We start from the raw sequence: 60,948 nt of genomic DNA on the forward strand, positions 1-60,948 counted from the left end.
CTGCCTTGTCCACGTGTTTTCCCAGCAGCAGCAGCATTGAGCCCTCTTCTGACAGGAATGATGCAGCCTCCTTCCCTGCAGGGCGGGGAAGGCGGGGGCTGAGTGACTGGATGCCTGTCTTGACCTGACTCCCTCCCCGCATTCCTGGCATTGTTCCTGTGCCTGAGTGCCAGCTGAGGTGGCAGGGGTCCCTCTAACCCCAAGCCGGCCCGGGAGCTTTCTCTCAGCCCCTGGGTTTTGCAGCCGGGACGAGGGGTCTCAACTCCTTCCCTGAAGAATTTTTTGGATTTGTAGTTTAGCGTTCCGTATTTTGGACTGCAACTCCCAGCTTGCTTAGGGATGGGAGGTTACAGGCATGCAGCAATGCAGGGCTGGCATGTGGTGCGCCCATGATGGCTTTGGGAGGGTCTATCCAAGGCTGAATTTCCTCCCAAATGCCATTTTAATCTCTCCCCCTCCTCTGCCCCATCCCCCCTTCCACTCCTCCTCCTGGTTAAATCCTTCCCTTCTCCCCACCATGGTGGGAGAAGGTGGGAGATGAGGTGGATAGACAGGTGGTCATGTTAGAGCCCGTCTGATGCAGGAGTCGCTGTGTGAGACACACACACACACGCACACACACACACATGCAACAGGACAGCTCTCAGCCCTGGGATTTGTTCGGGCATGAGGCCTATCTCACTGATCTTTGCCTGGAGAGACTGGTTTTCCCTTTCCTTAGACACGTGGCCTTAGCTGACAAGGGTTCAGTAGCCAAAAGGAAACATAAATCCATCAGCCTTAATGAGGAAAGTGCAATTCAGTCTAGACCAGCTCCCCTTTCATTTGGAACTGAGGTGGACGTCAGTGTTTGCAGCCCATTGCGCCCTAAACACACTATGTTGATTTTCCTGACACTCTGATCACACAGCATTGATGATCAGTATCCCCTCCACTGGAATGGCCTTCTCTTCTCTCACATTGTACAGGAGCACTGAGGAGCACACAGCACCGATGATCATCTTATCCACAATGATCCCTTCTCCTCACATTACACAGCAGCACTGAGGAGCACACAGCACCGATGATCATCTTATCCACAATGATCCCTTCTCCTCACATTACACAGCAGCACTGAGGAGCACACAGCACCGATGATCATCTTATCCACAATGATCCCTTCTCCTCACATTACACAGCAGCACTGAGGAGCACACAGCACCGATGATCATCTTATCCACAATGATCCCTTCTCCTCATATTACACAGCAGCACTGAGGAGCACACAGCACCAATGATCCTAATTTTATGCACAGCAATCTTTTCTCTCATTGTACAGCAATGCTAAGGAGCACACAGCATTGATGAGCCTCATTCACAAGAATCCCTTCTCATATTACACAGCAGCACTGAGGAGCACACAGCACCGATGATCCTAATTTTATGCACAGCAATCTTTTCTCTCATTGTACAGCAATGCTAAGGAGCACACAGCATTGATGAGCCTCATTCACAAGAATCCCTTCTCACATTACACAGCAGCACTGAGCACACAGCATCAATGATCCTCATCCCATACACAATATTCCCCCCTCACATTACACAGCAGCACTGAGGAACATATAGCACTGATGATCCTATTTAGTTATTTATTTGATTTACATTGTGCCTTTTGGCACTTCCTAACAGAGTTATTTCCCTATCTCCAGAGGTGCAATGGTTTTATTCCCCCCCCCCCAAAAAAAAGTGTAAAATATTTATATAGTACACAGGCTTACTGCATATTCTGCAGTTACCAATACAATAATTGTGCAGCACGAAGCACAAATGAATGTTCACAGCTATAACATACAATCACATAAAACAAATACATATACATTTGATTAAAATAAAATGCAATAAATGTAAAATCATAAACATAATTAACCTCATGCCACTGGAAAAGAAATGCTCATATAGAACAATTATTTTAGGGCAAGAAACATAAGAGGATGTTGGGCCGGTAAGGGCTGCTTATCTGCCCCCCCCCCCCCCCCACCCCAGTCTGCCCATTCATCTCTGCTTACTGTGCTGTCACAGGTCTGTGGCTTTCTCCCTCCCTCCGCTCTGCCACTGCCCTGGCTCCTATAACTTTTGCTGGATTTCCCCACATCCCTCTAGAGCAGTGGTCCCCAACCCTGTCCTGGGGGCCCACCAGCCAGTCGGGTTTTCAGGATACACACAATGAATATGCATGAGAGAAAATGTGCATGTTATGGAGGCAGTGCATGCACATTTTCTCTCATGCATATTCATTGTGTGTATCCTGAAAACCCGACTGGCTGGTGGGCCCCCAGGACAGGGTTGGGGACCCCTGCTCTAGAGCTTCCCCCCCTTTCAGCTTCCTATGATGACCCCCTTAGCTCTTGAGTTTTTCATTCATGTGGCAAATGCTTCCTTCTGGTATTTACTGAAGTCCTTCTGACAATCTACGCCTAAGGCATGTTGACTTTGGGCTGGACCTTGAACAGTTTTGTACTTCTGAACTTAAAAGATGGGCCAGGACTGTCTCCGACTGGCTTTGGGGACTTATTGAGCGGTTCCTGCCCATTTTGTGTCTGAGGGTGCTTAAGATAAATGTTGCGTCACCGACTGTGGCTTGAACTTTGCGCGTCCCCAGCGGGGGCGACACCGCTGCCTCTGCAGCAGCAGCAGCAGCAGCTGGGTCTCTGGAGGGGCCCTGGTCTACCTCGCAGGATGGAAGTGGGTTCTGGGGGAGTTCCTGCCTCAGCCGCGTCCCCACCCCAGCTGTGTCTGTCTCACGGCTGCACCTCTGCAGACAGGAAGCACCCAGAGGAAGCAGACAAGAACGGAAATCAAAACGTCCTGCGCCAAACTTTCCCCCTGATTCCACTTGCTCAATGGCGGTAAAGGCCGACGCAGTATCCGCGTGAGAAAAAACAGACGCTCGTAAACTGAGCACCCAGGTTCCTAACGCGCGCCCATCCACCTCTCCCGGATGGGCTAATGAGCCGCTGCGTTAGAAAGGAGGCGCTAGGGGTAATTGTGCGTCCCTAGTGCCTCCTTGGCATCGGGCGCCCAGGAGAAGTGGTCGTGCACGGTTTATGAGCGTCCTAAGGAAAACGGACGCTGACCACCGGCAAGTCTTTTTTTTTTTTTTCCCACGTTGCTGCTTTCTGTGGAGGAACCACACAAAAGCAGTATTTTCTGCTTTTCTGTTAAACCTTCGGGGCTGGCGATTAATTTTTGAGAGTAAAAACGTGCGCGTCGGGCGCACATTTATTTTTTTTTTTTTTACATGGGGGTTCCTAGCTAACAGCCTCAGCAACGTGGCATTTACATGTGACGAGGGCTGTTATCTGCTCGCTGGTTTGGCCGCGCCGATCCCCTCAGTGCTTCGGGGGTTTATGGACGCGCGTCCAACCGCAGGGTAACCTGGGCGCTAGCCTGGGCGCACGGAATTGCCTCGGGCTGAGTGAGAAAAGAGGCTGCACCCGCCCCCACCCCTGCTCCACTCCCTTCAGGGCAAGAAACATCTGTATCACCTGCCCTCCCCCCCCCCCCACCACCATCACAACCTCCTCCTTAGGGCAGAGGTCATCTGTATCACAACCCCTCCCCACCCTCACTTCTCAGGGCAGGAGGTGACTGTATCTCTCTCCTTCCTTTACAGAAGGACGTTGCACCCCCACCCTTCCCCTCACCTCAGGATGGAGGGAGCAGACTGTCTCTATCCCCCCCCCCCAGGAGAAGTGTCTCAGCTGGAGGGAGTTGAAGAGCTGTGTGTCCTCAGCAGTGGGGCAGGGGGAAAGGGGTGGGAGCTGAAGGGCTGCATCTCCTCGCAACCAGGTTAGGGGCAGAAGGGTTGTATCTCTCCCCAGGGTGGGGGACAGAAGGGCTGTAGTCCTTTTGGGTCGATATCTTCCCTCACTTACAGGCGTTTTGGACGCACTAGCTTACTTTACCCCTTATTCAGTAAGGGGTAATAGCGCGTCCAACTCCCGCGTGATACAGAAAGTAAAATGTGCAGCCAAGCCGCACATTTTACTTTCAGAAATTAGCGCCGACCCAAAGGTAGGCGCTAATTTCTCCGGGCACCGGGAAAGTGCACAGAAAAGCAGTAAAAACTGTTTTCTGTGCACCCTCCGACTTAATATCATGGCGATATTAAGTTGGAGGTCCTGAAAGTTAAAAAAAGTAAAAAAAATAGAAAAAAAAATTTAAATAGGCCCTCGGCTCATGGGTCGAAAACCGGACGCTCAATTTTGCCGGTTTCCGAACCTGTGGCTGTCAGCGGGCTCGAGAACCGACGCCGGCAAAATTGAGCGTCGGCTGTCAAACCCGCTGACAGCCAACGCTCCTGTAAAAAAAGAGGCGCTAGGTCCCTAGCGCCTCTTTTTACCGCCGGGCCTAATTTAAATAAATTAAAATACTGTATCGCGCGCACAGGAGAGCGGGGGCTCGCCCGCTCTCCCGCGCTTTTACTGTATCGGCCCGTTAGTGTTACTATGCCTTTGAGTCTGCATCCCCAGTCTGCCGCACAGGAGCTGGGAGCAGACTAACTCTTCTCCTTGTCAAGGAATAACTAACCCTGAGTGCCATTCATGACATCAGTGAATTTAGAAAGCACTTGAAAGCACATCTCTTTATGCAGGCCTGTGAATTGCAGGGATAAACATTGCTCTTTGCTGTTTATGCTGGAATTTTGACTGGATATTATTATTGAAATTATGATTTATATTTTTAAATTTATTGTATGTATTGTGCATGATGATTATGATTTTGTTCTTGTGATCCACTTAGCACAATGTATTGCTATAGGCGGAGAAGAAACATTTTACAATGAATAAATAAATAGATAGCTACTACATTATTACAAAGCTTAGTGGAAAAATGTGTGTGTGGTGGGGGAAGCTGGGACTCTAAATCCTTCTACCCAAGATGAGAGAACCATGTGAGGAAGATGAGAAAATTGGCTTGGATAAGGCATGACTTCTTGCAGGCAGTGCCAGTGCAAGAGTATTTTGCGCCCTAGGCAAACCTTTGGCTATGGAACCACCGCCAATTTACCTGTTGGCGGCACCTCCAGCACAGAGCTGCTTCCTACTGGTGGCAGTGGCTACAGTGCACTGTTCTCTCTTTGCCGATATTCGCTCCGGCACAGTACCCCTGTTGAGCCCCTTGCTGGCAGGATTTCGCAATCCCCCAAACTTTTGTCGCTGTAGGTGACTGCCTAGTTTGCCTAATGGAAGCGCCCGCCCTGCTTGCAGGTGATCAAGTTCACAGGCTGCCAGTTGGGAAATGTCCTTTGTGGTCTTTTACCATGGTGCAAGAGAACTGACCAATCAGATCACAGGGCTGGCCGCAATGCCTCTTATCTTGACCATAAGGATGCATGAATAATTATATCAAATATTTGTAGGATGCTGCTGCCAAGCTGCTGGGGAAACGTGTGCCCGGCTGAGAGCGGAGAGGGTGAAGAGGGTTTTCCTCAAGTCACCGAGAGAATGTCAGGAATGGTCCTGGTTTCACAGGTACGCCCCCCCACGTCTCCAGATCTCACCTTCTGCATTTTCCCACCCCGGATCCACACCTGAGAGTCCATCTAAGATCTCCGCAGCCCCCATCATCTGATTGCCTGCAAAGCCTGATGGCAGAACTCCGCAGGCTGTGCTCCGGGCTTTGGGTTCTAATTGACGCCCAAGCCAGCCCAGTGGCAGATGAGCCTTCTTCTACCAGAAAAAGGCAGCTCAGGCCACACTTACTCATGCACCCTTTAGAGCAGACTGGATTCACTGAGCCGCAATAGCCGGGCTTGTGGCTTATTTCCATAGCAGGCATTGACAAAGTCTCGGATCTGCAGAATAGGAGCTGTCGTCTGGCGCTTAATTCGGAATAATGCCCCAAAGCCTCCCCAGGCATGCCAAGGAGCACAGGGCTGGGGGTTACACAGCTGGCATGGGCACAGCTGGAAGCTGCATGGTTGGGGGGAGTGAGGGTTTTGCTAGTGTCATGGGCCTATAGGTTGGGGGAGAGAGCTCTGAGGGCTGTTAGTGTGGGAGGAGGGAAGATTAATTTGTAAAGGGAGTGTTCATTTCTTTGCAGACAGCTTGAGGAGGCATCAACATGAAGCAAAGAGAAAGTTAAGGGAGAGGGATTAGCTTTTTCTGAGCATGAAACCACTAAGCAGATCTCAGACGTGCCAGGGATTGGTGCTGAGTGAATCACTTAGAAGCACATGGTAGATGGGAAATTTAAAAATTAGTAGATTAGTTCAAGGATACAGAGCCTGTCACCTAGAGGACTGGAGGGCTCGGGGAAGGGCACAGGGATACAGAGTCTGTCACCTCTAGGACTGGAGAGCTCAGGGGAGGGGCACAGGGATACAGAGCCTGTCACTTCTAGGACTGGAGGGCTCAGGGGAGGGGCACAGGGATACAGAGCCTGTCACCTCTAGGACTCGGGGGCTCAGGGGAGGGGCACAGGGATACAGAGCCTGTCACCTCTAGGACTGGAGGGCTCAGGGGAGAGGCACAGGGATACAGAGCCTGTCACCTCTAGGACTGGAGGGCTCAGGGGAGAGGCACAGGGACACAGAGCCTGTCACCTCTAGGACTGGAGGGCTCAGGGGAGGGGCACAGGGATACAGAGCCTGTCACCTCTAGGACTGGAGAGCTCAGGGGAGGGGCACAGGGATAAGAGCCTGTCACTTCTAGGACTGGGGGGCTCAGGGGAGGGGCACAGGGATACAGAGCCTGTCACTTCTAGGACTGGAGGGCTCAGGGGAGAGGCACAGGGACACAGAGCCTGTCACCTCTAGGACTGGAGGGCTCAGGGGAGGGGCACAGGGATACAGAGCCTGTCACCTCTAGGACTGGAGGGCTCAGGGGAGGGGCACAGGGATACAGAGCCTGTCACCTCTAGGACTGGAGGGCTCAGGGGAGGGGCACAGGGATACAGAGCCTGTCACCTCTAGGACTGGAGAGCTCAGGGAATGGGCACAGGGATACAGACCCTCTCATCTATAGGACTGGAGGGCTCAGGGGATGGGCACAGGGATACAGAGCCTGTCACCTCTAGGACTGGAGAGCTCAGGGGAGGGGCACAGGGATACAGAGCCTGTCACCTCTAGGACTGGGGGGCTCAGGGGAGGGGCACAGGGATACAGAGCCTGTCACTTCTAGGACTGGAGAGCTCAGGGGAGGGGCACAGGGATACAGAGCCTGTCACCTCTAGGACTGGGGGGCTCAGGGGAGGGGCACAGGGATACAGAGCCTGTCACCTCTAGGACTGGAGAGCTCAGGGGAGGGGCACAGGGATACAGAGCCTGTCACCTCTAGGACTGGGGGGCTCAGGGGAGGGGCACAGGGATACAGAGCCTGTCACCTCTAGGACTGGAGGGCTCAGGGGAGGGGCACAGGGATACAGAGCCTGTCACATCTAGGACAGAGGGCTCAGGGGAGGGGCACAGGGATACAGAGCCTGTCACCTCTAGGACTGGAGAGCTCAGGGAATGGGCACAGGGATACAGACCCTCTCATCTATAGGACTGGAGGGCTCAGGGGATGGGCACAGGGATACAGAGCCTGTCACCTCTAGGACTGGAGAGCTCAGGGGAGGGGCACAGGGATACAGAGCCTGTCACCTCTAGGACTGGGGGGCTCAGGGGAGGGGCACAGGGATACAGAGCCTGTCACCTCTAGGACTGGAGAGCTCAGGGGAGGGGCACAGGGATACAGAGCCTGTCACCTCTAGGACTGGGGGGCTCAGGGGAGGGGCACAGGGATACAGAGCCTGTCACCTCTAGGACTGGAGGGCTCAGGGGAGGGGCACAGGGATACAGAGCCTGTCACCTCTAGGACTGGAGAGCTCAGGGAATGGGCACAGGGATACAGAGCCTGTCACCTCTAGGACTGGAGGGCTCAGGGGAGGGGCACAGGGATACAGAGCCTGTCACCTCTAGGACTGGAGGGCTCAGGGGAGGGGCACAGGGATACAGAGCCTGTCACCTCTAGGACTGGAGGGCTCAGGGGAGGGGCACAGGGATACAGAGCCCGTCACCTCTAGGACTGGAGGGCTCAGGGGAGGGGCACAGGGATACAGAGCCTGTCACCTCTAGGACTGGAGAGCTCAGGGAATGGGCACAGGGATACAGAGCCTGTCACCTCTAGGACTGGAGGGCTCAGGGGAGGGGCACAGGGATACAGAGCCTGTCACCTCTAGGACTCGGGGGCTCAGGGGAGGGGCACAGGGATACAGAGCCTGTCACCTCTAGGACTGGAGGGCTCAGGGGAGGGGCACAGGGATACAGAGCCTGTCACCTCTAGGACTGGAGGGCTCAGGGAATGGGCACAGGGATACAGAGCCTGTCACCTCTAGGACTGGAGGGCTCAGGGGAGGGGCACAGGGATACAGAGCCTGTCACCTCTAGGACTGGAGGGCTCAGGGGAGGGGCACAGGGATACAGAGCCTGTCACATCTAGGACAGAGGGCTCAGGGGAGGGGCACAGGGATACAGAGCCTGTCACCTCTAGGACTGGAGGGCTCAGGGGAGGGGCACAGGGATACAGAGCCTTTCACCTCTAGGACTGGAGAGCTCAGGGAATGGGCACAGGGATACAGACCCTCTCATCTATAGGACTGGAGGGCTCAGGGGAGGGGCACAGGGATACAGAGCCTGTCATCTCCAGGACTGGAGGGCTCAGGGGATGGGGGCAGGGATACAGAGGGATTAGAGACCTCAGTGGATATATACAGGGAACAAAGGAAGCATGTAGAAAAGCTTGTACTATTTCTGCCCATATTGTAAATAGTCTGTGGTGAGGCAGAATCAGGGCTGGTGCAAGCCTGTTTGGCATCCTAGGTGAACGTTCAATTATTCACCCTCCAAACGTATTTACTGGCAGCAGCTCTAGCATAGCGCTCCTTCCTACCCACAGCAGTGGCTCCAGAACCACAAGCCCTTCTTCGGTAGTACTGGTCCTGGTACCTCTGGACCTCATGCTGGTGGGATTCTGCCACCCCCAAAATCTTGCTGCTCTAGGTGTCCCCCCTAGTTTGCCGAATGGAAGCACCGGCCCTGGACAGAAGGCAGGGAAGCTCCCCTCATCGGGGGTGCATACTGCCAGCCTAACTGGAGAATGCTTTGTCCTCAGGGAACTCCTCTGACTTCCTGCATCCCTTCAGCTCCCAGAGATCTTTTGTGTTCAGGAAGTTTGGGTTCCTGGGCCCTGTAATTACCTCCCTTTCAGAGAGCGTGTAAATAGCTCACCGTGGTGGGAGGATTGATGCTCTCCTGCTAATAATCAGCATGGTAACCAGGAAGGGTTCTGGCAGTGCCCAGGCGCTTGTGATTATTAAAGAGATCAAGAAGGAATCAAAGAACCATAGAAATCAGAGACACTCGAGCCTCCCCCAGGGCCTAAGAAATCCATTCCCTTGTCACGGAGATAGAATGATTGATAATAATTTAAATGTATATATTACCTTTTATCCACCTAGGATCCCACTGGGCTGTAGTTTGAGAAACAGATAGGCAGCCACCTCCGGTGTGGATGTTTTGGAAGCAGTGTAATTTTTGGCATCTCGACCATACTACATTGTTCGAGGGGGAGATGAACCAGTGTTATTTATCAGCAGGATAAAGTCAGGCACAGAGAGAGATGAGGTAACATTGGTCCAAGGTTTGCAAGGGGAATCAATGGCAGAGCTGGGATTTGGATTCGCCTCCCAAAGGGGGTTCATCCTTCCCAAAGTGATGATCCCAAAGGCAGAGTCAGTTCGTTCTCACACACACACACGCCCCCCTCCCTCCTAGGTGGTCCCAAGAACAAGGTGCGTGGAGCGTCCATCTGAGACAGGCAGAATAAAAATTGTCTTTCCCTAAGGCAGGGCACTGAGAACATAAGAAGTGCCAGGCTGGGTCCATCGAGCCCAGCTTCCTGCCTCCAGGGGAGATCAGTCTGGGTCACAAGTCGGCCAGATCCCAATAGTTGATCTCTTTCTTGCATCTCACTCCCAGGGATAAGCGCTGGCTTTCCCACGTCCGCCTGTCTAATACCGTAACTGATTATGGACTTTTCCTTCAGGAACTTAACCAAGCTTCTTTTGAACTCCGCTATGTTAGATGTCTTGACCACATCCTCCAGCAGCATAGCTTGATTGTGCGCTAAGTGAGGAAACTATTTCCTATGATTTGTTTTAAATCTGCCGGTTGCTAGTTTCATGGAGTGTCCCCAGTCCTAGAGTTATTTGAAAGGGTAAATAATAACCGTTCCCTATTTACCCTTTCCACCCAACTCATGATATTATGAATCTCAATCATATCCCCCTCGCACATTTATAACATCTTCCCTACTTTCTGGGCAGAGAGATTACTGTGCTACTTATTAACCAGGCTCTGAATAAGAACAGGGAACGGCAGAGATGGCCTTCCAGCTGTTGGGTAAACAACATACCAGGGGCTGGGCAGTGGGCTCAGACACTGGAAGCCAGGGGTCGAAGGTCGGCAGGCTGGAAAGGAGATTTGGCTCAGGAGTTCACTACCTGGATTCAGAATCCAGTCAACAATGTCTGGCCTCTCTTGTTAGAGCAGGCATTTAATTCCAGTTATTACCCCGCTGCTTTGGAAGTGTTAGGGTAGGGTACGGGCCTCTTCTGCTCCCACAGGACACAGTGGGGGCAGCTGTGCAGCTTGTCCCCTCCATAGCCTAATGCTGAGATAAACTAGATATCACTGCACAGGGGGGAAGGCCACAGACACCTCCGTTTCTATGGTACACCTCTCAAAATTTGGGGTAAGGAATCCAACCTCTCCAGCCGAACATAGAGCTCGGAGCAGAGTAAAACCTGAACCCTGCCCCTTGGGTTCTAATCCCAGCTCTGCTCCTCTCATAGTCATTGCGCTCCACTGTAGCTTTGGACCACTAGCAACTTTAGAACTCGCATCCTGCCCAGGAGTCACCACAGGGCAAGCAAGGGCCAGAGCCGGCTACTTCTGGCCTGTCTCAATGGGGTGGCCAGAGATGTTTTCCTTATTTCTTATCTCATCTGCTGTGTTCCATGGGGGGGGGGGGGGGGGGAGACTATCCAGATTTTCACCAAATAATTTAACAAGTGGCCCTGTTTCCCACCAGAACCCCCCCCCTCCCCCGCACACCAGCACATGTAGGACCTTTCCCAACCTATTCCAGCCTTGCCGCTCTCACTTTCCCACCCTACCACCCTCCTTGGTTCATTCTGAGGAGGCTGGAAAGGGGTTTCGGAAGTGCAGCTCTCTCCCCTCCCTTCCCCCTGGCATGGACCTGGCACAGCTTGTGTATTACTCACCCTAGGTGGGGGGGGGGGGAAGGGGTGGAAGTGGCAGAGATAATAATCAGGGAAATGACTCAGGCTCAGGGTATAAAGCTGTCATTCTCTCTCCCAGATCAAGTCCATTCTCTGCTTGGAAAGTGGCCAGGGAGAGTTTACAGAAGTACCAGCCCTACCCATAACGTTATTTAAGCTAATTACACCATCAGTCTGAAGCAAACGAAATTATTAAAGATTCACTTTTATTCCCCTCTAATCTTTGTCTCTTTGCTGAGGAGAAATAAGCCTTGAAAGCTATCCACGGCCGCCCTTGCCAAGATTTCCTGGTGGTGCAGGTCTAAGTAAACCAGGGGTGCCGCTGTGCTGTTTGTCATTTGGAACCTAGGTCGCATGCAGAGCAGAATAAGCAAAACCCAGATTTCTGGGTTGAGTTGTCTCTTTCTAAGACCCTAAGAGGATTCTATATTTTGAAATTTAATCCTTGTTAAAATAAATAATGGTTATTAACTTTGGTCTGATGAATAGCAGAGACTATGTCCTGTTGCTCTAAATGCACTCAGGGGAGAGGATAATACTGGAGGATGAAAGTGATACCAGTAAGGAGAGGGAGTGAGAGCCATACTCCTCAGCTGAGACATGCACTCCCCCTCCCTTTTCCCCCGTCTCTCAGCCAGAGCTGCATCAGATTATACAAACAAGCTTTTAACACAGAGGGTGCAAATGCAGCCTACAGTCAGGAGAGTCAACGTGCCAGCCTCAGTGGCCTGCTTTTCAAAGACCTGGAAAGAGACCCTAAAGTACCTCCTGTTCCAGCGAGATTCCTCACACAGGCCCATGCAATATCGGCGCGCGTTAAACGGGTGCTCCTGATTGAGCGCCCGCTCTCTTAACGCGCGCCGATCCATCTCTCCCTGGCGCCCAATTTAATATTTAAGTGGGCCGCCGTGGTAAAAAGGAAGCGCTAGGGAAAATTTTGTATCCCTAGCGCCTCCTCGGCATCGAGCGCCCAGGAGAGGTGGCTGTCGCCACAATATTAAGTTGGAGGAATTATGGAAAAGCAGAATTTTCTGCCTTTCTGTAAACTTTTGGGCCACCTCAAGAATTAACTTCTGCTCCGGGCAGGAGTTAATTTTTGAAAGTAAAAATATGCGTGTCAAGCGCACATTTTATTTTTTTTTTTGCATGGGGGGAGGGGATAATAGTTAACAGCCTCATCAACATGAATTTACATGTGATGAATGCTATTAGCTATGCGCTTGATTGGACACACGTTTTGGACGCACTAACCCCCCATTTTGCATCAGGATTATGGACGCACGTCCAAAATGCGCATCCACTCGCATGTTGAGCCATGTGCTGGCCGCAGTGCAAGGTATTGCATCGGCCTGTTAAAGTGTCCTTGTGGGGCTAAAATCTGGGATCTGGGAGGTTGCCTGCCTGCCACTCCTCTCAGAAATGTCTAAGCTGCTGGTTTAAATACACATGTCCTTATGAGCAGAACACATCAGATGCCTGGTGCTACTGAAAGATTCCAGCCCTGAAAATACTCTTGCCACAGATGTGAAACTGCAGTCTGAAAGACTGGATCATGGTTACCACTCCTGAAAGAGAAAGTTTTATTCTGAAAGGGGTAGAGGAGGCAGGAGAGAAAGGGTCAGGGTGAGGGTTATAGGTGAGTGAGTAGTGGAGGAGAGGGAGGGTGGGTGATGGGTGAGGGAGTGGGAGCATGAGGTGATGGAGTGAGGATGGGGGGGTAGACATATGGGTGAGTATAGGATGAGAGGTGTGAAGGGGAATAGGTGGGGGAAAAGGAGGGTAGGGACATAGATGAGAAGGAAGGTGAGGCTGAAGAAGAAGGAAGGTATTAAGGGAGAGTAGGCATAAGGATGAGGGGACAGTGGGGTACAGAATGAATAGTGGGGAGCGGGGTAGGAGTCAGGAGGAGGGTAGGGGTATGAGTGACAATAAGGGTCACTAGGATGGGGGAGGGGGGAAAGGTGTAGCACTAGCAGGCATAACCCACTCAGGGATTCCTTGCTGTAGCTCCTTTCTGCCTTTTCCTGCTGTTCCTGTGTCCCGGTCTCAGATACTGCAAACGTCCCAGCCAGAGCAATCCTGAGTGTAAATCGGGCGAGAGGCCCCCGCCCACTGTCACACGGGAGAAGGAGGGAGAGACCTGCAGCCGAAAATCCGGGGCAACTTGCAAAGGATCGGATCGGATCTACTCCAGTCCGGACTGGGGGGAGAGAGAGAGAGAAAAGAAGCGAGGCGGTGCCGAAAGCCCAGCCCCGAGCTCCGGCTGCGAATGGGAAGCGGCAGAGGCGGCCAGTCCGGGTTTTGGGTTCGGTTGCCGGGGCGTTTGCAGCCCCGCAGTGTGGGCGGAGCTCCCTGGGGAGGGGAGGCTGCAGCCCGGCGCGGCCCCCGGGGAGCTGCAGGTGCCGCGGCTCCGGAAGACGAGCGCCCTCAGTTTCCTGCGTGAGCGGCAGCGGGATGGGGCCGGGGACTGGCACCGGAACCGGACTCCGACTCGGGCTGGCGCTGCCTTTGCTCCTGGGAAGCTCGTGCTGGGGCTTTAACGTGGACACGCGCTTCCCGGTGCAGAAGGAGGGCAGCACGCCCGGCAGCTTCTTCGGCTACTCGGTGGCGCTTCACCGGCAGACGGAGGGGGAGCAGAGATACTTGTGAGTACCGGGGGATCGCAGGTACCTGGCAGGACCGGGGCACAGGGGGAGCAGGAGCCTCTGCGCGAGACGGGAAGGAGCTGATCTGAGCTCCCGGATGCACCGCACTGCCCAGCCCGGCCCGGATCCTGCTGCAAGTTTTGGGGTGGGGGCATTGCTATCCCTCGTCCTCGTCTTCCCGCTTTAGTCCCTCTGACACCTGGGGGGGGGATAGGTTGAATGGCCATAGCGTCACAGCTGCATTCTGGGACTTGTAGTCTTGAGGTTGGAATAGGCAGAGACGCTCACCTGTTGCCACCAGTGTCCCCGGATTATAAGGAGCCGTGGTTAGGTGACGGGCTGCTCCGGCCCTGGCTTTCCTGGTTAGAAGGAAGCAGGAGTTCTCTGGTGCTGAGATCAGCCCTGGGGGAAGACTCTGGAAGCCCCCACCTCCCTCCCGGATCTGCAGCTGGAGAGAAAGCAGCAGGTTTCTCTCTCTCTCTCTCTCACACTGACCTGTTGAACGCATTCCTGCAATTCTTCAAATGAATAGCGAGGCCAAGCCCGGCCTCCCTCACAATAGCCAGCCCTAATCTTTCCTTTGCTCTTGCTCCAAGCCCCCTCCAGAGTGGGTGAGGGGAGGTGGTGTGCCAGAAGCCAGAGGATCCCCATTAGGGCTCCGTGCAGGCAGCTGTTGCAGACTTTAAGGGCATTCTCCGCCTCACATTCCAGGGATGCATGCGAAATCCTCGCAAATGGAGGGGTTTAGTCATGAACCCCCCTATCTGCTCCCCCTCCCCTCTTGGCTCATGTGTGGTTTGGGCATGAAAGCTGTTCGGTGCAGAGGGGAAGGTGCTTCCTCCTGGAGTTTTTTTGTATGATTTTGGTGTGTAATACTGTTTTATATATGTATTATGGGTTTGTTTTTGTTTTGTAATCCTGCCATGGGCCTATGAGGTAGGGCTCAATGCAATCTGTGGACATCACCTTGGCTCACTTTCCCCCAGCTTGGACCTGAGAGTGAAATTGCCTAATTCTTGCTGTCCATCCTCCAATTAACCCTGAAATTAAACACCTGCCGGAGCCTTTCCAGTCCAAGCCCATCACTGGATCGGATTCCCCCAGGAAGGTCTGTGCTGACCATTTTAACTCTTCCCCTCATCCAGAGTATCTTTCCAAATCCAGTCTGAAAAGGATTTGCTTGGGCCAGTGAAAAAGGGGATCACCGGGGTTCACTGGCCTTGTATTGCTCTGTGTCTGAGGGGGAAAGGATGCTGCTCTTTATGCTTGGCAGAATATCAGTGTCTGCCGCGTTATTAAAATAAACCCCACATTTTGCTTGAAAGATATCCTAATGGGAATAAACTGTATCTTTGATCTGAGGTGATGCTCGCCTGCCATCCTGCTGCACGTTTGGATGCACATTCAATAAAAACTAGTAATGTGCTAGTTGGCAGAAAAGGACTATGTGGCCCACCCAATTTGCCAGTTGCTCTCATGCCTAAAGTGTCAGCGTAGACCTTACTCGGTCTCTGGTTAAGTCCCTGCTTTGACCTTACTCCCATTCTGTGCGTCTGGCCCAGGCCTGCTTGAATTGTCGCTGCTTTGGTCCCTCCCATCTTCTGGTGGCGACTTGGGGATGTCTGCAACCCTCTCAGGTGGCCTAGTATTTCCTCACGTTCCCTCTTCCCAACTTCATATTGTGACCTCCCCCATTCTGGAGCTTTTTGTTCTATGGACAATGGTACCTTCTGGTGCTTTATTGAAGCTTGCTAGATATTTGAATAGTTCTGTAATACCCTCTCTCTTTCCTCTGCAAATAAATTGGAATGCCTTAAGTCTGCCCATTGAGGGCTTGTTTGCAGACCCTGTACCATTTTGGCAGATCTCCTCTGAGCTGCTTCATGGATGCTGGTGATGAAAGTCTTTCTTTATGGAACAGTTTCTGGGGCCTATTTTCTGACGGTAACACTGGCACCCATCAGCCTAGTAACACCAAGTGCTGGTCACTTAATAGCCCTAAAGCTCACTTGGAGGGGTCCCAGTCACTGATTTCTGCTGCCTTTACAATGGTATTTGAACAGATAATTAACAGTAGTTGCTTATCATACGGTGGTTCCTGATTATTATGGCTGTATATCTGCTGCAGAAATACTCCACACTCCGAAGAGAAACAGGAATTACAAACTGCTGTGTGCAATGGTGTGAAACCAAGCCTGGGTCAGCCTGTACTGCACCAGTAGAGCCAGTTGAGTGATCAGGATGTGCTAAACCAGAGCTAATGGGGAAATCCCTGGGTGATGGGCATGGAAAGTCATAATGTGGTAGCCCATCTCAAATGTTGGATTGGTTCCCCCCCCCCCAATTCACCTTCTGATATTCCACCAAGGCAGCTGCTGACCTTCAGAAAGTCTTGGCTGAGGAACCAATTGGCCAGAGTGGGAACTGGGAGGCCGAGAAGGGCTGGTGTGGCCTGCGGGTCTTGCATTTGGCCTTTCCTCCCAGCCAGCTATAGAAACCGGGATTTCCTGTTGCCTGGGTCTTGTTTGCAGTGTCTCTTAAATCTGTATCCAGTTTGTCCTCCAGGGAAATCTGCAGATAGTTTCTATATTTTGAGATTAGGACTGAAACATCTTTCTCCAGCTCAGTTGCTGCCTCCTAGAGCCAGCTGGCTTCATACGGAGCAGCCACCGAGCCTGGAGTCTGGGAAAAGGCCACCCCGGGATGTTTCACGTGAACTCTCCTGGCGTCCGGGCTTGCTTGCTTTCTTTTTTCTCATGGCTTTTGCAGTTTTCCACAAATTCCAGGGGGACCGGGGGTAGATGTTTCCCTGGAAGTCCGTGCGGTTAGAGGGATAGGCAGCTCCCTCCGATGCGCTGAACCCTTCAGACTTGCTTCCCTTTGGGTAATTGCCCTCCTCCAGAGAAAAAAGCAAATCATAGGTACAGCTCCTTGTGCTGGCCGGGGTTGTGTTCTTTTCAGGACCCCCCTCCCCCTCGGAGACAAAGGGTGGGGCTGGGGGCCTCTATTCAGAGCAGCGATCGGGGGCCTTCCCGGCTCCACGTGGCAGCCCTCGTGTCCGGACTGGTCGGGCGCCGTTGCCTTTTAGACGTTTTGCGTGTTCGCATTTGTCCCGGAGATTTCCCTGCCCCGGAGGCAACCCCCGCCCTCCCGCCTGAGCTGCCGATTGCAGAGCGGGATTAAGCTTAAAGTCCTGGCCGCCTCGGGGTGTGTTTAGGCGGGAGGCTTCGCTCCCAGCTCCCTGCTGTGCGTTTTGGGTATAAGCCACCGGGGTCCAGGAAATGGGACTTTGGAAGAAAAGCAAAAAAAAAAAAATCAGGTAGTTGTGCACTGCTGTCGCCTCCTGGAAATATACAAGGTGAACAATCTGGATGGGGAATTATTTATTCAGTAGGGGACGTGGTCCTTGGATGGCTTTTTGGGAGGGGGCAGGGTGATCAGGCTTAGTAAGTAGCTGTCAGGAACAAGCTGCAGGATTCTCCCTGGTTTTATACCAACCAGGTACGGGGTTGTCCCTCCTTAGTGGAGAAGCAGCTGCAGCTCACTCCGGAGCCTCCCGTGCTTTGGCTGGCTGCTTCTCCAGCGGTGCTTGGTGCCGCTGGGATTCATGGAGCGAGTCCAGCAGTGGATGCTGTGTTCACCCTCCGGACCCTGATCCAATCCCTGCATCCTCCATGGAGGGGCCCAACATTTGGTCACCAGTGGTGCATGCATTGCCAGGGTCTGCTACCTTCCATTCTCGGAACGTGAACAGCGGGTCTTGGCGGATATCAGTAATAGGCTTCCCTTCTCCCATTCCTTCCCTGCTTCTTTCTCACACATCCTTTTCCACTCCCTTCCTGCTCCCCCCCCCCCCCCCTTCAGTCCTTAAGGCTGGAAAAGGCCAGAGGCCAGATATTAGCATCTCTGTGGTGAGGTCATCTAATCGCCAACCTCTCCATGCTAGGTTTTCGTAAAAAGGCTCTGGAGCATTTGCTGCCAGGCCCAGGCTTCAGATTGGCTGAAATGTTCCACTTCTGTTTATAATTATGATGGATTATTGATCGAGCCCGTTTGGCACAGCACTTTATAAACTTAATATGCGGGTCATGAAGATGCCACGGTGAAAACCAGTGCAGGGAGGGAGGCGGAGGAAGGACGGGAGGGAGTGGGCTGGTGTAGGATTTTGAAAATAGGGGGTTAGGGGCGTTGTGCCATCGGGAGCTGGCTGGTTGCCACATAGGGCTACAAACTCCCTTGCTTTTCTTTAAACTATAAGTGGATGAGTGCCACTGGGACCAGAACCAGGGCCCAGCTCAACCTGTTCCTCTCCCCCCCCCCCCCCGCCCCCCGATGGCCCAAAGCCATTTGGTTGCCCTGCGGACTCTGACCCAAACTGGCTATCGACAGCCCAGAAAAACCAGGGCATCCAACCAGCAGCAATAGCAAGGATAGGGCCCCTAACCAGGTGAAAATACAAAACTATCCAAATGAAATGTTTGAAGGGGTTTTAGCTGTGAGTTCCGGCGAGCTTCTAATGCTGGTCGATGCCCTCTAGGTTTTGAAGCTTTGTCGGTGGCTGTAGGGTGTGTCTGTGTGTGTGTGAGTGAAGTTGGCACTGGGCTCCTGCTCTGCCTTGCAAAGCTGCTTCCATGGCAGCCTCCACCCCCAGCTTCCTGGGCACGGCTCTTGCTCTACAAGCTCCTCGTTTTTAATTCACTTTGATTTGCTGCCTCGACCAAGAAGCGAGTGCTGTTAATGTTCTGTAAATATCCCCGGGATGTGGGCAGTAATAATATCAGAGCTGCAGGGGTAGCCACTCGCCAGCCGTGCAGATCAGAGCAGGATTCGGATTTGGGGAACCTTTCATGACATGTATGTGTCCTGCCAAAGTGCTAGCAATTTCAGCTGATGATTAATATGTTAAGCTGACTCGATCACTCTGGGTGATAACTGCCCGCTCTCCCCAGCGTGGGTAAATAATATACCTGCTTAGCTTCATGAAGCAAAAAAAAAAAAAGTACCAAGCTGGGGAACGAAGAAGGTAGATCTGATTTTCCAGTCCATGCGTGTGTTGCTACTGCTCTGCCACTCCCAGGATTTATACAGAAGCTTTTCCTGCTCATTCTTCTGGGGGGGGGGTTGGGGTTTTTTTTCCCCTCTGGCAGTTTTTGGATTTTCCCTCTGGCAGTTTTTGGAAATGTGTATCTCTGATAACATTTTTTTGTATTTTGCACAGTCTAGGAGGAAAGGCATTTTTCTGTTTCTGAGTTGTTGCACTGCCTTCCAGCTTCATTGGGGTTTCCGATTCAGTTTTTGTCTGCGTCTTTGTTTCTAATTTGTGGTCACTTTATTCTGTATTTGGTGAGGGTTTGTGTTCTGCTATGGGTGACATATTCTGTTAGCATGTGCTTTCTCTGTAGAGTCTTATAGCAGCCTGGCTTGTTCTGTTTTCCTAATCGGAGGTGTATTGGTATTTTAGGGCCTGGTGTAATATTTGCAATGTTGCCTTTTCATAGGTAGGGCTGTTGCTGTTTTGAGCACTGACAATTAGTGCTGTTTTGGTATGGCAGGATTGTTACCTAAGTGCTATTTATTTTATTTTAATTTTTGCAGGGTTTTGAGTTATTTCACAAAGTGCCTGGTAATGGAGAGAGTTTGCCCCTGTTCCTGAAGTGACACCAGAATCTGATTTTTTTTTTTTTTTTCTGTAGTAAGGAGGAAAGGTCTTAGTTCTGCTCTCCACCCATTATTGGGGCAGCTTCTGTGAATGCACTTACAGGCCGATACAGTACAGTGCGCTCCGGCGGAGTGCACTGTTAACCCGCGATTGGACGTGCGTTTTCGACGCGCTAGCGTTACCCCTTATTCAGTAAGGGGTCGAAAACGCACGTCCAACCCCCCCCAAACCTAATAGTGCCCGCAACATGCAAATGCATGTTGATGGCCCTATTAGGTATTCCCGCGTGATTCAGAAAGGAAAATGTGCAGCCAAGCCGCACATTTTACTTTCAGAAATTAGCGCCTACCCAAAGGTAGGCGCTAATTTCTCCGGACATCGGGAAAGTGCACAGAAAAGCAGTAAAAACTGCTTTTCTGTGCACCCTCCAACTTAATATCATGGCAGTATTAAGTTGGAGGTCCCGAAAGTTACAAAAAGTTAAAAAAAAAAAAATTAGAAGTCGGCTCGCGGGTTGAAAACCGTACGCTCAATTTTGCCGGCGTCTGGTTTCCGAGCCCGTGAATGTCAGCGGGCTCGAGAACCGATGCTGGCAAAATTGAGCATCGACTGACAAACCCGCTGACAGCCGCCGCTCCTGTCCAAAAAGAGGTGCTAGGGATGCCCTCTCCCACGCACTTTACTGTATCGGCCCGAATGTCTGTTACAGAACTGGTCATGAAGGGTTTCTATCGGGGGTGGGTTCTCCCATTCTGTGAACTTCTTAAGTTTATAAGCTAGGCAAGACCTTTTAAAGCCTGCATTCAGAATATGTTTATTTGCCACTGAATCTCCTCCTGTTCAAATTAATAAAACAATACTAAAAGTTATTGGTAGTGAGACTTTGCAGAAGGCCATTTCTGAATCATCTTGCTTTGAAACACGGGCAGCCACCTCTGGGCTGGATGGCCTTGCGAGTAGATGACGGAAAAGCACATTAACGTTTTTTTTTTTTAAATGATTGTTGTTCAGTTACTGTTGGGCAACAAGAAGCATAAGGAGGTGGTGATGTGCCCTGGGCCACACTAAGAGGCTGGGGTCAGAGCCAGGATTTGAACTTGTGTTCAGGATTAATTATATACCACGCAACTGAAGTGCAAGATCCCCACTACCTGCTCTGCTCTCATTCCCGAAACAGACATTGCAGTTTATCTTCGTCCATAAAGGATGGTTTTTTCTCTCAGAGATTTTGGCATGCCAGCGATGGGCAGAGTGGGCACTGATCGATGGACTTCAAACGGCCCTGTCTTTGGTACACAGAATCGCTGTTTCTAATTCTGTCCCTGCGGCAGACGTGTTAATCAATTTCGCAAGCTTTGTAATTACTGTGAAGCAGACTTAATGCTTGCCAAGTTACCAGAAGATGAGAGCCTGCCAGCTACAGAGAGAGAAATGGACAAGCTACTGAGCTGCCAGGGCCCTGATACCAGGTGATGAAAGCCAGTGCCCTATCTGGTTAGCAAGGCAGCTCCATAATTAGCCCAATCCATCCCCCTCCCCCAGTCCAAAAAAATTGAGTTCTCAAAAAGCTTTCCTTTTGGTGCCTCAGTTTGCCTGCTGTTAAAGGGAGAGCCAGGTTCTGCCTGTGTGCCAGCGCGCGCCTCTTCCATCGTCCCCATGGTGTGAATGGGGGGAGGTTACCCCCGGGTAATCGGGAGCCTCAGGTGCCAGGCTTCCCTCCTGAGCTGCTGGTCACTTTCACTTTCACTCCGACCTCACTGCTTGCTCTGGCCTTCAAAGCTCCTTCCCCTCCCCCCCAGTGCAAAAACACCCCCCCCCCACATGTCCAAATGCGCTTAATAATCCCACCAGAACTGGACCCCCGCTGGACCCCCAGGGACTTTTGGCAAGTCTTGTGGGGGTCAGGAGGCCCCCCCAAGCTGGCCAAAAGTCCCTGGGGGTCCAGCGGGGGTCCGGGAGCGATCTCCTACGCTCCTGACGTCGGGGGACAAAAAACAAAATGGCGCCGGCGCTACCTTTGCCCTGTCATATGACAGGGCAAAGGTAGCGCCGGCGCCATTTCTACAACGCACCGGAGGCCATTATACTACCCACCTTCTTTCCCAGGCCCCATTTGAGTGGGGCCTGGGAAAGAAGGTGGGTAGTATAATGGATTGATTGATATGAAATTCCGATACTACCTTAGGCTAAAACTTAAGGTGAGTGCGGAGTACTTACCCTATCATGGTGCAGCTTGCTGACATCTGTAAGGCTGCTACCTGGAGCTCTCTCCACACCTTTGCAGCCCATTATAGTTTAGACAAAACTGGCAGACAAGATTCCATCTTCGGCCAGTCTGTGCTACGCAACTTATTTGTGAACTGAGGTACCAACATCCTTCCGCCAACCCGATAGGGTTCAGGATGCCCTCTACCAAATTCCACCCCAGTTCTTGTGCCTGTTGCACGTCTTTGGGTACATATGCTCAGGTAAGCAGAGTTGCTTACCTGTAACAGGTGTTATCACAGGACAGCAGGATGTTAGTCCTCACGAAACCCCGCCCGCCCGCCACCCCGCGGAGTTGGATTCGCTTACGTTTTCTTATTTTATTTCTCGCGTGTACTTTTTACTATAAGACCAGACTGAAGGGGGGCCCCTGCTGGCTGCAGGGTTGGTGCCATGCTGGGCATGCCCAGTAGGTGCCAGTCAAAGTTCTAGAAACTTTGACAAAGGTTTTCCGTGATTGGGCTCCATCCTGATGATGTCACCCATATGTGAGGACTACCGTCCTGCTTGTCCTGTGAGAACACCTGTTACAGGTAAGCAACTCTGCTATCCGTGAGTGGAGTGGAACGGGTAAATAGGGGACAGTTAGTTACTTCTTGAAACAGACTTTCATACTGGGATTCGCCGGGTGCTCCCAGCTGACCAGGACTGGCCACGGTGGGAGACGGGATGCTGGGCTCAACGCACCCCGGTAGCAGCCCCGACCGAGGGCCTGAACAGTAGCCAAAGACTTTTTTTTTTTTCTCTCTCCTGTGGAGCTGGCGGCAGAAAACTGGCTTTGGCTACCTCCGCTCCTCTCCCGTTTTACTTACAGTGCGTCCCCTCTGGCTAGCATCATTAGTGCTGCCCTTCCCGAGGCCCAACTGAGCTCCTGAAAGCTGCTCGCCCTTTATTTACTGCTCCTGTAGAAAGCTCTTCCTGCACAAGACCTCTCCTCACCCACGCTATCCCCCCCCCCCACCACCACCAGCTTCACCCCTCTCCTCACCCACCTGAGCCCCTTGCTGACCTTTAACCCCTTCTCCCCTCTGTTATTGCTCTTTTCCTCCTACCTCTTCCTCGCTCTCTCACTCCTCACCTGGTTTATGCCTTCCTTCCTGCCCTCTCCCCTCCACCCCCTGCCTTCTCCTCCTCCTCCTCCTTTTTGCCCGCTTCTCCCTCCTTCCTGCCTTTTATTTACCCCTCCTTTTCTTCTTCCTCCCGCCTTTCTAGTTGCACAAAGATTTCCAGCCTTTGCCTCATGCCTTTAGGCCGCTGACATTTACAGACGGAGGCGTCGCTAACGCTTGTGGAATTAGGCAGAGCTGGGAGAAATGTGCAGTTACTTGTAGGAGATCTCCACACCCCACCCCACAGCCCAGAATATGTAATGTTACACTGCAGAGATCTCCCAAGTCTGCCCAGGAGCCAGGGTGGGAGTCTGGGGGCTCGTGTCTGGTTTCGGCCTTTAGAAAGCCCTGGCCTACAGGAATGGGGCGTTAGGCGGCGACCTGAGGCCACAACGTGCCGAGGACCCGAGACTGCCACGTGCAACTAGAAGGGGGGGGTGAGGGCTGAAAAAAATGTGAGAACGTTTTTACAAAGAGGATGGTAGACACCTGGAGCAGACTCCCAGCAGAGGTGATAAGAGCCCAAACAGTGGCAGAATTGAAGCATGCAAAGGGACCTTTGTGGTGATGGTGGTGGTGGAGGGAGGAGACAAATTTAAGTAGGGTCGGCACAGATGAGATGGATCATATTCCTTGTTTCTAGACCTGGAGGTTCTTGGTAACCCGGTAATCTAAATCCCTCCAAAGATCTGCAGTTCAGGTCAGGAATTGGCGGCAAAGCTCAGCAGCACAAACGGAACTGCAGTAATCATCTTCCGATATCCCTTCCTCCATCTCCTTCTGATGAGACCAAGGTATTGAATATTCCCTTTGAGCCTTTCCAAAAACAAGATGTCTTATGATGTCTGATGATGATCTTAGAGTAATTTATTGCTAGTCACAACAACAAAGTAACATAGTATGAAGACCATCCAGTCTCGTCCATTGACCTCCTGTTTGGTTCTCTTCCCATATCTAAACCAGCATTAGTTACCCCCAGTCCCCCACGTGTCTTTTACCTAGCTTCTTAACCCTGTTCATACCATATTTATCCTAAGCCTGGCCAAAATCTGTTACGGGGTTGGCTTCCGCCACCTCCACTGCTAGGACATTCCAGGCCTTGTCATTTTCTTCTTTGGTTCTTACGAGCTCCATGCCTAATCTGACACCCTGTACCCCCCCTCTCGTGCCCTGCCACCAAGTTTTTCAATAATCCAAACACCAACCAACACTAGAGAGGTCATTGTTCGAGGTGTCAGACCACCCCAAAGCCTTGGCTGCTCCGTGCAGGTTACCCCCCAGTCTTCTTGCAAGCTTGATGCAGCCATCCTGCCCATCTCTGCCCATTGACTTGTATTCTCCCCTCCTTGGCCCTCTAACGTTCCATATGACTGAACAAATCCTCAAGTTCCTAGTTGTTTCCTTTTCTTCTCATTATCCTGCTTGTATCTGTCTCAAGTGTTCAAATTCTTTCGGTTTTGGTTATCACATCCTCTGCCGGTAGGCTATTCTAGGCACACACCCACCACCCTCTAGGTAAAGAAACGGTGGTCACGCATTTTCTCATTATTAGTCCGGAATACCTAGGGTACACAGAGGCAGAGGGAGGAAAACACATTTATCCATGGTCACGCACGAAGACCATGCGAGAGCCAAGGCCAGAATACAGTTAGTTTTCAAATGAGCTCCTTTATTAAAATAACATTTTAGCTAAGAATGCTACCCCGGTGCCAGGATCCCAGTTTACGGAGGAAAGTATTTATACTGTACTCTAAAATTAGAGAGTAACTGGTTTCATTCTGGAGCCCGGTGTCTCTCTGAGGGTCTATGTCATCCCTGGTTCCTCCAGCATCACGTCGACCACGCTTCCCTGGAGGGCCCAACCACCCTCCTTGGGGTAACAGCCATACAGCATGTGCATAATCAGTCTGCCTGCTCAGCATTTCGAAGTAATGGATCGGGACAGGGAAGTCACAGACAAGTGCGGCCTGTGAGACTTCCGCTCCAGGGTTCCTTCTGGGCTGCGGTATCTTATATTGGACCAACATAAGATTTGCTCAGAAGATGACGAGGTACAGGAGCTTTGGATATCACACAGGGCCCCCTTCATGTTTCTCTGTAGGCCCTAAATCCTGCTGATTTCTCATAATCTTCCTTCCTCCTGTCGTGCTGCTAATTCCAGTGGGGAATTCTTATAGCTCTCACTTCATCAGGGTTCTTTGCTAGGGCTTGCATCTATTGCAGCATAATAGATGTTGGCATACAAGGTGCAATTATCCCCACAAAAAAAGCCATTAAAGGACAAAGGGGCAGGGAGATGAAGTTGAAGGGAGGAAGGCTCAGAGGTAGTAACTTCTTTACACAGAGGATGGGGGATGCCTGAGACAGCCTAGTGGCAGAGGTGGTGCAGGCCAGTACTAGGACAGATTTTAAGGTATAAGAACAGGGCGGAGAATTTGGGTAGCAGAAATGAAGTGGGGGGGGGGGGGGGGGGGGGGGGGGGGGGGGGGGGGGGGAGGGGAGGTGCCTGGGTGATGGGGTCAATTATGAACACTCACGCCCATCTCCCCAGAATGGCAGATGACAAAACTGCCATGGATAAAGAGCGATTTTCCTGCAGGTGGTCAAGCTTGTACAACTGACAGCTGGGAGATATCCTCAGTTGTAACAGTGCAGAAGGGGGTCAGCCAAATTTGTTTTCTTCTATGAATGTTGGCGTATATTCCACCCTGCTGGTGGGGAAGGGGCTTGAGGGGAAGAAGGATCCAGTCGTAGCTATTTGGATGATGTCGGAACTAAGATCGTTTAGTCCCCAAAGTCGGGCAGTAGAATTTTGCCCTGTCCGGTTGGTTTGGGTTCTCGGAGTTGCAGTTGGATGATATGGCTTGGATGTGCTAAGGGTTTCTCCTGTCTTGTGTCTGGAGGGAGGAAGGTGAATGCAACTGGCCCTAAACCACTGTGCTGCAGAGTAAAATCGAAAGGCCGGGAGCCCAGGAAGAACCGGTAGGGAGTTCAAGGTGAAAACCCGCCTCCTGTCTTGCTCCTGGCAGGATTTGCCCATTCGTCTCATGCTTCGTCCTGTTTGCGGCTTTTGATCCTTCTCCCTTACGTTTTCCAGAGTTTCACAGGCGTGTGTTTTGATTTAATAAGCCATTGGGAGAGCCCAAAGTGTATCATTTTGTATTCTGGCAAATAAATCCTAACGGATGGAGTCAGAAAATATCCTGGGGGTGATGGTGGGGCCTTTCCCAGTCTGTCTGGTGCGTTTTGATTACTCCCGTTTGATTTATAACCGCAGTGCTTTCCTGTCTTTTGGCTCTGCTGATGCTTCTTTTTGGTCTTCTTCCAAGGTCTCCTTTCTGTTTTGTTCTACCATATTTAATTTCTTGCTTTATCATGGTTTTCTTTCTTTTATAAGTAAAAAGCATGCAGCCCTTTTATTATGTGCCGCTCTCAGTTTAAAAGTTTTGCCTTCCCCCTGAGCCCTCTCTTCAGCTTTTTGTGCTGTATTTATACTGGATATATGAGTGTGAGGCTCTCAGGGAGGAAGGAAGGGGTACTCTGATGGCGATCAGCACAGCAGCACCCCCAATTTTTACTGAGATGTCCCAGCAGTGTAGCAGAGTCTTTCTAAACCGTAACGCTATCCGCTCCTCATGAAATACATTAAAGGGCAGGCAGGCGTTTTGGGTTTTTGTCTTGTTTGTCGTTAAATAAAACCTGTATTGTGTAAGAAGAAAACCTCTGGGTGCTGTTGCTCGCGCAGGTAGGGTGAGTTCCCGAGTCCCGTCCATTTTTCCTGTCTGCGTTTTGGTCCTGGAGATGGGGGGGGGAGAGCTCTGCTTCTTCCTGCACTCTCCCCAGTAATCTTGGAGGGCACATGTGTTTGCCCCTCGGCACGTGCTGCATGCCTGATGGGCAGGCCGCCCCCCAGGTGTCTCCTCTCAAACGTTCCTGCCGCTGGATAGGCCCTGCCTGCAGCTGGCTGGAGCTCTTATCAGTCACAAATTCCTCAGGAGGCCTCTTCTCCTGTCCTATTAAGTGTGAGCGGAGGAGGGTGGCAGGTTGGAACCTTCCCTGCTCTCTCCACATTCCAGCTTTTTTGGTTTTTTTAAAAACCATTTTTAGTGTTAGCATTTTATAAACCTCCCACTTCCCCTGGCCTTGATGGACTCAGGACAGTGCCTGCCCCTCTGTCCTCACCTTCCCTTCCCTGGCAGGCTGTCTGTGGTTATGGAGCAGGATGGACTCTTTACCGTGATCCCTCGCCTCATCTGTTATTCTCCCCCCCTCCACCCAAGGAAGAGATTTCAGGTAGTGCTTGGGTCCCTGCCCCAAAGAGCTGACAGTGTAGGAAGGGAGCTCCAGGGCATGACCTGACCTTTCTGAAGGTTCTGCAGGGAGCAGACGCAGTGGGACTGGACTTAGGTCCTGTGGCATCCAAACAGGTCTAAGAAGTCTCAGATTGTTTTTGGAAATTTATTTTCTTTGCAAAATACCTTTTTATTCTGTGTTAACACACTATGAAATAATTCACTGTCCTGGGTTTCACTGCCTGATCTCCCATCACTTGGGCCTGGCTCTTTGTGATGGGGCTGTAATGTTTTTCTATGACCGAGCGGTGCCTGCCGGGCCCACCTTTTTGCTTTTTGCTCACTAACCGTCCCCAGAATGGGAGGGAGAAGCTCTTTGCTTTCCCTTCCTAGATGAGAAACCTCGGACTATCCTCTTGCTGAGAAGGCAGTCTCTGCTATGCGCCTGGCATGAGAGTCTTCAGTACAATCCTCATTGATGTAGAGATTAAAGTCACCACTTGGCTCCATGTCGTAAAGGAACAGGCTAATCCAGGTCAGGTTTTGCCCCATGGCATGCAGGGACTTCTTCAGATTGACCTAAGAGCATTGGAACTGCAAGTCCCAGCATGCCATGGGGTAAAGCCAGGACTGGATTAGCCTGTTCCTTTAAGGCATGCAGCCAGCTGGGGGATACTGGAGTATCCCTCTGCAGTCTTGTGCTTTAAGGAAGGGGGAATCTCTCCTGACTGAGGCTTCAGTATGCCCCAGCACTAAAACAGGGAGCTGTCTGTTTTATTATTACATAGATTTGCAGGGGCCCACCCCAGTTATAAGGCGATGTGGTCCAGGACCTATTCAGCTTTGTGTTTAATATATGGGCAGGTAGAAGACAGTGACCCAGCTAGCTGGCTGCCTGCATACAGTACATCTGGCAGATCCAGCCACTTTCTCTTGTTGAGGGTTAGGTGTCCGTCCTGCCTCGGCAGTAAGGTGACTAGGCTCGGTTTGAGCACATTCCTGGCTTTTTGCCATGCTAGAGGACAGCTCACCCTCTGACAGCTGGAGGTGGAGTGACTAAACGGATCGGCAGCTTCCTCCCCGGGAGTCGATGTACCATCTTCACAGGCTTTAACCCTCTCTGTGGCATCCCATTGGCATCCTGCTTGTCTAGCTGACACCCTGTGCTCAGGGAGCTGGAGTTTCCCTATCACAGGCAGATAGATGATGGCTTGAGAGAGTGTGTGTGTGTGGTGTCTGGACATCACCCATGATGTAAAACGCTGACCTGTCACTCGCCTTCCGGCAGCCTGGCTGTAATGATGAGAACCAGGTCTCCTGGGACCTGCTGTCCATCCCGTTGACTGTGCCCCCCCCCCCCCCAGCAGCACCAAATCTTAAAGAAGTCGTCAACCAATCAGAGCCTTAGGCTTGAGACCCTCTCTTTCCCCTCCCAGAAGTTCTTATGAGCAAGTTACTGGTGTTGCAAATGAACCTCATGGGAGCAAAACTGGCCAGATGTTGGTATTTTCAATGGATATTGCTGCTTGTTAATTCCCGGATTCCTGCTTATGTTTTTCATACCCTGGGCTGCAATAAACAACTTCTGTGCTCTCAGATATACCAGATCTATATTTTTCTGTGAAACAAGAATTTGGAATAAGGCAGTTCGCTGTACGTACCCGGATCAGTCCAGACACCTGGGTTTTGCCTCCGCACCAGCAGATGGAGACAGAGCAAGATTTTACTGGCTCCGCCACATATAGCAGGGTGCCACCCACAGCCTCTCAGTCTTACTCTGTCTCCAGCAGATGGTGCAGGTGCAAAGCCACAGCCTCTGGGATCCACAGGAGGATAGTTGGTGCTTAGCTAGTTAGGGTTAGTTTTGGTAAAAAAAAAACCAAAAAAAACCAGCAGAAAAGGCACAGCCACAAAGAAGACTGAAAGGTGCAGTCGGATCCTGGCCGTGGGAGCCTCCCAGGGGAGTGGAAAATCCTGAGGGGGTCCTGAGGCAGCTGCTAAGGGTCGAGGACCCGGCCGTAACGGGTTAGCAGCATCGGGGGTGACACCGGGGAGCCCGGTTCACTCATCCCATACTGGAGCAGAAGCCCAGCACCGCGGCCAGCGCCAGCAAGTAAAAAAAAAAAAAAAAAAGTAAAGGAACGTTTTATTTGTAAAAGTGGCCGTTGTTTGTCTGATCCCTCTCTGCGCGTCGGCTGTCCGTTGGTTTTTAGTGGTTCGGCGGTGCCCCTCATTCTGTTTTGGTTAGCAGGGGGGCGGCCGGCGGAAGATGCTGCGAGGCTCATCTTGTGCCGCGTGCGGGTCTCGCGAGACGGGATGTGCGCGAGTTGTGTGCAGGGTGGTGAAGGGCCGTCGGAGCTCGTTCGGGGGAGCCGGTCCAGGGTGCCACCCGAAGGGAGGCCCGCTGAGGGCAGTATAGATCCATTCCTGCTCAGCGTGGGAACGGCGGCCATCTTAGATTCTTTCAGGGAGGCCACGCGGGCAGCATCGGGGGATAGGTCGATGCCTCCCACGCTTTCTCCTCAGCAGCCGGCCCGGGGGGGGGGGGGGGGCGCGGGGCTGCCTCTCCCGTACCGGAGGATAGCCTGGGGGAGCCTTCTTCGTCGGGGGACTCATCTTTTTCGTCAGATTTTGTACTTTTAATGAAGAAAGTGCTGAAGCACAGAGTCCTCAGGAAAAAGGCAAAGAGAGCTCCTGAGGGCATTGGGAAGCAGTCCAAGGCCCAGAAGAGGCGGAATAGGGATAGGCCCCACCGGGACGTGGATCCCCCAAGAGAAAAACGACCCTTGCGGACGGTCCCTCAGGTCACGGACACGGAGTCCTCCTCTCAAGAGGAGACAGATCCGCTCCCGAGACCCCTGGGGGGGGGTTGACGGGTCGGATGGTGAGGCACCGTGCAGCCTGGTACCAGCAAGGGGCTGCCGGTAGCGGACGGTGACGATCCAAAGGTGGTCCGACTATTTAAAAAGGAGGAGCTGGTTCCTCTAATCCCAGCCATATTTTTGGAGCTCGGGGTGGAGTCCCGTCCAGGGGCCAAGATGGATCCGGTGGTGTTGGGTCTCCGGGGTCCACCCGTCGCTTTCCCATTCCATTTTGCGGCGACGGACATCCTGTTCCGAGAGTGGGACACTCCGGAGCTGGGTCTGAAGGTGAGTAAGGCCATGGATAAGCTATATCCGCTTCCGGAGGACGCTCTGGAACTCCTTCGCCTTCCTAGAGTGGATGCTGTGGTATTGGCGGTGACGAAGAGATCGATTCCAGTAACGGGGGCCACAGCCCTCAAGGATGTCCAGGATAGGAAATTGGAGCTACAGCTTAAGAAGGTGTTTGAAGTTTCGGCCTTGGGGGTACGCGCAGCGATCTGTAGTAATTTTTCCCTAAGGGCGGGCCTGCGCTGGGCTCAGCATCTCCAGGCAAATGAGGATCTTTCGGAAGAAGAGGCGCTTCAGGCAAATCGCTTGGAGGCAGTGATAGCCTACAGCGCAGATGCGTTGTATGACCTGTTACGTACATCGGCCAGGTCGATGGTGTCTGTGGTCTCGGCCCGCCGTCTCCTCTGGCTTTGACATTGGGCAGCAGATGGGTCCTCCAAGGCCCATCTTGGAACCCTCCCCTTCAAGGGGAAGCTGTTGTTTGGCAAGCAGTTGGATGATCTGATGCAGTCGCTCGGTGAGAATAAAGCATTTAAGCTACCGGAGGACAGGCCTAGATCTTGGGGGTCCTTCTGCAATAGGACCCGATTTAGGGGGAACAGGAGGTCCCGACCAACGAGATCTTCAGGATCGTCTTACCGTGCAAGCTCGTCCCAACAGCCGTCGTGGTCTCAGTCCTTTCGTGGCAGACGAAGCGGAAAGCAAGGTGGTTCCCCAGCACGATTGGGGGCTAAAGCCGCCCAATGAAGATCGTTTGGTCCATCCCTCGCGGCAGATGTGTTGTCCGGTACCACATGAGGGGGGCCCGGCTGATGCAATTTGCCGAGGAATGGACCAAGGTAACGGCGGACCAGTGGGTCCTCTCCGTGATAAGTCATGGTTACGCTTTCGATTTTGTACGGATGCCTGCAAGCAAGTTTCTCGTCTCGCCTTGCAAGGACCCGGAGAAGCGACGGGCGGTGCTGGATACACTGCAACGTCTAGAGGACTTGGGGGCAATTACCCCCGTACCGCGCGATCAGCAACGCACAGGCCGGTACTCCATTTACTTCGTTGTCCCCAAGAAGGAGGGCACGTTCAGGCCGATTTTGGATCTGAAGAGCGTCAATCGGTGTCTACGGATCCCTCGCTTCAAAATGGAGATGATTCGGTCGGTGGTTGCCTCAGTGCCTCCAGGCGAGTTCCTGGCTTCTCTGGATTTGACGGAGGCATATCTTCACATAGGCATTCAGCCGTGTTTCCAGCGGTTTCTTCGGTTCTGCATTCTGGGCAGGCACTATCAGTTTCGAGCTCTTCCTTTCGGCCTCGCCACCGCTCCTCATACGTTCACCAAGGTGATGGTAGTGGTGGCAGCTCGGCTCCGGAGGGAGGGGTTCCTGGTGCATCCCTACTTGGACGATTGGTTGATTCGGGCGAAGTCTGAAAGACAATGCCAGGAGGCGATTGCCAGGGTTCTCCAGCTATTGCGCTCCCTAGGATGGGTGGTCAATCTGGCCAAGAGTCATTTGATACCCACTCAGTTATTGGAATTCCTGGGGCTCTGTTCGACACAAGACAGGGGAAAGTGTTTCTCACCCTGGAGCGGGTGGTCAAGTTACAAGGCCAGGTGCAACGCTTATTGTCTCTGCGAATGCCTCAAGTGAAGGACTATCTTCAGGTTTTGGGCTCCATAGCGTCCACGCTAGCTTTGGTACCCTGGGTCTTCACTCATTTGTGGCCTTTACAGTCGGCGTTGTTGTTCCGCTGGAACCCGGTGTCTGAGCAGTTTCATCTGCCACTTCCTCTTACGGACCAGGCGAGATCCAGTCTCGACTGGTGGCTGGAGTCCAATCACTTGACGTCGGGAGTGTCCCTGGTTCTGCCCGAATGGACGGTGGTCACCACGGATGCCAGTCTCTACGGCTGGGGAGCAGTCTGTCTTGGACATTCAGTGCAGGGACAGTGGTCCAGGATACAGTCTCGATGGTCCATCAACCGCTTGGAGACCAGGGCGGTGGCTCTGGCGTTGCAATATTTCCTACCGTTAATTTGGGGGAAGGCGGTCAGAGTGTTGTCGGACAATGCGACCATGGTGGCGTACATCAATCGCCAGGGCGGAACGAAGAGTCAACTGGTGGTGACGGAGGCCCGGCTAGTGATGCGCTGGGCGGAGCAGAATCTCAGCTACCTGGCGGCGTCTCGCATAGCTGGCGTGGACAATGTTAAGGCGGACTTTTTCAGTCGTCATCATCTAGATCCCGGGGAATGGGATCTAGCAGAGGAAGCCTTTCGACTCGTCCGCGAAAGGTGGGGCACGCCTCACATGGACTTGATGGCCACTTTTCAGAATGCGAAAGCCCCGCGATTTTACAGTCTGCGGAGAGAGAGAGGGGCCGAAGGCGTCGACGCGCTAGTGCTTCCATGGCCCACAAACATTCTACTGTATGTGTTCCCACCGTGGCCTCTGATTGGCAAGGTGCTTCGACGCATAGAACTATGTCTGTCGGACGTGATATTAGTAGCGCCAGAATGGCCAGACGTCCGTGGTTCGCGGATATTCTCCACTTGGCGGTCGAACCACCCCCTTCGTTTTCGGTAGTCTCAAGCGCTTCTTCACCAAGACCCCGTCTGTTTGGAGGAGGCGGATCGCTTCTGTCTCGCGGCTTGGCTTTTGAGAGGAAACGCTTAAAGAAGAAGGGATATTCGGATGCTGTGATAGCCACGTTGTTGAGGTCTAGGAAGCAGTCTACTTCGTTGGCCTACGTTAGGGTCTGGTCGGTGTTTGAGGATTGGTGTAGGGATCACAGTCTGGACCCTATGGGAGCTGCAGTGTCAGATATCCCAGCCTTTCTACAGGCTGGCCTCTCGAAAGGTCTTTCTCATAGTACCCTTCGCGTGCAGGTGGCAGCGCTGGGGTGTCTTAGAGGTAAAGTGCACAGGGAGTCGCTGGCTTTACATCCAGATGTCGCTCGTTTTCTCCGGGGGGCTAAGCATCTGCGCCCTCCATTGCGGCATCCTTGTCCGTCCTGGAACCTCAACTGGGTGCTGTCGGCCCTATGTTCGGCACCTTTTGAACCTCTTAAGGGCACGACATTGAAGGACCTTACGATGAAGGTGGTGTTCCTGGTTGCAATTACTTCGGCCAGGCGAGTATCGGAATTGCAGGCTCTGTCGTGTAGGGAGCCGTTCTTACGGATCTCGGATTCCGGTGTCTTATTGAGGACGGTTCCTTCCTTTCTGCCCAAGGTGGTCTCCGTTTTTCATTTGAATCAGTCCATCGAACTTCCCTCCTTCCCTGAGGGGGATCGTTCAGAGCCCAGAGGGCGAGAGTTACGGAAACTGGATGTCCGCCGGGCCTTGTTACACTATCTGGAGGTCACGAATCCTTTTCGTGTTTCGGATCATCTATTTGTTTTGTGTACTGGTCCCAAGAGAGGAGGTGCGGCTTCCAAGACCACAATCGCTCGTTGGCTCAAGGAGGCCATTGGCTCGGCATACTTGCTGCGGGGGCGGCCGGTTCCCATAGGGCTTTGAGCTCATTCTACGTGGTCTCAAGCGGCTTCCTGGGCAGAATCTTCACAAGTGTCACCTCAGGAAATCTGTAGGGCGGCCACGTGGAAGTCGTTGCATACCTTTGCAAAACATTATTGATTGGATGTTCAGGCCACAAATTCGGGTGGTTTTGGTGAGGGAGTTCTCCAAGCGGGACTCTCTACTTCCAACCCTAGGTAAGTTGGCTCTGGTACATCCCAGGTGTCTGGACTGATCCGGGTACGTACAGGGAAAGGAAAATTAGTTCTTACTTGATAATTTTCGTTCCTGTAGTACCACGGATCAGTCCAGGGACCCCCCCCGTATCTCGAGTGTATCTACGCTGAAGGAGAGTTTAGGATGAAGTAACGGAGAGTCCGCTCGTGGATTTATCCTGGTTATAGTTCTTGATTTCGTTCACTCCATTGGTTCTGGGAGCCTTGTTCCAGTTGGGGGTTTGAACTTGTTTTGTTGGGTTAATATAGTTAAGTAGTGGATATGCGTTTTTATAATCTGCTTTGACATTACGTAAGACTGAGAGGCTGTGGGTGGCACCCTGCTATATGTGGCGGAGCCAGTAAAATCTTGCTCTGTCTCCATCTGCTGGTGCGGAGGCAAAACCCAGGTGTCTGGACTGATCCGTGGTACTACAGGAACGAAAATTATCAGGTAAGAACTAATTTTCCTTTCTTGCAGTCACTGATATTGGATCCTGGAGCAGGCTAAGGTGGCGGGATTTTGTCGAAAGAGATATGGTGGAGTTGGTAAAATGAGAGAGCAGGACACGTGGGCCGCGGCGTGCATGCTGCAGTGGGGGAGATGTGCACATGAAGGCTACGGGGATGGGTTGGCCCTGCTTAAGTTCCACTTAACCCGGCAATACCTCCTGCTTTTCTGCTTTACAGACTCCTGACTGGCGCACCCCAGGAGCTGGCTGCGCCCAACCAGAATGCCAACCGGACGGGTGCCATGTACTACTGCCCCCTGACCGAGCAGGTGGATGACTGCGAGAGGATGGACATCCAGCTAAAGAGTACGCAAGGCCATCTTGTGAGGGGAGGGAGGCAAAAGGGAGTTGCTGTGATGGGCAGGAAGTGAGATTACTGGGGGCTTGAAGACAGGTGGCAGAGAAGGATGAGAAGGCTCAATCCAGTCTGCCGTGTCTCGTTCCTGCTGCAATGCTATCAATCCCAGCTGATCACTGGTTTTCCTTTTTTTGTTTCTTCTTCTTCAAAACTAGGCATCCTCTGCGGCCAATATTCAAGAAGTGGACGAGTTAACCAGCTAACTGAAAAACCTAATTGGCTAGATTTGACTATAACTGGTTAGGTTTTATTAGTTATCCAGGTATCTTCAAAGATAGCCGGTTAAGTAGCACTGTCAAAATTAAAAAAAAAAAAAAAGATGAAAAGGGGACCTGCAGGTGATTCTCACCCCCCCCTCCTCCAAATTTTTTGTATATACAGCCGTGTTGGGCCATGCATCCCCCCTCTGAAACAAGATAAGTGTGGCAGGTCCAGTCTGGTCTGCTCCCCCCCCCCCCCCCCACATCATCCCATTGGCAGGAATGAGGTACCCTCTCCTGACAAGCACTCGGTATTAAGATTTGCCATTTACATGGATAACTTGTGAATTTTCCATCTAAATGGCTTGGAATATTGACCTCTCCGTTTATTCCAGGCTCTCTTGAATTCTGTTGCTGTTTATTGCCTGCTCCTCTCCTCCCCCCCCGAGAGGCCGTTCCATGCAACCACCACTCCTGAGTCTACCCCCTCTGATCTCCTATCATGACCCTTTGTTCCTGGGCTTCCTTTCCGTTCTTAAGTTGGCGCAGCCCTTGCTTCTCCCGTATCCTCTTGTCTGTTACTGCTGTGAACTGTGCTCGGTGGAGGGAACCTTTTTTTTCCCCACAGTTGAAACAGCACCGTGAGATGTGTTTTTGCCCTGACTCGTCCCTGACAATGCTTTCGCCCCTCTCTTGTGCCTTCTCCTTTTCAGGTGACCCAAAGAAGGACATTATTGAGGACATGTGGCTGGGAGTGACCGTCGCCAGCCAGGGACCTGCCGGCAGAGTGCTGGTGAGATGAAATGTGGCCGCCTCGGACGGGGAGGAATAGAAGTGTGTGTGGGGGTGGGGGTTCTGTAGGTTTGCAGTGTTGAAGTCCGATTGGGTTCTGTCCCGCCGGAGGGCTGCTGCACGGAACCTGCCTCTGCCTTGGCCCGGCTTTTCTGAGATCTCCTGCTTGGCCAGGCATGGGCCTCTGCGGAAGTGAATCCTCACAGGCTGCTGTGCTTTCATCCTAGCACAGCCTCTGGTTCGGGAGAGCATAGCACGCAGCAGCAGCGGGTTCACTGCACAAATGCTCCTGGGCGTGCGCAAGATGCAGATAATTTAATTTTATTCCCCCAGTGATTGCTTACATTACATGGAAATCCTTGTCTGATTGGTTTATGTGTGTGTTTGTGTACCTGAAGCCATGCATGACATCATAGCGACTACAGACCAATTGAATTCAGTGACTCCTGCTAAACATAGCTCCTGGCAGGAGAACTGGAGAGTTACAAAGACCCTGGAGAGGGTGTGAGAGAATGACTGGGCTGAAAATTCAGCTATAGGTAGGGGGGGGGGGGTGAGTGTTGCTGTCTGGCACATATGTAGGAAATGGTGTCCAGCGACTGTGAGTTTTCTTATCCCCTGGTCACTGCTTCCTGCAATAGGATGCAGATTTTGGCACCTCTGTATTGTTTCACATCTTCGACATTGTTCTCCCCCCCCCCCCCCCATACTGCCCCAGGTCTGTGCTCACAGGTACGTCCAGCTGCTGTGGTCCGGGACGGAAGGCCAGCGCAGGATGACCGGCAAGTGCTTCATCCGAGGCAACAATCTGCAGCTGAGCTATGAGGATGAGTGGCAGACGTATCACAATGACCTCTGCAACCCCAACGTGGACAAGGAGGGCACCGGCATGTGCCAGCTGGGTACCAGCGGAGGCTTCATCAACACGACGGTGTATTTTGGCGCGCCGGGCAGCTATGATTGGCAAGGTCAGTGGCCTCGGCAGCGGCTGCTTTTCCTCGCTCTGCAGCGACGAGGAAACTTTCTCTTGTCTTTCCTGTGCTCCCAGGTGGGCTGTAGCACAAACCTGCTGATGGGGGTGGGATGGTGCACGCTCATCCCCCGAGTCACACGGCAAATAACTCTCCTCCTGAGAGTGTGTAGCACTATGCTTTGACACTATCCGGCCTGCCTTAAACATCAAGTCCACCCAGACCCGGATTTAGGTATAGACAAGTTTTCTAGGGCACCAAATATACAGCCACAGAGGAGCTTGTTTCTGCTTGCCTTGAGGCCATGGACTGGCCCAGCTTCAGAGAAGCATTGCCATGGCACTCTGCATGGGCGCCCCTGCTTCCACCCAGCCTTGTTTAGCAGTTGGCTGCCTAGACCTGAATTTCCATGCTCTGTGGTTCTGCTTTTCCTCTCCACCCTGATGGATGATAGATCACTTTCTCTGCATGCTGCTGCTTGGTTCTCGCTTGGTTTTTTTTTTAGCGAGGCACACAGCACACCCGATGAATAAACAGTTCAGATCCCCAGGAGCGATAGGAACCTTCCGGGGATTTGGTTAGCAAAAGGACCTGAGCTTATCTGAAGCCAGGCTGTGCCACCGGAAAGGTGGAATCCAGGAGCTGGCTGACCTGGAAACCTTTAGGTCACCTCGTCATCACCTTTTAAGAGCCCTGACTAGGCAGTTGTGGGGTCCGGCTGCACTGTGTGTTTGGGTGGGGGGGAGGGGGGGGCCTGGGCATCACGGTGGGCCCAGACGAGAGGGCTGCTTGCTTGTTGACCACCAAATCCAGCTGTCTGGGCTGATAGGAATTTGACAGCTTTTCTTTCCACTGCAGGAACCTCCTACGTGCTCAAGCGAGAAAACTGGGACCTGAGGGAATTATCCTACCCCAATGTGAAACACCACAATGTTTACATCGGTAAGAGCCCGGGAATTCAAATCGCAGCTCTGCCACCATCCCCTGGAGGACCCGGGCCCTCTTTCCTGTCTGCCCCTCTTGACAGCGCAGCCTCGGTGCCTGCCCTTTCCGTAAACGGGCTCCGCGCGCAAGATTTTAAGTGGAAAGTGGGGCGTGAGCTTGTGCTTGGGGAGGGGGTGTCACCTCTCTAAGAGCTGTATTATGTACAGCCTTGACTGCCTCCTCTTCCAGGCCGAGCGGCAGCATTACCCGTTGCCACGGAAACTCCCAGGACGTCCCTGAAGGGCTGCATACCGATACCCACCCATGCATTGCACTGTTGCCGGATGTACTGTCGGCAGCTTATCTGGGCATAGGAAGGCCCAGGCTGTTGTCGCTGCTTTCATTACAGCCTTGCTGGATTAAGATTGCCACTGGCTGCTGCGTTTTAAGGTCTGTGACCTCGCCAGGAAAGACATTAACAAAGGTGGTGAGCTTGGCTTGGCCCGTTACAGGCCGCTGGCTAATTTGCGATGACCTTGCATCTTCCCTGCATATTAGCAAAGGGTTCCTCTCGTGTTGCGCTGTTGCAGAATTGCCCCCCCCCCCGGTTGGCGGCTGGCGATGTCAACGTCACTAGCCTACCGGTGGTTATGGGGGGAAAAGGCTCCAGATGCTGCTCACCTCCTCTGTTGCTCTCTTTCAGGCTACACCACCCAGATGGGCAGCGGGGTCCTGCAGAAGGATCACAGCACGGTGCTGGCGGGGGCCCCTCGCTGGGAGCACAAGGGGGCCGTCTACCTGATGGCTTTCAGCTCCACCAATGACTTGTTCAGCAGCCTGGTTCTCGGGGGCGAGCAGGTGGGCTCCTACTTTGGCAGCGCCATAGCCTTGGCCGATCTTAACAACGACGGGTGAGTTTGGGGTGATGGTTGGGCCTGCAGCCCTGCCGCCTAGGAATGCCTGCCAAATTTTGAGAGAGGGGAGTACTGGAAATGTTAATGTGGATCGATCCGGAAATCTGTTTTCCCTAATGATCTGCTTGGACAGTGGCCTCTCTGAGAGGAAGCCATATAAAATAACAAGGTTGAGGGATTTCTGTGAGGGAGGTCGGTTTATAGCTTCTGAGCAAACACGAGGCGATAGTTACAAATTAGACCCCCAGCATCTGACTGCTCTTGAGGCCCTCGGGGATGAAACGAGGCATTTTACACAGATACACGAGTCCTTGGGCTGAAGCAAAGTGCCAGAATGTTACAAATATAAACTTTTTCTGGATTCCTGGTTTCGTTCTTTAGTACAGAAATTGGCATACGGTTATGACTACAAACTTTAAAAAATGCCCGCTATCGGCCAATGGCAGAGCAGCTTTAAAAGATGTTTGACATCACCGTAGGCTCGGACCATCCCGAACGTTCATCTGAACTGAACTGTTTCCCAGTAAGAAAGAACGAGAATCCATGTCGGGGGCATCGACAGCGTGGGAAAGCTTGTGAGGGGGGTGAGGGGGGGGGGGCTGGACTATCTGTGGCAAGAATTGTGAATGATTCAGGCGTTTATTTGTGGGGGTGGGGGAGATGGACAGACAGACACAAGCATGGTGATCTTACAAGGCCAGTTTCCCTAAGGGAAACTAGATGGAAAAAAAAGGGAATTTTATAGAAGTGGGTGCATCAAACTCTGGGGATCAGCGGAAAGAGAAGATGGGGATATATGTCAAAGGTATAAAGCTGATGACGCCTTTTTCGTCCACGTGATTCGGAGCCATCTATCCAAGAAGTGGGATGAATGCATTACATTGCCTTCATTAAATTACATTTAATGGAACAGCAAGAGAAATCTGGCAATGTGGCCCAGCCGATAGCCAAAAAAAAAAAAAAAAAATTTTAGACTGCACTGAAAAGCAGAGGCAGCAGGGACTGAAAGGGAAAATGGACTTAAGACATAAGGAGTCCGATATTCAAGGCTATTTAGCCAGTTGAGCAGTGAGTTATCCAGCTACGTTCTGCGGCTGCCGCTTAGCCAGATAAGTCACTTAACAGGCAAAATGGATGAATATGTAGTGGTCAGGCAGTAGGTGGATTGGGAAGGCGCTACTTAAGCGATTAACTTAGCACCAGATATAGAGAGATTCATCAGCACAGCAGCGCTGCTGAGTGTCCCAGATAAGCTTATTTGGCCAGCTTACTTATCTATATCTACCCCATGGTGTACCGGGGGGAGAAATGTATACCGTCGGCAAAGGACAGAGCCAGGGAATAGCACTCGTGGAAGAAGCCGGGGCCGAGTTCAGAGTCCTTGCTACAGCCCAGATCGTGTGTGGCGTCACCGTCGCGTGTACATAATTGATCGATCGCCCCCAGAAAAGGGGCTGTTCCATAGCTTCGCTGGTACGCCGTGGTTGTACTTTCATGTAAGCTATTTAAAATCAATAGAAAGCAACTCGAGGGGTGGTGGGCAAGAAGCCAAGGTCTGGGCAATGCTGGTTCATATGGAAAAGATCACCAGCGAGAGGAGCTCCCTGGGGTGGAATCTCCCACAGCCTCCCTTCCACGCGTCCCATAGGAGGATTCTTTCAATCCGGGATGGTGGGGTGATGGGGAGGAGGGAAGCACCTCCCTGCTGTCTTTTTGGTGGGGTAGGACTCAGGGTGGGGGTGGAGAGGATCTCCTGGTCAGGGAGGGTAATCCTGTTGCTTTTCTCTCGGCCCTGGAAGGTGGCAGGACCTGCTCATTGGAGCGCCTTTTTACTTTGACCGGAAGGAGGAGATTGGCGGCGCCGTGTACGTCTACATGAATGAGGCTGGATCCTTCCGGAACAAGTCTGCTCTGACTCTGAAGGGTCCCAGTGGCTCTGCCTTTGGCTTTGCTGTGGCCAACATTGGAGATATTAATCAGGATGGCTTTGAAGGTATCGGAGGGGGGAGGAGGGGGGGGGGCAGGCAAGCAGGGGAGAAGAACTGAAGGCCTTGCTAGCCCCAGGCCCGTATCTACATTCTAAGTGGGCTGGGGAGGACCTCTGTTGTGACTAGTGGCCAGTGTCTGTGGGCCATAGGTACGAGCTTGGGGCTGGATGGCACGGTGGGAGGAGGAGGTGGCTAGCGCCACGAGCGGGCTTTTCAGTGGCATGAGATGAGCGTGGCAGGGGCATGCATTGCCTCGATGTGTAGCCACCACCTGCCTCGCAGCACGTAAGCTTGCATGTGCTGTGGAAATGGGATAGTGCCGGAGAGGCAGAAGGCTTCAGTAACTTGTTTCCTCTTACAGCTTCTAAATTCCCTACTGTTTGACTTCTTGGATCTTTCTCCTTAGTTGTCTGCTTTACTCTTCTCCGTGTCTCTCTCTCAGCTGCATCTTTCTTCCCTCCCTCCCCAACCTCCCATTTTATCTGTCTTGCTTCTTGTTGCAGGCTTTTACTTCTAACCCTCCTCACGCCCTGTTTCTCCCCCCCCCCCCCTATTTTTCAGATATTGCCGTTGGTGCCCCCTTTGAGGGATCTGGGAAGGTTTACATATTCCACAGCAGCTCGCAGGGGCTCAGAGAGAAACCGCGACAGGTAAAGTCCCCACCCCCTGATCATCCGTGTCGATACAGCGAGTAACTTTTATTTTTTTTCCCAAAGGTCTGTGGCATGGACGGCTTCCCAGGCCCCCACCCCCCTGCCACTGCTCTAGGTCATCTCTTCTCCTTTCCTCTGCAGGTGATTGATGGGAAGGACTTGGGCGTCTCTGCGATCCAAACCTTCGGGTATTCCCTCAGCGGGGGGCTTGACGTGGATGACAATTCCTACCCGGACCTGCTGGTGGGGAGCCTGGCAAACCGGATCGCTCTGCTCAGGTAGGGCTGAGCCCGCCCGTGCTCCGGAGGGTTATGGTGGGTGGTCCTTGGTGCGCAAGGCGTCCTCCAGCCTCCTGGGGGAGGGGGCAGCAGCGAAGGGAGAGAGGGGCAGGAGTAAGAGGGGAGTGGCTCTTGCTGCCCTCTTGCATTTGGGATGCTGATGAGCGGCCCTTTGGTGCTGAGGGAGGAGTAGTTCTCAATATCCCCTTTCGCTCCTTGGCAGCTTTAACACTAAAGGGTGGTCTTGCTGCCACTGCGTCAGAAGAACGGGGGTGAGGGGTGGGGGTGGGGATTATTCCTTTTGGATAAGCTTTTTTTTATATTCCCTCTCCGTTCAGGTCCCGTCCTGTGATTAATATCCGCCACACCTTTGAGGTCACTCCCAAAGTCGTGGACCCCAGCAAGTGTACCCTGGACTCGTGGTAAGAATCCCGTGTCCGCGGGAGGGTCCGCTCACGTGCTAGGGAGGAGTCAAACCGTGTCGGAAGGGGGGTGGGGATGTGACGCTGGGGCCTCGTTTCATAGCGTTGGCGGAGCCTGCATGGAAACCCAAGTGGTTCTGCTTATCGTTCCTCCTCCGGCTCCTCTCTTCACTTGCTCTCCTCTGTCAGGCTTTCTGTATCTCCTGTTCCCTTTTACTCTCATTCCTTTCTGTGTGTGTGTGTTTTTTTAATATTTATTATAAATTCTGTATTTTCTTCTCTTAGCATCGTCGTGAAGGTGTGTTTTTCCTACCTTCTGAGCACGGGTAATGCCAGCTACAAGAAGAATATCAGTGAGTAAGCTGAGGATGGTGCGGGGGAGGTGAATAGGAGGGGGGAGAAAGTCCAGATAGAGGTGTCCAAGACCTCGCTGGGGGAGCACTACGGTCTCTCTCTCTTCCCCCAAAGCCTGGAAGGGAGGGAACGCGCGCTCCGCCCCTCCCCAAACGCATCAGCAGGAGGATGAGCCTAGCCGCCGGCATGAACCAGGATTTACCATTCTTTCTTCCTTGGCTTTTCTCTTATTTTGCACTGCTGGGAACAGTCAGCCTTCTGTTAATCCGAACATCCTTGTTTATTTTAGATAACAACTCCCGCCACCTCCCTTACTTTTGTGTTTAATTCTCGGTCCTTGTACAGAGTCCCCAGCCCCTCTCTTAGGCCCGCACCTGACTCTGTCTCAGGCCCAGTCGCTGCCCTTTCCCGGAGTTGCCCTGCGCTGGACCTGTCACTTCCCAGGCTCGTATCCATAGTACTCTGAGCCCCTTCCCTCTCCTGTTGCTGGCGATGCTGCACTGAGAGCGCGGCACAGTCGTGTCTCTCTCTTTCTCTTTTGCCTTCCTCGTATTCCTGGGCGATCTTTGTGGGATGGTGCACTGATCTTCTCCGGGGAGGGGAGTTATCAAACCCTCAATCTTTTGAGGTGGCAGGCAGTGAGGCAGCAGGGTCTCTGTAAACCTAGGGCCATAAGTTTGAATCCCTTTACACATTGAAATCGTCGGTTCAGTGTGCTGCGGCAGTCAAAAAAGCAAACAGAATGTTGGGAATTATTAGAAAGGGAATGGTGAATAAAACGGAAAATGTCATAATGCCTCTGTATCGCTCCATGGTGAGACCACACCTTGAATACTGTGTACAATTCTGGTCGCCGCATCTCAAAAAAGATATAATTGCGATAGAGAAGGTACAGAGAAGGGCTACCAAAATGATAAAGGGAATGGAACAGCTCCCCTATGAGGAAAGGCTGAAGAGGTTAGGGCTGTTCAGCTTGGAGAAGAGACGGCTGAGGGGGGATATGATAGAGGTGTTTAAAATCATGAGAGGTCTAGAACGGGTAGATGTGAATCAGTTATTTACTCTTTCGGATAATAGAAAGACTAGGGGGCACTCCATGAAGTTAGCATGGGGCACATTTTAAAACTAATCAGAGAAAGTTCTTTTTTACTCAACGCACAATTAAACTCTGGAATTTGTTGCCAGAGGATGTGGTTAGTGCAGTTAGTATAGCTGTGTTTAAAAAAGGATTGGATACGTTCTTGGAGGAGAAGTCCATTACCTGCTATTAAGTTCACTTAGAGAATAGCCACTGCCATTAGCAATGGTAACATGGAATAGACTTAGTTTTTGGGTACTTGCCAGGTTCTTATGGCCTGGATTGGCCACTGTTGGAAACAGGATGCTGGGCTTGATGGACCCTTGGTCTGACCCAGTATGGCATGTTCTTATGTTCTTATGCCCTTCTTCCTGCAGCTTTGGCATACAGCCTGGAAGCGGACAAGGAGCGCCGTCCAGTCAGGGTCCGGTTTGCCGGGAGCCACTCCCCGGTATATGAGGGTTACTTCTCCATGCCGAAAACCAAGTGTCAAACCATCCAGCTCCTGCTGATGGTAAGTACCCTGCTTGCCATACGGAGCTCCTGCTGTAGCAGGGAGATGTAAGCGACAGCAGCGGTTCTCACTCTGGTCCTTAGGTGCCCAACTAGGCTCATAGGCCAAATGTATGCAGACATACTTTGCAAATATTTATCAGGGCTGACCTTAAAGCCGTCTTGTATGTGGGCTCCTAGGGGACGGGAGTTGGAGTGCTGTATGTAGACGTTAGGAAGTGTTATCTACCCGTGAGGTAAGCCTCATGGGTGGGAGGTGGCGCGCTCTCTTTCCCTGGAGATTGAGATGCACATCCATCTGGGATACTTTAGGTGCAGGGGATTCTGCCTGGAGACCAGAGGTGGACTTAGGTCCTTTCCAGTCTTGTTGAGTTTTATATAAATGACCCAAAGATTTGATACCTCAGAATACCATCTTATTTGTCTCCTGGGCCTTGCATCCTCTTCTGCCTAGGTCTGCCATTTAACTTTTTTCGTACTTTTTGTGTGAGAAATAAAAGCGGCTCTTCTGGTATTATAGAACCTCTTCTCCGCCTCACCAGTGCCGTTTGCAGTCTCTCTCTCCACCGATCAGCGAGATGGGCTCTTCAGTTCTGCTCCACATCAGACCAGCACTGTGCCTTGCTTAGTCACTGCCTACCCTTCCGTGCCCTTACTGACTTGCAGGATGGAGAGCTTTCAGAATCTTGAACTGCAAACGCCACCTCTTCCCCAGAAATCGGAATAGAAAAGGAAAATTGGAATGACTTTTTGCTTTTGGAAGTATTTTTTTTTTTTTTTTTTACCTTTTGCTCCGTTAACTCTTGATCCAAGCCCCAGATCTGCGGCTCTTCACAATTCTGAATTCCCTTTTAATATCCCTTGCCCAGCTTTCCTTTAGCCCAGTGTCAGATTTGGGAAGAAAAGTATATCTTAAGAATTAGTAGATTTTTTTAATGTTATTTTTGCGGATTCATTTTAAATATGGCTGCCGGGGCACTTATTTACTTTTGTTTGTAACCCCACTCTCCTTGCATTATGGGACATGAGCTTCTATTGGCTAGAACAAGGATGAGGGGGCGGAGTCTGGAGATATTATGGATGTAATAGGTAGAAACGTGGCTACCCAAGGCCATAGCAGGAATTGAACAGCGCAGGAAAAGAAACTAAAAAAATAAACTAAAGCCAAAAAAATTCAGTCAACACTTCTTTTAGGGAAGGCTGAGGGAAGCCACTTAATTCTACATTTCTTATTTGGCGAACGTTAATTATTTTTAGTAATGTTTTTGGAGATACCCGTAGGAGGCATTGCTTTTTAAGCTAAAATTTCAAAACACAAACTTTCCAGAATACTTAATTTGGAAGTTTTTAAAAAAATATTATTTGTTTATTTTTCTTTGAAGGTAGCTTTGCCAAGTTTTGTGTCAAATCAAAACGCAGATTAGCAGGATTAAGGTGTTTATATAAAAGTAGCTTCTTTTATGTCTGCAAATCAAAAGACGACCCACAGTGAAGTGAATTATTTCCAAGTTTTTTGTTTTAGGAACGTTGTGTGGGGTTTTTATTTGGGGGGGGGGGGGGGAGAGGAATTTGAAAAGCTTCCAAAGATTAGGTTAAGTGAAGGCCTGCTTATAGCCCTCATTAAGTTCATGCAAAGTTGAGTAATGGATGGATATTTATTTATGTATTTTTCATCTGGCAGTTTTCCTCTATGGCCTTCCAGTTCTGTTATCTGGGGCTGGTATCCTGTGCTGCAACTCCTCCATTTGTAGCTGTCTGGGGATGTTTGCTCTGCCCAGTCATTGCAACGATGGCCCTTAGCCGGGGGGGATGAGTCCCGGTCTGTGGCTCCCTCCCGGGCCTGGCTAACATGGATCCAGCATCTGGCCACCTGGCGCTGCTGTCGAGCGATGGGGAAGGCTTGTGAGCCCTGCCTCTCGTGAGCCACCGGGCCAGCCCGTTGCTATGGGCGTTAAAAAGGCTGTCTGAGAAAAGTCGTTCCCTTACCAGGCTTCAAATGTGCCCCAGTTTTAAGCTGTTTTACTGCCCCAAAATGAGGGAAATGCAAAAAGCAGGCAGGCTGGATATTGGAGGTACCTAAAATAAGTTTTTAGGTCTTTGAAAACAAGGTGGTGGTCCAAATGTGATGAATAGAAATGTTTACTTAAGAATTCAGTGTGTGTGTGTGTGTGTGTCTTTTTATTTTAGGTTTATTATGTTTGTAAAAGTCACAAGGCAGGCTCAGCATGAAGTGTAAGCTAAGATCACACACAGGACACTTCCTGAATCATTATGGTGTCCTTCCACTCTCCATCCCCTGGATCTTTGTCTCCTGCCCTCACTACGGAAGGGTCTGGCTGAGGAGGGTGGGTGGTTGTCATTCCTTCGTCCTGGGGGAGGAGAGCAGCGGGGAGGGGAGGGCCTGGTGGTTGAACTGGCAAAGTAGGCCCAGCCGGCACGATGGTGGGTGGTTGAATTCTGATCCCTTGTGTCTCTCTTCCCACGCTGCCTGCACAGGAGAATATTTGGGACAAGCTTCACCACATCTCGCTGTCCATGAATTATTCCATCTATGAGAAGGAGGTTCCTCCCCAACTGGGGATGCGGCCGCTGGACAACTTCCCTGTCCTGAATGAGGACCAGAGCACTGAGGACCACAGGCAGGTCGGACCATAGCTCTTTTAAGTATTATTATGGGTTTGTACTCTTATGGACACAGACTGCCCCCTAGTGGCCGGAATAAGTTTGTGCAGCTTAGAAATCTCATTCATTTCCCGCTGTCTGACTCCCTATTTATTTGCTGCTGGCTTGCCCATGACCCCCAGCCTTACCGATGCTATCAGAGTGGGGGGATAGAGGGATGCAATGATCGCTTACATGTGTCATGGAGTTTCTTATTGTTTGGTTATGTTTCAGATTGACTTCAAGAAGGAGTGTGGCACAGACAACGCATGCCACAGCAACCTGCAAGTCACCTATGCCTTCCTGAACGAGAAGTCCCAGCCGCTGCCCAGGTGAGAAACTCGGGCACTCAGCGATTACCCTCTCCTTTAGCGCGTCTACTGCACCTTCCAGCACTTGCACGCACACGTTCAGTTATGCACTCGTGCGCTCATTCACGTTCACTTAGCCATTCACCCCCGCGCACACATACATTTTTATACATACGTGCACACTTACATGCTTTCACACACATACAGACACATATCACCAGATTGTACATTCTGCATGCAACTCTGATGTTTCAGACACCGTGGTCTCACAGTTTTACTGAGACCAAATCCTGTATGTATTTTCTTTTTATTCCCTGGGGAGCCAAATGATGTAGGGAACAGGTGGATGCTTTAAAATGTGTGTGTGTGTGTGGGGGGGGGGGGGTCTGGGGGTGAGTGGCTGAGAACAACAGTTGGGTTGAAAAGCTTGCAAAAACTTGTAGGTTGACCCAGATTTTGTACATTCATCACCACCACCACCAGCATCGTTGCCCTTCTCCTCTCCAGGGTCCTAAAACAACTTCCCAGGCCCAGCCTCCCAATTCCACAGGGTGAGAAGTGCCCCCAGCTGTTGGATTTTGGATGTTAATGACCCGCTCTGCCAAACCTGAGCATTAGCTGTGCGCGGCACGATGCGCTTGGAAGCCTGCGTCTGCCCCTCCTCCTTCATCTTGAACCACATTCTTATGCCTGCAAAATATCCAGCTGTCTCCCCCCCCCCCCCCCCCCCCCCCCCGGGCTGGTCAGAGCATGGATCGTAGACCCAGGGCTCCTGCCTTTATTGATGTGCATTCTGCTCTCTGAGAGAGATGCAGCGTGCCCCGTGCCAAGGAAAGAAATGCCTGTTGGGTCAGGGCAAAGGCTCATCGAGCCCGGCAATCCTGTCTCTGCCAGCGGCTAGGCCAGGTCGCAGGTACCCAGCGGGACCCCATCCCTACCGTGTGCTCTTCACCCTTAAAACCCCTCAGGCTTTAACCTGCACAGGGAGGGCATTTCTCAGCTGACAAATTGTGTGCACCACACAGAAACCCCTGCTCCCTTTGCCCTGTATTGACTCAGTCTCCCTGTGTGCAGGGAGGAAGGGTGGGGCTGTGCAGAATCAGAACAGAGGGAAATGTAAATAAAGGGTGAGGCAGCATTTGAAGACTCCTGAGCAAAGAAAAATCAGCCTTGCAAACCAGCTTTGGCTGTCAAAATACTTTTGCAGCGTTTAGGAAGAGATATAGAGATATGGATATATAGATAACTGCGATTTATAGCTATTAACTCATTGCATTTGATGGTAACGGCCATTTTGTAGTCGTGAAGTCCTGTCTGAGCTCGTCACTGGGGCTCAGTTTTTGGTGGGCTGTAAAATGCCAGGAGCCGGCCGACCACGGGCTGCTTTTGGTAATGGTGGTGAACTGTACTTGCAGGGTGAACGGGACCCAGGTGTTGCGCTACAATCCGGATGTGAAGAAGCTGAATCTGAGCATCACGGTCACCAACTATCCCTCGACCCTCTGGAATGGGGAGGATGCGCACAAGGCTCTCCTGAACATCACCGTGCCCCCCATCCTCCTCTTCTCCTCTGTCCGGCCGGTGAGGACCTCCCCTCCCAACCTTCCCCTGTAATGTCCGAAACAGGATACGGGACGCCCTCATTCCCAGCTCTTTCTCCCTCTTCAGTTTATTAGGATTGTCTCTCCCCCCTCCCCCCTGAAGCTAAGGACCCTTGTTTCCAGCTGTTTTTCTCCTGGGGGGGGTTAGTCCTCCAGTCCAGCTGTTTCTTCCTTGCGTTTAATGCCAGACTTTCTGGAGCTTAAGTTGCACAGAGGGGCCAGTAAGCCTGCCTTTGTATTAACTAGCCAATAGGAACACTTCCTAGCCGAAGGTCAGGTTCCCAAACCTATCCTGGGAGATCCCCAGGCAGGCAGTCTGATTTTCAGGATATCCACAGTGAATATGCATGACATGGAGGCGGTGTATGCAAATCTATCTCGTGCATCTTCAAGGTGGATTTCCTGAAAACCTGCCTGGCTGGGGGTCCTCCAGAACAGGTTTTGGGAACCACTGTTTTAGGGTATAAGGTCTTTGTTTGGGTTTTTTTTTTTTTGGTTACCTTTAATATAATTTTAAAATACAAGCAGAAGAAACAAGAATCTGCATTGTTCAGCTTTAGGAAAAAGAGAATTGCCAGGGAGTTATAACAGGCCACTGCCGATTGACTTAGTGTAGCTGCTGCACATGGTGGGATTTAAAATAACAGCCAGGATGCCTTAACCAACCCTGTGAGGTAGAATCTTGGGAATGCTCGCGGTCCCTGCTCCCCCGCTGTCATTCCCATCTGATCGCCGTGTGGTCTGAGGCGAGCACAGGCTGATGCCGTCCTAGCGCGCTCTGTAAAAACGAATCCCTCTCCTCCTCTTTCCTTTCCCACATCTAGACCGGCGCTTGTACCTTTAACGGGACGGTGCTCTGCGAGCTGGGGAATCCGTTCAGAGGAGCCGAGACGGTGAGTGTTAACGGTTTTTGGGGTTTTTTTTTTCCCTGTTCCAAGGAGCCGGACTCTCTCCTGCCATTCTCTGTCATCCATCCTTGTACCTCAGGGTGGCAGGAGGAGTTGCAACGCTCCCATCCTGTGGCGCTCACACACCTTCTGCCATACAAGCATAATTTCCCCTAATTCTTGTTGGAGTTAATGTAATAGAAAACGTTTCTTATGGTGAACAATGGTAAAAGGTTTTAACCATCTTGTGGGTTTTATTAATTTGTAATTTTTTTTTTTTTTAAAGATGATATGAGGGGTAAGGGTTGTAATTGCTTTTATCTGTCCATCTCCGCATCTCCTAGAAAGTGCTGCTTGTGACCTTTGAGGCGTCTGGGATCTCCCTGCACACCAGGGAGGTGACTGCCATGCTTCAGCTCTCCACGTGAGTCCCACACCGGGTGCCGCCTGCTGCTGCTGTCCCTTGCGTCCCCCCCCAAGGAAGCTTTGTGGTCACCCTTCAGACCTCTCTCTGGACTGGGTGCTGACGTGACCTGACCTTCAGCTCACGAGTCGACCTTTTGGATGGCTGTGATGCTGGACGGGAGGCCTCCCATAGGTCGACTTCTCCTGGGTGCCTTGTGGGTGGAACTGTCTGTCCGGTTTCCCCCAAAACTCTCTCTTCAGTCATTGGCCACCTAGAATCTCCCACTTGATCTCTTGGTGGTTCTGCCATTTCATTTTGCATTTTGCCCGCCTGTACCTCTCAGCCTTGCAGCCTCTCATCTCTCTCGTTCGTATGCTTGCTTCCCCTCACTGTTTTCTGCTCTCTCGTGCACATATGCCTGAGTGTTCAGGCTTTTCTCACGGTCTCACGCCGCCTTGCGGCCTCATACTCATTCTCTCTACCTGGTGCTCCACTCCTGCTCTCTTGTATGCTCTGTCACCCCCTTCCTCATGTTCTGTTTTTTGTTTTTTTTTTGCTTTTGTCTGGCAGGTTGAGCAACCAGAGTGACCTGGAGCCGAAAGCAGCAGAACTGCTTGTGGATTACATTGTGCAGACTTCCTTTTCTGTGTATGTATCTTCTGCTCCCGGATCCAGGGGGGAGAGCAGAGGGGGGGATGGGAAACTGGCTTTCAGGAGACTCGCTTGCTTTATGTAATGCTCGCCATTGAAGCACGGGGATCCAGCTGGGAGAGAGGGTCCTGGCAGTGGTGCTCTGGGGTAAGGACGAGGGTGTGCACGGAGGCTGGAGGGTGGGGAGAGTCCTGGCAGTGGTGCGCTGGGGTAAGGACGAGGGTGTGCACGGAGGCTGGAGGGTGGGGAGAGTCCTGGCAGTGGTGCTCTGGGGTAAGGACGAGGGTGTGCACGGAGGCTGGGGGGTGGGGAGAGTCCTGGCAGTGGTGCGCTGGGGTAAGGACGAGGGTGTGCACGGAGGCTGGAGGGTGGGGAGAGTCCTGGCACTAGCACACTGCGGTAAGGATGTGAGGGTGCTTGTGGAGGCTGATGTAGTAAATTTTGCCCTAAAATGGAGCCCACATTTTCTTTACTCCCTCCCCGGGGAGCTAATGATATGCCGGTGCATCAGAAGTTAGAGAAAGCGAGCTAAGACAAAATGTACGCTGCAGCCAGATTGGCCGAGTGCACTGAGAACGGTGGCAGACTTAAAGTGTACTAACTTAAAAGAAAATTGGGGAGACTCTGATCCAGCCCAGGATCCCTGAGCCACAGGGACTCTGTGAGAGCCCTGAATCCACTACTCCCCCCCCCCCCCCCTTCCCTCTGCCATAATTACCTGTGCTAGCTGCCTCCTTTCTTCCCTGCGGCCATTTTAAGCAATAGTAGGGGTTCAGCTGAGGGCAGTGGCTTCGGCTGAATCTGCACCATTTTTAAAAAGGCCGTCTGCAAAGAAGGGAGGAGGAGGCATTAAACAGCATAGGTAACTATGGGGAGGGAACATGGGGGAGTTGGGAGAGTGGGTGGCAGGGGGGAGCGGTTTAGTTGTGTAGATGGTGGCTCGGGGTCCCAGCCTTGGGTTACCCCCGTGCTTAGCCTATTTTTTTGTTTTTTTAACACTGGAAATTTCACTCCTGGATCCAGATCTGGAATAAAAGTTAGCTCGCATTTCTGGGGCTCGTGTTAGTCTCTGGCGCTGTGCCAGCGTGGGCCCAGACTTGGGTTTCCTGAACCTGGGGGTTCCCGAGTCCTGAACTCCCACACCCAGGGACGCGCTGGCCCAGCCCCAGAGACTAACACGAGCCCCAGAAATGCGAGCTAATTCCAGGTCTGATTCAGGAGTGAAATTTCCAGCGTTATGTTTAAAAAAAAAAAAAGTGACAAACTATTGAGGCTTTAATGCACCTCCCTGCATTAGAGAGTAATAACGAATGCCGTCACACGTTTTTAATTCTTGTTTTGCGTGCACGGAGTAAATGGATGTGCTAAGCCCAGCGCGCGTTATCACAACCTCAGAATCTGGGAGTGTCCGCTGCTCGAGGCCTCCCGTTATTCCTAGTGTAATCCCCCTGTTGGTCGGAGGTCCCTAAGGCGGGGGGGAGGGGGTCACACAGTTCCAGGGCCACACTCACTCTCCCGGACCTTTTGCAGCGGATAGTGTCTGGGAAGCCAGGGTCCAACCGGGGGGGGGGGGGGAGGAAGAGCCTCCAGGACCCTAAGCTCTTGGGGATAGGAACCCAGCACACTCTCTCTCTCTCCATTAGCAGTACTCCAGTCTTGTAGATCTCCTCACCAGTTCTCAAGCAGGAGGCTAAAAAAACAACCAGGAAGTGAACTGGGAGTGGTGGTCAAAAGAAAAACTGTTTACTGCAATTTAATATCCAAGCAAGAATTGGCAAAAATCAGCAGGAACAAAAGAGTGCCTGTTTATCATCTCCCGAGTCCCAAATCTCTTCCCAGTGATAGGAAAGAGAGAGAAATCTCTAAAAATAGGCAGGGAAATGGTGGTACTGGTGGGGGGGAACCCCCCCCCCCTCCCTCCTCCTCTTCCTCAAGGAAAACTACATAACTCTCAGAGCGTTTCTTACTCCTGGGACCCGGGCGGAGGGCAGTGCAGTGCCCTGGATCCTGTCGTCTCTGCTTTAACTGGGCACAGAGCAACCGAGCCAAAATGCAGTCCCCTCCGACAGGGGGGGGGGGGCCCGAGCTGGGAGCTGGTTGGAAAAAAAAAATAGCCAGCTCTGGCAAACTAAAAAAAAATTAAAAAAAAAAATCCTCCTCTTCCCCAAGACAGAACCCTCTGGCAGGGCCTCAGTTCTTGAAGAGTCGCCCCGGGACAGACTGGGGGGCCTACTGGAACCCCCTCCCCCTCCCCCTCCTCTTCCTCCCCCTCCTCCTCCTCTATAAAAATCTAACTCCATCCACCTGCACTTTGGGCAGGCTCAGCCCAGGTTATATGGGGAGCACCGAGCAATTCCAAAACAGGGGGGAGGGGAGAGGGCCAGCACCTGGGGAGGATCTAAAAATGCAAAAATCTCCAGCAGATGGAAATAGGGGAAAATGTTGGTTTAATGAGGGTGCAAAGCCACTGTCGAATTTTTTATTTTTATTTTTTTGTCCTGAGCAGGAAGACCCCGTGGCTTCAGACCTACTTCAGCGGGATGGTGATGGGCGAGTCTGCCATGAAAACGGTGACCGATGTCGGGAGCCCGGTGGAGTTTGTTTTCTTGGTAAGGGCGGGCAGAGGAACAGTAGCCCCCCTCCCCCTCCCCGCCGGGGGGAGCGGGTCACGCATGCATGGTGTGGGCTTCCCATGGTCACTGTGCCCGGCTTTTCGTTCCAGGTGAGGAACGATGGGGACCCCTTGGAGATGGTGGGAACTCTAGTCCTGGAGTTCAGCTGGCCCTACGAAGTAGCCAATGGCAAGTGGCTGCTGTATTTGACCGAGATTGTGGTCGACGCGGACGAGAGGGAGCTCTGCGTGCCACCTGGAGACGTCGTCAATGAGCTGAACTTAAGAGTGAGTGGTGTTCCTCGATCTCTGCTCAGGAAATGTGGCGGGGATGGGGGACTTGCAGCTCTGTGCAGCCTCCTCTGCCCCTTTTCCCAGTCCGAAGCCTTTTCTCACACGCGTGCTGCTGTGCCGAGGGACCCTTTGCTTTCCCAGGAGAGAGCACCATCTCTCTGAATTCGCTTTTCACATGCCCGATGCTGGGTTTCCATTGAACCTTTGCCCTGGAGGATTAACCCTGTCCTAGACCAAGTGGGGAACCGATTTCTGCACTAATTCCTTCAGCCTTGGTCCATCTTCTGGACTGGCTGAGCTGGGTCAGGGGGGAGTCTCTTCTCTCCTGGGGGTGGATGTGACATGTGATGCTGCTGGGTATCGTGTACGGTCCATTAATGAACCGGCCCTGGGATTTAGGGGAGACTTTTCCACCCCGATTTAATGTGCGTCGGTGCACCATGTCGTATGAGGTAATCAGGCTCTCATCGTTTTTTTGTTTTTTTTTTCTTTCAAGCTTTTGGATCGGACGCAGTCCCGGAGGAGACGGGAGCTGGAGGCGAAGATGCAGGCCCCTGAAGTGGTGACTCTGGCAGCGACCAAGAGAGCCCGGTCCGAGACCTCCCTGGTAAGTGACATCCACCTGCTCCACCACCCTGCCGTGCTCTCGTTGCGAGGGCTCACAAATGCAAAAAGTGGTTTGTGTCCTGGAGCCATTCCAGAAATGCAATGGAAACGCAGACCTTGACACAGCTCCCTCTGGCCCCCCGATGCCGCTTTATCCTAAATGGAAGGAAATATTCTGAAGGGGTCTTTAATTCTCCAGGAGACGTCTTTGGGCTTGCACAGTTTCAGGAAAAGTGCTGGTGTATTGGAGGAGGGGATTTTTCTAGAACTTTCAGTCATTGCTGGTTAATCCCTGCAGGAAATGTGCTGCTTTGTAAGGGAAAGGATCCCTGCCCCCTGGAGGGGGTGTGTGTTTGTGTGTGTGTGTGTGTTTATTCTTTTTTTTTTTTCCTCTTTGGTCTCCAGAGCTGCTCCCAGGGGACCGCTCGCTGCATCCGATTCAGCTGTCCGCTGAGGAGCCTGACGAAGGCAGCCACGGTGACAGTGCGTGCTCGTGTCTGGAACAGCACCTTCCTGGAGGTATAAAAAATAAATCAATCCAAAACTACACAAGGGCCTGCTGCTGCTGCTGACAGGCCCAGGGCTGCAGGGTCCCCCGCGCCTCGCGAAGCCGACTCCTGACGCAGTCGAGGGGTGCAGGGAGCCCCATACCTGCATGGTGTGCATGCTGTGATGGACGCCATCCCCCTGCCTTCAGCTCTCTCTCTCTCTGGCTTTCTCCTCCCCCAGGATTTCAGCAGTTTTGACCGGGTGAGAGTGGATGGGGAAGCAACGTTGTACCTGCAGGCGGACATTTCCAGCATCCACATGAAGAATCACACTGTGCAGGTGAGCTTTGACGTTGCGCCAGCTTCATCTCATAAGGCTGTTTCCCTTTTATTTATTTATTTATTTTTTTGTATTGTGGGAGCCATATGTAGCGCCTGCAGTTTATTCAGCGCTAGGTATTGGCGTGTGGGGATAACATTGGTGCAGCCTGTGAAATTCCCGTGCCTGGGGGGAGGCCAGAGCTGCGAGCTGCGCCCCCCTCCTCAGCCCCCAACCAGCACTCGTACTACTTCTGGAACGCCACTGTACGCCAGCTCCACGCTGCACTCGCTTGAGACTGGGAGGCTCTGTGAGCTCACCTACAAGCCAGTGTAGCCCATTGCCCTCTCTGGAGCGCCACCTGCTGGGAGAGGCTGGAACTGGAGGGAGCTGCAAGGTACTCGTACAATCGTCATTCCTATATCTGGGGATCCTGCAGTGCCTCCCGCCAGAGGCCGTGAGCTTCCCCCGCAGCCAGCGCAACTCTGCCGTTCCTCACAGCATCCTCCTGCTTGGGAGAGAGTAGAATCGCAGGAACTACTCGTCGAGACGTCCTCCTCCTCCTTTTGAACATGGATCTGGAGAGTCGGAGATCTTTGGTCGGTTGGTGACTCCGATCACACCTCTTCCTTCTCTTCCTCTTCCAGTTCTTCGTGAATATTGATTCGGAGCTGACAGAGGAGCAGCCGACAGAGATTGAGCTGTGGGTGATCATCGTGGCAGCCCTGGCAGGCGTGCTGCTGCTGAGTTTCATCATCCTCCTGCTCTGGAAGGTAAGAGCGACGTCGGGGCATCTGCACCACCTCCCTAGCGCCCGCTCCCAGAGACAGCTGGATCCACAGCTACCGAGGACTGTCTGGAAGTCTTTCTGGGGGGGAGAGGCTGTAGGAAGCTTTATACAGGCGCGCACAGCTTCACAGGCCTGGTGTAGAGGGGGTCCCCATGCTGGGCTGGGCACCGTAAGGATTGTTGCCTTGGGCTGTGCTGGCTGCCTGTAGCTTTTCCTTGCCAGCTCATATACGGTAGCTGATGTGGCACGCCGCAGTGCCACTGTGTGATTTGTAGTACCTGGGGGGCTTTTTCCTGAAGAGTATAGCGTTGCAAGAGCGGGCTAGGACGTAACTTAGCACTCGCCAGGGTCTAGGGGAGGAAGTGAATCATCTCCCATAACGGGGGGGGGGGGGGGGGGGGGAGCCCTCAGCCCTCAGCCCTCAGCCCTCAGCCCTCAGCCCTCAGCCCTCAGCCCTGAGCCCTGATTGCTGTCACCTGTTTTCATAACGGGGCGCCCCCTGCTGTCACCGTCTGTAACAGAGCCCCGTGCCCAGCCCTTGTCCTTGATTTGCTGTCATTTGCTTCCATAATGTGGTCCCGTTAAGCCTTGGTGCGGACAGGGGGTCACCATAAGTCCCTTCGTTCTCTACTATCCCCCCCTCCCCCCCCCCCAATCCCCCCCAGCTTTGGCCCTGACTGGTTTTATCGTCTTTCATAATGGCCTCATCCTGCCCTGACTGGCACCATCTGCTTCGATGACGGGGTCCCACTCCGACAGCTGTCACCTGCTTCCGTAACAGGGACCCCCCCCCAAACTCCTAGTTTCGGTCCTGGCTGGTATCGCTTGCTGCCGTGATGGGCCTTCCTGCCCCAGCCTTGGCCCTGACTGGTGTCACCTGCTTCCTTGTAGTGCGGCTTTTTCAAGCGAGCAAGCACACGAGCCATGTATGAGGCCAAAGGTCAAAAGGCCGAGATGAAGATCCAGCCGTCTGAAACGGAGCGGCTAACGGAGGACTACTAGCCGAGGGCTGAGCCCGCTGGGGGCCTGCTTCCTCCTCTGGGTAAACGAAACAGGAGGGGGATGGGCCCCTCCTACCTGTTGTCACCGCTCTCCTCGTCTCTTCCTGTCGTCTGCTGCGAGGAATCTGGGACTCGCCTCCCTCTAACTGAACGCTTTCTCGTTCTAGTGTCCTTGAGTCTGGTGTCGCTGCTTTCCTTAATGTGCTCGCCACACTATATGTACCATGTCCTTGTTTCCCCCTCGCTTTCTTACATCCTGCCTTTCTCCTTCAAATAACACTTCTGTTTGTGGCTGAATTGACCAGACTTTTCTTGCAGTATTGCCAAGATCTTGTGAGGAAATGTCTTCATTTTTTTTTATTTTTTTTTTGCGTTTTGGAGCTGTTCACCTTCCTGGCAGTTTTGTTATATAATTTAATAATCTTCTTTGGGCCGAGCACTGCCATTCGGGTGACCTGGGTTTGGTTTCCTGGGCTGGGCTTCTGCTTCCCCGGATTGGTCGAGGCTGGGGGATGTTGCGAAGTCTGAGTTCACAGTCCCTGGCCGGGGAGGGAGTCTCGGTCATTGCCCGGTAGCGGCCAGACTTTTGAGGGTCCACGTTAGCTGAGATCTGAAGGGAGCTGCGATCTGTGGCCCCGGGTTGAGTGCGGTCGTTGCAGTGGCTGGGCTGAATGGGAGCGGGTTATAAAAAAATAAATAAATAAATAGTGAGAATGGAAAAAAAGCCCTGGGGTAGTTTATGCATGAGGGCTCCTGGCAAGGTGGTAAGGCCTTTTCCAATTGAATTGAAAGCCCAAAGGAGCAAAAGAATAGTGCCAAACCTAAAGCAGAATATATAAATGGAGGAGGAGGAGGATGATAAATGGATAGATCTTGGAGGGGCTTCCAGTTCTAGCCTCGTTGATGGACCCTTGCATGGAGGTGGATCCATCCAGGGTCCTGCTTCCATCTTGCATCACAGGGAGCCCAGTGTAGGCAGGAACACAGAAGAAAACATTGCTCTGTTTTTTTTATTTTTTGCTGTTTACAGGGGGAATATTTTCAGGTTCCAGTTGCATGGAGATTTGGGCCCCTCTGTTTTTTTGCACTGAGCTGCACTGGCCTTGCCTGTCCAGTGGAGACAGCTGTAGCTCTACCTTCTCAGGGCACACAAACCTGGGGGATGCCTGCTTCAAGCCCCGAGCAAACTCGAGAGTGACTCAAACTGATGACCAGGAGTCCAAAAATGTTCCCTGCCCCGACTTAGTATATAGAAACATAGAAATGACGGCAGAAAAAGACCAATCAGCCCATCCAGTCTGCCCAGCAAGCTCCCACACTTATTTTCCCATCCACCCCCTGCCATTGATGCCGAGGGTAATGTTGGAGTTGCATCAAAGGTGAGCATAAGGCTTAATGGTGAGGTGTTAAGGTGGGGGGGAGGGGAGGGCAGATGACAAACTCCTTTTGGAAATATGGCCATGTCGCATCTTTTGAGGTCCTATCTGCAGCAGCAACACCTCATGGGGACCCAAAAAAGAATCTTTGTATTGATGATGAGTGCTGGACAAGCCTGTACTGCTAGCTGTCTGCCTGCCTTCTCACTTTCTCTCTCTTGCGCGCTCTCTTGCTCGCTCTCTTTTTCTTTTTCTTTTTCTCTCTCTCTTTCTCTCTTTTTCTCTCTCTCTCTTCCACACCTTTGCTGCATGGATTTAGTAATCTCTCTGCTTGTCTCCCTTACCCTTCTTCATCCAGTGTGGCTTCTTCAAGCGAGCGAGTTATTACCAGCTCATGCCAAAGTACCATGCGGTGCGGATCCACCGGGAGGAGCGCTACCAACAGTGTGACAGCCTCGTGCCACGGAAGCCCAAGAAGCACTGGGTAACAAACTGGCAAGAACCCAAGAAATACTAAAGCCGCACAGTGCCCTTCTCGTTCCGTGCCTTGAAAAGGAGATGGGGAGGAGGAGTGGACTCTGGATTACTGTGGGGACAGTCCATGGGACTATCAGCCCAGCTACCAGAATATTCCTTTTCAACTCTCCTTTAACCAAAAACAACAGAACCCTCTCTTAAGACTTTTATCTACACACCTGTGTGCAAATGCAGCAAGGGAATGAAATGGTGTCTCCCCCCTGCCCCCCACCACTAGTGTACAGCTGTACTTCTCTGAAGCCAATAAAGTGTGCACAGTATACACACACACACACTCCCTTCTCGCATGCACATGTCATGCACTTGGCTGCCTTTTAACATCTATGCACTTTCTCATGCTTTTGAGGCCCCAACACACAATAGGTACTGATACCTTCCAGTGCCCGAGCACACACTTCCTTGTGCACTCACGTCTCTGCATCTGCTCCGCTCAGGCTGGCACATGCTCGCGGCGTCGTGTATCTCACGCACCCAGAACGTTTTGGGGGGGGTGCCTATCACGCGCGCTCTTGTCGTACGCCATCGGTCCCTCTTACTCTTCCATGTCCTGCTCGCCATATGCTTGGAGCTCCTGGGCAGCGCACGTCCTTCTCACAAACGCCGCTGCATGCCTTTCTTTCACCCAGGATGCACACGCCTACACCCAACTGGGGCCCTGCATGTCTGCTCGCTGGCGTTGTCGCCACACGTTCGCAGCTCACTACTGCCTTGACAGGGATAGCAGTCAGGACGGTGCCTTTTTGGTCGGTCCGTCCCGCGCATTGTGCGCACACGGTGATCTCTCTCTCTCCCTCTGCTTTTACACGCACATCAATTCGGAGGGGGGGGGGGGGAGAGGAGTCCTAGCTGTCGTTATCCATTCAGCAGTGCATGAAGTACACGTGTACAGATAACGAACGTGCACCCGCCCAGCCACACATACCCCTATCCGATTCATGTGCTGCGTGAAGTTCCACCGCTGCTAAAATGTCTCGCCAGAGAAAGGCGTGGTGGAGGGGGAGACTGAACGACCTTCAGATAACCTCCAAACCCCAAGGGGATGCAGCTCCCTCCAGGGGCCGTACCACAGACTGGTGGCACTCCACCCATCACAGGATGCCCTGTGCTGGATTGCACTAGGTTCACTTTGTGACACACTGGATAAAATATGCCTTAGTTTGACACTGGACTTTAAAAAAAAAAAAAAAAAAAAAAAAATGTTTATTTTGCTGGAGACAAGATGGTCCTACAGGCCTTGCCTACTGCCCGAAAATCCCTGGGGTGATAGAAAAGGAAGAACTTTAATGTGATGGCAGGATTTCTTTTCTTTCTCTTGACAGGAACAGTTATTTTGGGTTTCCTTTTAATGATTTATGGTCTGCTCCCGTCTTGGTGTGAGTGATCCCTCTGGGGTGGGGTGGAGTGGGGTGGGCGGCCTGCTCCCAGGTTCCCTTTCACCCCGCTCTGATTTTCTGGGAGTACTGCAGGAAAGCTGCCAGCCGGGGGGGGGGCCTCGCTGTACCTTGACAGGGCGGGAGAGCTCAGAAAGCCTCTTCATGGTGGTGTGATGTTAGCGGGAGGCGGCTCCCGTGATGATGAATTCAGGGAGATCTCGCCGAAATACGTGGCCAAGGGGTGCTCGAGATCTGGCGTCTTACTCTGTTATACACTGGACAAAAAAACTCTCTTAGTACGACGGCTGGTGGGGAGCTCTCTTTTTGTACCTCAACTCGATACGGTTTTAAGCTTTCTTAAACGATCTTGTTTTAGTAATAACGAGGGTCGTCAAAGTCTCTGCAAGGAGATGGCGTAGAATGAGAATGTCGCCCTTGAGACTGAGTTTGGGAGTCGGGCAGGTGGAAGCGGGCAGGTTGTTTTTTCGCTCCCTCCCTTTCCTCTCCCTTCCGTTTTTTTAATTGGCGAGATACCTAAAGGCCAGAGCTGCTCAGGAGGGAGGGGGCAGGGTATTGCTCTCGTCTTTCCTCTCCTACTCTGATGTATTTCTGGGACAGGGTAGGGTTAGCTGCTGGTCTGTGGCGGCCCGAGTCAGATGCTACCCTACGGGGAGGAGTTAAATTTGAAACCTCACCTGTTCGCGACCCCCCCCCCCACCCAGCAATGGGAGCCGCTAGTGACAGTCAGCCTCCTGAGGAGCCTCAGGTGTGGGGCTCCTGAAGTCTCTCGGAAGAGACCGCTCCAGTGCGGGCGCTGCAGTCCATGGAAGGGGGGGTGGGGGTGGCCGGTCTCTGTCCCTGGCTTCTGAAGAGTACTGTAGTTACGAGTGAGTTCTGAACACTCGCT

The 60,948-nt window shown here is 52.2% G+C and overlaps 1 protein-coding gene across 1 annotated transcript; it reads left to right on the top strand.

Moving 5' to 3' along the window:
• Positions 1-13,563: 13,563 nt before the first annotated feature.
• ITGA3 (integrin subunit alpha 3) lies at positions 13,564-59,886 on the top strand. Its single transcript, XM_029572652.1, has 26 exons — positions 13,564-13,970; positions 34,863-34,990; positions 35,956-36,035; positions 36,753-37,002; positions 37,864-37,947; positions 38,633-38,840; positions 40,643-40,836; positions 41,393-41,481; positions 41,626-41,762; positions 42,101-42,184; positions 42,470-42,537; positions 43,994-44,130; positions 46,626-46,772; positions 47,025-47,122; positions 48,517-48,682; positions 49,527-49,595; positions 49,934-50,013; positions 50,566-50,643; positions 53,153-53,255; positions 53,369-53,545; positions 54,048-54,158; positions 54,563-54,676; positions 54,887-54,985; positions 55,612-55,737; positions 56,646-56,796; positions 58,490-59,886. The coding sequence occupies exons 1-25, from the start codon at positions 13,780-13,782 to the stop codon at positions 56,754-56,756; spliced, it is 3,129 nt and encodes a 1,042-aa protein (XP_029428512.1). The 5' UTR covers positions 13,564-13,779; the 3' UTR covers positions 56,757-56,796; positions 58,490-59,886.
• Positions 59,887-60,948: the final 1,062 nt, after the last annotated feature.

The sequence above is a fragment of the Rhinatrema bivittatum genome, chromosome 12, assembly GCF_901001135.1.
Source record: "Rhinatrema bivittatum chromosome 12, aRhiBiv1.1, whole genome shotgun sequence".
Classification (NCBI taxonomy): domain Eukaryota; kingdom Metazoa; phylum Chordata; class Amphibia; order Gymnophiona; family Rhinatrematidae; genus Rhinatrema; species Rhinatrema bivittatum.

What these genes read in the sequence shown, in the direction of transcription:
- ITGA3 (XM_029572652.1), top strand. Translation starts at nt 13,780, where the DNA reads ATGGGGCCGGGGACTGGCACCGGAACCGGACTCCGACTCGGGCTGGCG. An exon ending in GACCTGCCGGCAGAGTGCTG is followed by an intron (nt 36,036 to 36,752) that starts GTGAGATGAAAT and finishes ATACTGCCCCAG; the next exon opens with GTCTGTGCTCACAGGTACGT. An exon ending in TAATCAGGATGGCTTTGAAG is followed by an intron (nt 40,837 to 41,392) that starts GTATCGGAGGGG and finishes CCTATTTTTCAG; the next exon opens with ATATTGCCGTTGGTGCCCCC.